This window comes from Melospiza melodia, chromosome W (assembly GCF_035770615.1).
Source record: "Melospiza melodia melodia isolate bMelMel2 chromosome W, bMelMel2.pri, whole genome shotgun sequence".
In the NCBI taxonomy this organism is placed as follows: Eukaryota; Metazoa; Chordata; class Aves; order Passeriformes; family Passerellidae; genus Melospiza; species Melospiza melodia.
In genome coordinates this window covers 41,818,316-41,890,404 of record NC_086225.1, presented here as the reverse complement: position 1 = coordinate 41,890,404, position 72,089 = coordinate 41,818,316, and positions in this window count along the sequence as shown.

The window sequence follows — 72,089 nt, the reverse complement described above, 5'->3', positions numbered from 1 at the left end:
AAGAGAGTCACAGCATGTAAAGGTTCTTCACTTAATTTAGGTTTTTCTCTGAAACTCAATTTTGCTTGCAGTAGTTTGTGAGCTGGATAGTGTATGGAACAAACACCTGGAAAACCTAAGAATGCATATTGTAAATCATCAGAATTTTGCATTGCCCAATTGAAATAATCATTTTTCAATGGCAAATAGATAACTGAACATTCTTGACCTGCCAAAGTTAACAATCTGGTTCTAGCCTTAATTATAATGTATGCAATCATTTCTAAAACTGAGCAAATGGTCTTTGAAAACCTGTAGGGAGGAAAAACCCATTCCATTATTAACAAAGGATCTTGTTCTGTGGCATCCCACTGGAAAATGAGACCACAAAGCTGCATCTTCTCTCCTAAGATTGCAAGAAAGAAAGGATTTTCAGGAACGCAGCGATGAGCTTGTCTTTTTTGAAGAGCTTCTGTGACTTTGTCGAGAGCAGCACGAGCTTCAGGGGTTAAAGTTCTTGGCGAAGTGATGTCGCAACTTCCTCTCAGCAAATGGAAGAGCGGACTCAGTTCATCATTGGTGATTCCCACCATCGGTCTGACCCAGTTGATTTCTCCTAGAAGTTGTTGTAACTCTTGTAGGTTGTTGACTCTGGTTCGGATCTGAATTTTCTGTGGTATTATTGTCGTCTTCCATCGTCTTCCATCATCTTCCATCCCAGGTACTTCTAAGGTGAAACTTGTTGAATTTTCGTTGCAGAGATTTCAAGTCCAGCTTTTTGAATTTCAGCAACAACACAGTCGCGAGTTTCTTCCATCTCTTCCTTTCAAAGGACTCCACCCTTAAAGCCAATTTTTCTTTCTCTGTATCTATAGATTGACAAACACCAGAACAACCATGTTTTTGCTTAACTGAAAAAGAGTTCCCCGGAACCACAATTTCCCGAGTGGAAGAAGCCACCTCAGCCTCCACCCCAGGCCCAACAGAATCCAATTCAGGTTTCAGTGTCCCTGCACAAACAACTTTTTCATTTCCATCTTTTACACACTTTGTTCCATCCCCCTTACAAGAGTCACATATTTTTACATTAACAGAACAACGCGAAGAAAAGTCCAAAAGAGTCTCATTTTTTCCCAGAGAGAGAGAAGAAAGATTTTGTTCAACAGAGTTCAAAGCAATACTTTCAGCATTTGCAACAACACTTGTAACATTCTCCGATACTCACACAGTCTCCGGTTTACTGGAATTTAATGAGAAAGAACCAGAAGCTTTGTTTTCTGAGTCCAAGTTGATCTTATTATTATCAGTTTGTTTAAAACAGTGCTCCAACAGCGCTCTACAAACCGGCATAAGTTCTCTTAAGCTTTCATCTTTTTTGAGAGAGACTAGTTTATAGATTCTCCAGTTTATCTGATCCCAAAAATGAAAAGTAAAAGCAGACTGCAGATTTAAATCTTGCGTATTCGCTTTAACCCAGATAAGTAAGTTTTTAAGCTCAGTTTTTGAAATTTCAGAGTGACCTTTTTCTTGTAACATTGTCTCTAATTGATGAAAAACATCCCATTCAACTTTTGATAAATTCGTTCCCATTTTTGTGTTCGTTTAATAATTTTCTTTTTCGCTATTTTGCCTCCCAACGTCACCCAAGCGCTCTCCCGAGATAAGTTACTTACAATTTTCTTGGCTTCGGCGGGAGAGATGATACAGTGTCCTCCTTGTTAACACTTGGGTCTCCGCAGCTGGTACTTCCACGATTTTTCTTTGTTTTTCTTCTATTCTACGTCCTCACACGAGGCACCAATATGCGGGGGACAGGACAGGTATAAGTCCAATAGTGTCAGGAACCCACGCCTTAAAAAAGGAACCCACTAGGCCGCGGCAAAATATCCAAATATGGATAACATGGTAACCAGACCAGTGAAGAGATTTTTGCTTTTATTTCCAGCACATCAGTCTCAAAATACAAAATGGAGACATGACAGCTCACTGATCCACACCAAAAAATGTCTCCTTCAACAGGGCTCATACAGCAATACATAAAATCATCTCAGACTAGAATTCAGCCAATCAGACACAGAAAACACATCTTGACAAGCATTCTATCCAATCTTATAAAACATAGGTAATCGTAGCTAAAACAAAGACTAGTTGATAAGAGACAAAGAACAGAGTTCTATTCATGCTAACCTTCTAAAGATATACATTAAATAACCTTGTTGCCATCCTAAAGCCAATTCTACAGAAGCCTATTGTTATTTGTCACGTCTACTGCTTGGGAAACTTTTCTGCTTGCATGGAAAACTTTTTCTGCTTGCATGGGAAACTTTTCTGCAATGCTAACAAAACTCCAGTCTAAGGCTTACATACTTCTTTGTAACCATTTCTTAAAAATCCTCTAACCTTATGGATTCCAACATTTCCCCCTCTCTGTTTGACCCAGAAGCTTTCATTTTCTTGTCGCTTGCTATTTGCGTTTCATAGCTCTATTGCAAAATTTCTGCTTATTATCTGCTGAAGACCTATTTTCACTAAACTGAAGCATTGCTATATTACGGCACAGCAACTTAATGCTGTGAAGACCCAATCCCTGAAAGAGAGATATGAATCACGTTTGGCAACAGTCACAAGGCATCGTTCAAAAAACTCTGGTCGATTCCAAGGCCTTAATTCAAAACCTTCGTTCATGTCAATACCCTCATCTACTGCTTTCGTGAGATTTCATACACTCTCTGTGCTTCTACTTCCTAGTTCTCCTGCTTGAATGACAAAAACTTCTCGGACTGTTTTGTTCATCATTCGCCGAACACAACAGAGTATACAAGGTGCCACTATCAATATCAGTATTAGAACACCTAATATGTAAAGACCTATCTTGCAAAGTTGCCTTAGCCAAGGTGCAAAACTCCAATTTTGAAACAAATCATCCAACCAGGAACCTCCATCTTCTTTAATTTGGGCTGTCAGATCCTTTAATTTTTGAATGCTTTTGTGAATGGATTCAGAACGATCAGACAAATTCATACAACACAATCCTTCAAATTCCTCACAACCATGTCCTTGTGCCAGTAAGAGAAAATCAATGGCTGCTCTGTTTTGAAGAGTAGCATGTCTAATACTATCAACATCGGTCAACATATCACTGATTGCGGAGGATGTGGCATTAGCTTGTTTGCTCAGCCAACATCCAACTCGATCTAATTGTCTCAATGCCACAGCTGAAGCCAATTGGGGTAGAAATATACCTGCTGAAAGCCTTCTGGCGGCATTCCAAGGCATAAAATCACTCTGACAGTTCTCATCATAATGAGGAACAGCTCTTGTTTTCCTTTGTTTCTTTTTCATCACTGCTTTGGCAGTGGGGGCAATTATGGTAAGCATACCAATGCTACAAGGGCCACCTTCAAGGTGGGCTGGAATGCCTTGCCAACCTCTGTCTCCGCAAATGATCCAATACCCTTCTGGCAATTGCCGTGGATATTGGTCCGTCTCCAGAAACACATCCCAACTGTTTGAAACATTTGCTGCCCTGAGAAGTTTTTTCGAACAAATGTTCCAATTGAAGGAAGGACTGTTTCCATTGTCAATTCCACCTGGTTTACCATTGGATTCTTTTCTGACCAAAGGAAACTCTTTCACTGGCACACCAACCAAACAGGTTGAGAAAGGCTTTTCTGGTTCCGAATTAGACAGGCATATAGTATCCGATCCGGCAGTCTTGGCTAAGGTCACCCAAACATGGTTTTCGGTTGATCCACAGGCAAATCTGCACGACAAAAAACAATTAAAATCAAGCAAAACAAGTATACCATTTGATTCTTCCCCATCTCTTTCAAGAACTAAGTTTTGGCAGAATTCTTTCTAAACAAAAACAATAACCTAAATTTTCAGCCAAAAATTAGCTTTGTTAAACAAACATTCAGCATTCAATTCGTATACTCATAAATTACATTGGCACAAAATCAGAGTTCATGGGTTCCACCGATGCACAAAGAACGTCAGGCACAAGAGGCGTCAGGCGAGACCCGGGATCCTTCCATTCGGTCCACGTCTGCGTACTCGCTTCCTCAGTTCTAGGCTCGACAACAGGTTCTGAAGTGCGATACGGTTTGACGTTTTTGGCAGGAACCCACTTAATTCTTCCAGCACCTGTGGAAATAGAAGCATACCCTTTGCCCCACGTTATTAATTGAAACGGGCCTTCCATCTGTCCAGAGTCAGGGTTTCTAATTAGAAGAGGAGGATATTCTTTCAGTTTTGCCTGTGTGCTATTTGAAAAGTGTCTAAAGATTGGTGGATCTGGTTCTGTACTTGAACTATTTAGAAAATTAAAACCATACAAAGCCTTACTCAGTCTCATCTGTGGGGTGATTTCCGTTCCCCCTCTCTGTTGATCTAATATGCGTTTTAAGGTTTGATGTGTTCTTTCAATGATTGCTTGGCTTGTGGGAGAGTGGGGAATACCAAAAATGTGTCGAACACCCCATTCATTTAAAAATGTGGCCAATTTTTGAGATATGTATGCGGGACCATTGTCAGTTTTTACTTCTTGGGGTATACCCAATGAAGCAAAAGCTTGCAGGAAATGATGACAGGCATGGCTGCCAGTTTCACCTGTGTGAAGGGAAGCAAAAACTGCACCAGAGAACGTGTCTATGGAAACATGAATATTTTTAAATTTACCAAAAGAAGGCTATTTAGTAACACCTGTTTGCCACAACTGTAGGCTTTGTAAGCCTCGGGGGTTGATTGCTCCTGTAGAAACAGGAGGTTGTACCAATTGACAGTCAGGGCAAGTATGAATGATAGCTTTAGCTTGACTTTTAGTGATTTGGAACATTCGCATGAGTGCTTGTGCATTTTGGTGGAAAAAGGCATGACTCAATTTTGCTTGTTCAAAAATATTTGGCAATGTGTTAGAAATGACCATTGTCAGCTTGTCCGCTCTTGCATTTCCTTCCACTAAAAATCCAGGAAGTGAAGAATGCGCCCTAATGTGAGAAACAAAATATGGATTAGTTCTATATTGCAAAGTTATAAAAAGACATGAAAGCCAACGATGTAAGTTTCATTACTAACATCCTTTAAAATGGAACCTTCTATTCTCCTGACTACATTAGCAACATAAGCAGAATCTGTGACCAAATTGAAAGGCTGAGGAAACAGCTGAAAAGCTCAAACTACTGCAGCAAGCTCAACAATTTGAGGGGATCCCTCTACTGTTTGAATATCAGATTCCCAAACATCAGTCTTTTGATTAAACCAAGTCACAACGGACTTGTGGCTTTTACCAGAGCCATCAGTGAAGAGAGTCACAGCATGTAAAGGTTCTTCACTTAATTTAGGTTTTTCTCTGAAACTCAATTTTGCTTGCAGTAGTTTGTGAGCTGGATAGTGTATGGAACAAACACCTTGAAAACCTAAGAATGCATATTGTAAATCATCAGAATTTTGCATTGCCCAATTGAAATAATCATTTTTCAATGGCAAATAGATAACTGAACATTCTTGACCTGCCAAAGTTAACAATCTGGTTCTAGCCTTAATTATAATGTATGCAATCATTTCTAAAACTGAGCAAATGGTCTTTGAAAACCTGTAGGGAGGAAAAACCCATTCCATTATTAACAAAGGATCTTGTTCTGTGGCATCCCACTGGAAAATGAGACCACAAAGCTGCATCTTCTCTCCTAAGATTGCAAGAAAGAAAGGATTTTCAGGAACGCAGCGATGAGCTTGACTTTTTTGAAGAGCTTCTGTGACTTTGTCGAGAGCAGCACGAGCTTCAGGGGTTAAAGTTCTTGGCGAAGTGATGTCGCAACTTCCTCTCAGCAAATGGAAGAGCGGACTCAGTTCATCATTGGTGATTCCCACCATCGGTCTGACCCAGTTGATTTCTCCTAGAAGTTGTTGTAACTCTTGTAGGTTGTTGACTCTGGTTCGGATCTGAATTTTCTGTGGTATTATTGTCGTCTTCCATCGTCTTCCATCATCTTCCATCCCAGGTACTTCTAAGGTGAAACTTGTTGAATTTTCGTTGCAGAGATTTCAAGTCCAGCTTTTTGAATTTCAGCAACAACACAGTCGCGAGTTTCTTCCATCTCTTCCTTTCAAAGGACTCCACCCTTAAAGCCAATTTTTCTTTCTCTGTATCTATAGATTGACAAACACCAGAACAACCATGTTTTTGCTTAACTGAAAAAGAGTTCCCCGGAACCACAATTTCCCGAGTGGAAGAAGCCACCTCAGCCTCCACCCCAGGCCCAACAGAATCCAATTCAGGTTTCAGTGTCCCTGCACAAACAACTTTTTCATTTCCATCTTTTACACACTTTGTTCCATCCCCCTTACAAGAGTCACATATTTTTACATTAACAGAACAACGCGAAGAAAAGTCCAAAAGAGTCTCATTTTTTCCCAGAGAGAGAGAAGAAAGATTTTGTTCAACAGAGTTCAAAGCAATACTTTCAGCATTTGCAACAACACTTGTAACATTCTCCGATACTCACACAGTCTCCGGTTTACTGGAATTTAATGAGACAGAACCAGAAGCTTTGTTTTCTGAGTCCAAGTTGATCTTATTATTATCAGTTTGTTTAAAACAGTGCTCCAACAGCGCTCTACAAACCGGCATAAGTTCTCTTAAGCTTTCATCTTTTTTGAGAGAGACTAGTTTATAGATTCTCCAGTTTATCTGATCCCAAAAATGAAAAGTAAAAGCAGACTGCAGATTTAAATCTTGCGTATTCGCTTTAACCCAGATAAGTAAGTTTTTAAGCTCAGTTTTTGAAATTTCAGAGTGACCTTTTTCTTGTAACATTGTCTCTAATTGATGAAAAACATCCCATTCAACTTTTGATAAATTCGTTCCCATTTTTGTGTTCTTTTAATAATTGTCTTTTTCGCTATTTTGCCTCCCAACGTCACCCAAGCGCTCTCCCGAGATAAGTTACTTACAATTTTCTTGGCTTCGGCGGGAGAGATGATACAGTGTGCTCCTTGTTAACACTTGGGTCTCCGCAGCTGGTACTTCCACGATTTTTCTTTGTTTTTCTTCTATTCTACGTCCTCACACGAGGCACCAATATGCGGGGGACGGGACAGGTATAAGTCCAATAGTGTCAGGAACCCACGCCTTAAAAAAGGAACCCACTAGGCCGCGGCAAAATATCCAAATATGGATAACATGGTAACCAGACCAGTGAAGAGATTTTTGCTTTTATTTCCAGCACATCAGTCTCAAAATACAAAATGGAGACATGACAGCTCACTGATCCACACCAAAAAATGTCTCCTTCAACAGGGCTCATACAGCAATACATAAAATCATCTCAGACTAGAATTCAGCCAATCAGACACAGAAAACACATCTTGACAAGCATTCTATCCAATCTTATAAAACATAGGTAATCGTAGCTAAAACAAAGACTAGTTGATAAGAGACAAAGAACAGAGTTCTATTCATGCTAACCTTCTAAAGATATACATTAAATAACCTTGTTGCCATCCTAAAGCCAATTCTACAGAAGCCTATTGTTATTTGTCACGTCTACTGCTTGGGAAACTTTTCTGCTTGCATGGAAAACTTTTTCTGCTTGCATGGGAAACTTTTCTGCAATGCTAACAAAACTCCTGTCTAAGGCCTACATAATTCTTTGTAACCATTTCTTAAAAATCCTCTCACCTTATGGATTCCAACATTTCCCCCTCTCTGTTTGACCCAGAAGCTTTCATTTTCTTGTCGCTTGCTATTTGCGTTTCATAGCTCTATTGCAAAATTTCTGCTTATTATCTGCTGAAGACCTATTTTCACTAAACTGAAGCATTGCTATATTACGGCACAACAACTTAATGCTGTGAAGACCCGATCCCTGAAAGAGAGATATGAATCACGTTTGGCAACAGTCACAAGGCATCGTTCAAAAAACTCTGGTCGATTCCAAGGCCTTAATTCAAAACCTTTGTTCATGTCATTACCCTCATCTACTGCTTTCGTGAGATTTCATACACTCTCTGTGCTTCTACTTCCTAGTTCTCCTGCTTGAATGACAAAAACTTCTCGGACTGTTTTGTTCATCATTCGCCGAACACAACAGAGTATACAAGGTGCCACTATCAATATCAGTATTAGAACACCTAATATGTAAAGACCTATCTTGCAAAGTTGCCTTAGCCAAGGTGCAAAACTCCAATTTTGAAACAAATCATCCAACCAGGAACCTCCATCTTCTTTAATTTGGGCTGTCAGATCCTTTAATTTTTGAATGCTTTTGTGAATGGATTCAGAACGATCAGACAAATTCATGCAACACAATCCTTCAAATTCCTCACAACCATGTCCTTGTGCCAGTAAGAGAAAATCAATGGCTGCTCTGTTTTGAAGAGTAGCATGTCTAATACTATCAACATCGGTCAACATATCACTGATTGCGGAGGATGTGGCATTAGCTTGTTTGCTCAGCCAACATCCAACTCGATCTAATTGTCTCAATGCCACAGCTGAAGCCAATTGGGGTAGAAATATACCTGCTGAAAGCCTTCTGGCGGCATTCCAAGGCATAAAATCACTCTGACAGTTCTCATCATAATGAGGAACAGCTCTTGTTTTCCTTTGTTTCTTTTTCATCACTGCTTTGGCAGTGGGGGCAATTATGGTAAGCATACCAATGCTACAAGGGCCACCTTCAAGGTGGGCTGGAATGCCTTGCCAACCTCTGTCTCCGCAAATGATCCAATACCCTTTTGGCAATTGCCGTGGATATTGGTCCGTCTCCAGAAACACATCCCAACTGTTTGAAACATTTGCTGCCCTGAGAAGTTTTTTCGAACAAATGTTCCAATTGAAGGAAGGACTGTTTCCATTGTCAATTCCACCTGGTTTACCATTGGATTCTTTTCTGACCAAAGGAAACTCTTTCACTGGCACACCAACCAAACAGGTTGAGAAAGGCTTTTCTGGTTCCGAATTAGACAGGCATATAGTATCCGATCCGGCAGCCTTGGCTAAGGTCACCCAAACACTCGTTTTCGGTTGATCCACAGGCAAATCTGCACGACAAAAAACAATTAAAATCAAGCAAAACAAGTATACCATTTGATTCTGCCCCATCTCTTTCAAGAACTAAGTTTTGGCAGAATTCTTTCTAAACAAAAACAATAACCTAAATTTTCAGCCAAAAATTTGCTTCGTTAGACAAACATTCAGCATTCAATTCGTATACTCATAAATAACATTGGCACAAAATCAGAGTTCATGGGTTCCACCGATGCACAAAGAACGTCAGGCACAAGAGGCGTCAGGCGAGACCCGGGATCCTTCCATTCGGTCCACGTCTGCGTACTCGCTTCCTCAGTTCTAGGCTCGACAACAGGTTCTGAAGTGCGATACGGTTTGACGTTTTTGGCAGGAACCCACTTAATTCTTCCAGCACCTGTGGAAATAGAAGCATACCCTTTGCCCCACGTTATTAATTGAAACGGGCCTTCCATCTGTCCAGAGTCAGGGCTTCTAATTAGAAGAGGAGGATGTTCTTTCAGTTTTGCCTGTGTGCTATTTGAAAAGTGTCTAAAGATTGGTGGATCTGGTTCTGTACTTGAACTATTTAGAAAATTAAAACCATACAAAGCCTTACTCAGTCTCATCTGTGGGGTGATTTCCGTTCCCCTTCTCTGTTGATCTAATATGCGTTTTAAGGTTTGATGTGTTCTTTCAATGATTGCTTGGCTTGTGGGAGAGTGGGGAATACCAAAAATGTGTCGAACACCCCATTCATTTAAAAATGTGGCCAATTTTTGAGATATGTATGCGGGACCATTGTCAGTTTTTACTTCTTGGGGTATACCCAATGAAGCAAAAGCTTGCAGGAAATGATGACAGGCATGGCTGCCAGTTTCACCTGTGTGAAGGGAAGCAAAAACTGCACCAGAGAACGTGTCTATGGAAACATGAATATTTTTAAATTTACCAAAAGAAGGCTATTTAGTAACACCTGTTTGCCACAACTGTAGGCTTTGTAAGCCTCGGGGGTTGATTGCTCCTGTAGAAACAGGAGGTTGTACCAATTGACAGTCAGGGCAAGTATGAATGATAGCTTTAGCTTGACTTTTAGTGATTTGGAACATTCGCATGAGTGCTTGTGCATTTTGGTGGAAAAAGGCATGACTCAATTTTGCTTGTTCAAAAATATTTGGCAATGTGTTAGAAATGACCATTGCCAGCTTGTCCGCTCTTGCATTTCCTTCCACTAAAAATCCAGGAAGTGAAGAATGCGCCCTAATGTGAGAAACAAAATATGGATTAGTTCTATATTGCAAAGTTATAAAAAGACATGAAAGCCAACGATGTAAAGTTTCATTACTAACATCCTTTAAAATGGAACCTTCTATTCTCCTGACTACATTAGCAACATAAGCAGAATCTGTGACCAAATTAAAAGGCTGAGGAAACAGCTGAAAAGCTCAAACTACTGCAGCAAGCTCAACAATTTGAGGGGATCCCTCTACTGTTTGAATATCAGATTCCCAAACATCAGTCTTTTGATTAAACCAAGTCACAACGGACTTGTGGCTTTTACCAGAGCCATCAGTGAAGAGAGTCACAGCATGTAAAGGTTCTTCACTTAATTTAGGTTTTTCTCTGAAACTCAATTTTGCTTGCAGTAGTTTGTGAGCTGGATAGTGTATGGAACAAACACCTGGAAAACCTAAGAATGCATATTGTAAATCATCAGAATTTTGCATTGCCCAATTGAAATAATCATTTTTCAATGGCAAATAGATAACTGAACCTTCTTGACCTGCCAAAGTTAACAATCTGGTTCTAGCCTTAATTATAATGTATGCAATCATTTCTAAAACTGAGCAAATGGTCTTTGAAAACCTGTAGGGAGGAAAAACCCATTCCATTATTAACAAAGGATCTTGTTCTGTGGCATCCCACTGGAAAATGAGACCACAAAGCTGCATCTTCTCTCCTAAGATTGCAAGAAAGAAAGGATTTTCAGGAACGCAGCGATGAGCTTGTCTTTTTTTAAGAGCTTCTGTGACTTTGTCGAGAGCAGCACGAGCTTCAGGGGTTAAAGTTCTTGGCGAAGTGATGTCGCAACTTCCTCTCAGCAAATGGAAGAGCGGACTCAGTTCATCATTGGTGATTCCCAGCATCGGTCTGACCCAGTTGATTTCTCCTAGAAGTTGTTGTAACTCTTGTAGGTTGTTGACTCTGGTTCGGATCTGAATTTTCTGTGGTATTATTGTCGTCTTCCATCTTCTTCCATCATCTTCCATCCCAGGCACTTCTAAGGTGAAACTTGTTGAATTTTCGTTGCAGAGATTTCAAGTCCAGCTTTTTGAATTTCAGCAACAACACAGTCGCGAGTTTCTTCCATCTCTTCCTTTCAAAGGACTCCACCCTTAAAGCCAATTTTTCTTTCTCTGTATCTATAGATTGACAAACACCAGAACAACCATGTTTTTGCTTAACTGAAAAAGAGTTCCCCGGAACCACAATTTCCCGAGTGGAAGAAGCCACCTCAGCCTCCACCCCAGGCCCAACAGAATCCAATTCAGGTTTCAGTGTCCCTGCACAAACAATTTTAGGAAGTACAGTCACTTTTTCATTTCCATCTTTTACACACTTTGTTCCATCCCCCTTACAAGAGTCACATATTTTTACATTAACAGAACAACGCGAAGAAAAGTCCAAAGGAGTCTCATTTTTTCCCAGAGAGAGAGGAGAAAGATTTTGTTCAACAGAGTTCAAAGCAATACTTTCAGCATTTGCAACAACACTTGTAACATTCTCCGATACTCACACAGTCTCCGGTTTACTGGAATTTAATGAGACAGAACCAGAAGCTTTGTTTTCTGAGTCCAAGTTGATCTTATTATTATCAGTTTGTTTAAAACAGTGCTCCAACAGCGCTCTACAAACCAGCATAAGTTCTCTTAAGCTTTCATCTTTTTTGAGATAGACTAGTTTATAGATTCTCCAGTTTATCTGATCCCAAAAATGAAAAGTAAAAGCAGACTGCAGATTTAAATCTTGCGTATTCGCTTTAACCCAGATAAGTAAGTTTTTAAGCTCAGTTTTTGAAATTTCAGAGTGACCTTTTTCTTGTAACATTGTCTCTAATTGATGAAAAACATCCCATTCAACTTTTGATAAATTCGTTCCCATTTTTGTGTTCTTTTAATAATTGTCTTTTTCGCTATTTTGCCTCCCAACGTCACCCAAGCGCTCTCCCGAGATAAGTTACTTACAATTTTCTTGGCTTCGGCGGGAGAGATGATACAGTGTGCTCCTTGTTAACACTTGGGTCTCCGCAGCTGGTACTTCCACGATTTTTCTTTGTTTTTCTTCTATTCTACGTCCTCACACGAGGCACCAATATGCGGGGGACGGGACAGGTATAAGTCCAATAGTGTCAGGAACCCACGCCTTAAAAAAGGAACCCACTAGGCCGCGGCAAAATATCCAAATATGGATAACATGGTAACCAGACCAGTGAAGAGATTTTTGCTTTTATTTCCAGCACATCAGTCTCAAAATACAAAATGGAGACATGACAGCTCACTGATCCACACCAAAAAATGTCTCCTTCAACAGGGCTCATACAGCAATACATAAAATCATCTCAGACTAGAATTCAGCCAATCAGACACAGAAAACACATCTTGACAAGCATTCTATCCAATCTTATAAAACATAGGTAATCGTAGCTAAAACAAAGACTAGTTGATAAGAGACAAAGAACAGAGTTCTATTCATGCTAACCTTCTAAAGATATACATTAAATAACCTTGTTGCCGTCCTAAAGCCAATTCTACAGAAGCCTATTGTTATTTGTCACGTCTACTGCTTGGGAAACTTTTCTGCTTGCATGGAAAACTTTTTCTGCTTGCATGGGAAACTTTTCTGCAATGCTAACAAAACTCCAGTCTAAGGCCTACATACTTCTTTGTAACCATTTCTTAAAAATCCTCTAACCTTATGGATTCCAACATTTCCCCCTCTCTGTTTGACCCAGAAGCTTTCATTTTCTTGTCGCTTGCTATTTGCGTTTCATAGCTCTATTGCAAAATTTCTGCTTATTATCTGCTGAAGACCTATTTTCACTAAACTGAAGCATTGCTATATTACGGCACAGCAACTTAATGCTGTGAAGACCCAATCCCAGAAAGAGAGATATGAATCACGTTTGGCAACAGTCACAAGGCATCGTTCAAAAAACTCTGGTCGATTCCAAGGCCTTAATTCAAAACCTTCGTTCATGTCAATACCCTCATCTACTGCTTTCGTGAGATTTCGTACACTCTCTGTGCTTCTACTTCCTAGTTCTCCTGCTTGAATGACAAAAACTTCTCAGACTGTTTTGTTCATCATTCGCCGAAGACAACAGAGTATACAAGGTGCCACTATCAATATCAGTATTAGAACACCTAATATGTAAAGACCTATCTTGCAAAGTTGCCTTAGCCAAGGTGCAAAACTCCAATTTTGAAACAAATCATCCAACCAGGAACCTCCATCTTCTTTAATTTGGGCTGTCAGATCCTTTAATTTTTGAATGCTTTTGTGAATGGATTCAGAACAATCAGACAAATTCATACAACCCAATCCTTCAAATTCCTCACAACCATGTCCTTGTGCCAGTAAGAGAAAATCAATGGCTGCTCTGTTTTGAAGAGTCGCATGTCTAATACTATCAACATCGGTCAACATATCACTGATTGCGGAGGATGTGGCATTAGCTTGTTTGCTCAGCCAACATCCAACTCGATCTAATTGTCTCAATGCCACAGCTGAAGCCAATTGGGGTAGAAATATACCTGCTGAAAGCCTTCTGGCGGCATTCCAAGGCATAAAATCACTCTGACAGTTCTCATCATAATGAGGAACAGCTCTTGTTTTCCTTTGTTTCTTTTTCATCACTGCTTTGGCAGTGGGGGCAATTATGGTAAGCATACCAATGCTACAAGGGCCACCTTCAAGGTGGGCTGGAATGCCTTGCCAACCTCTGTCTCCGCAAATGATCCAATACCCTTTTGGCAATTGCCGTGGATATTGGTCCGTCTCCAGAAACACATCCCAACTGTTTGAAACATTTGCTGCCCTGAGAAGTTTGTTGGACCAAATGTTCCAATTGAAGGAAGGACTGTTTCCATTGTCAATTCCACCTGGTTTACCATTGGATTCTTTTCTGACCAAAGGAAACTCTTTCACTGGCACACCAACCAAACAGGTTGAGAAAGGCTTTTCTGGTTCCGAATTAGACAGACATATAGTATCCGATCCGGCAGCCTTGGCTAAGGTCACCCAAACACTCGTTTTCGGTTGATCCACAGGCAAATCTGCACGACAAAAAACAATTAAAATCAAGCAAAACAAGTATACCATTTGATTCTTCCCCATCTCTTTCAAGAACTAAGTTTTGGCAGAATTCTTTCTAAACAAAAACAATAACCTAAATTTTCAGCCAAAAATTTGCTTCGTTAGACAAACATTCAGCATTCAATTCGTATACTCATAAATAACATTGGCACAAAATCAGAGTTCATGGGTTCCACCGATGCACAAAGAACGTCAGGCACAAGAGGCGTCAGGCGAGACCCGGGATCCTTCCATTCGGTCCACGTCTGCGTACTCGCTTCCTCAGTTCTAGGCTCGACAACAGGTTCTGAAGTGCGATACGGTTTGACGTTTTTGGCAGGAACCCACTTAATTCTTCCAGCACCTGTGGAAATAGAAGCATACCCTTTGCCCCACGTTATTAATTGAAACGGGCCTTCCATCTGTCCAGAGTCAGGGTTTCTAATTAGAAGAGGAGGATGTTCTTTCAGTTTTGCCTGTGTGCTATTTGAAAAGTGTCTAAAGATTGGTGGATCTGGTTCTGTACTTGAACTATTTAGAAAATTAAAACCATACAAAGCCTTACTCAGTCTCATCTGTGGGGTGATTTCCGTTCCCCTTCTCTGTTGATCTAATATGCGTTTTAAGGTTTGATGTGTTCTTTCAATGATTGCTTGGCTTGTGGGAGAGTGGGGAATACCAAAAATGTGTCGAACACCCCATTCATTTAAAAATGTGGCCAATTTTTGAGATATGTATGCGGGACCATTGTCAGTTTTTACTTCTTGGGGTATACCCAATGAAGCAAAAGCTTGCAGGAAATGATGACAGGCATGGCTGCCAGTTTCACCTGTGTGAAGGGAAGCAAAAACTGCACCAGAGAACGTGTCTATGGAAACATGAATATTTTTAAATTTACCAAAAGAAGGCTATTTAGTAACACCTGTTTGCCACAACTGTAGGCTTTGTAAGCCTCGGGGGTTGATTGCTCCTGTAGAAACAGGAGGTTGTACCAATTGACAGTCAGGGCAAGTATGAATGATAGCTTTAGCTTGACTTTTAGTGATTTGGAACATTCGCATGAGTGCTTGTGCATTTTGGTGGAAAAAGGCATGACTCAATTTTGCTTGTTCAAAAATATTTGGCAATGTGTTAGAAATGACCATTGTCAGCTTGTCCGCTCTTGCATTTCCTTCCACTAAAAATCCAGGAAGTGAAGAATGCGCCCTAATGTGAGAAACAAAATATGGATTAGTTCTATATTGCAAAGTTATAAAAAGACATGAAAGCCAACGATGTACAGTTTCATTACTAACATCCTTTAAAATGGAACCTTCTATTCTCCTGACTACATTAGCAACATAAGCAGAATCTGTGACCAAATTAAAAGGCTGAGGAAACAGCTGAAAAGCTCAAACTACTGCAGCAAGCTCAACAATTTGAGGGGATCCCTCTACTGTTTGAATATCAGATTCCCAAACATCAGTCTTTTGATTAAACCAAGTCACAACGGACTTGTGGCTTTTACCAGAGCCATCAGTGAAGAGAGTCACAGCATGTAAAGGTTCTTCACTTAATTTAGGTTTTTCTCTGAAACTCAATTTTGCTTGCAGTAGTTTGTGAGCTGGATAGTGTATGGAACAAACACCTGGAAAACCTAAGAATGCATATTGTAAATCATCAGAATTTTGCATTGCCCAATTGAAATAATCATTTTTCAATGGCAAATAGATAACTGAACATTCTTGACCTGCCAAAGTTAACAATCTGGTTCTAGCCTTAATTATAATGTATGCAATCATTTCTAAAACTGAGCAAATGGTCTTTGAAAACCTGTAGGGAGGAAAAACCCATTCCATTATTAACAAAGGATCTTGTTCTGTGGCATCCCACTGGAAAATGAGACCACAAAGCTGCATCTTCTCTCCTAAGATTGCAAGAAAGAAAGGATTTTCAGGAACGCAGCGATGAGCTTGTCTTTTTTTAAGAGCTTCTGTGACTTTGTCGAGAGCAGCACGAGCTTCAGGGGTTAAAGTTCTTGGCGAAGTGATGTCGCAACTTCCTCTCAGCAAATGGAAGAGCGGACTCAGTTCATCATTGGTGATTCCCAGCATCGGTCTGACCCAGTTGATTTCTCCTAGAAGTTGTTGTAACTCTTGTAGGTTGTTGACTCTGGTTCGGATCTGAATTTTCTGTGGTATTATTGTCGTCTTCCATCTTCTTCCATCATCTTCCATCCCAGGCACTTCTAAGGTGAAACTTGTTGAATTTTCGTTGCAGAGATTTCAAGTCCAGCTTTTTGAATTTCAGCAACAACACAGTCGCGAGTTTCTTCCATCTCTTCCTTTCAAAGGACTCCACCCTTAAAGCCAATTTTTCTTTCTCTGTATCTATAGATTGACAAACACCAGAACAACCATGTTTTTGCTTAACTGAAAAAGAGTTCCCCGGAACCACAATTTCCCGAGTGGAAGAAGCCACCTCAGCCTCCACCCCAGGCCCAACAGAATCCAATTCAGGTTTCAGTGTCCCTGCACAAACAATTTTAGGAAGTACAGTCACTTTTTCATTTCCATCTTTTACACACTTTGTTCCATCCCCCTTACAAGAGTCACATATTTTTACATTAACAGAACAACGCGAAGAAAAGTCCAAAGGAGTCTCATTTTTTCCCAGAGAGAGAGGAGAAAGATTTTGTTCAACAGAGTTCAAAGCAATACTTTCAGCATTTGCAACAACACTTGTAACATTCTCCGATACTCACACAGTCTCCGGTTTACTGGAATTTAATGAGACAGAACCAGAAGCTTTGTTTTCTGAGTCCAAGTTGATCTTATTATTATCAGTTTGTTTAAAACAGTGCTCCAACAGCGCTCTACAAACCAGCATAAGTTCTCTTAAGCTTTCATCTTTTTTGAGATAGACTAGTTTATAGATTCTCCAGTTTATCTGATCCCAAAAATGAAAAGTAAAAGCAGACTGCAGATTTAAATCTTGCGTATTCGCTTTAACCCAGATAAGTAAGTTTTTAAGCTCAGTTTTTGAAATTTCAGAGTGACCTTTTTCTTGTAACATTGTCTCTAATTGATGAAAAACATCCCATTCAACTTTTGATAAATTCGTTCCCATTTTTGTGTTCTTTTAATAATTGTCTTTTTCGCTATTTTGCCTCCCAACGTCACCCAAGCGCTCTCCCGAGATAAGTTACTTACAATTTTCTTGGCTTCGGCGGGAGAGATGATACAGTGTGCTCCTTGTTAACACTTGGGTCTCCGCAGCTGGTACTTCCACGATTTTTCTTTGTTTTTCTTCTATTCTACGTCCTCACACGAGGCACCAATATGCGGGGGACGGGACAGGTATAAGTCCAATAGTGTCAGGAACCCACGCCTTAAAAAAGGAACCCACTAGGCCGCGGCAAAATATCCAAATATGGATAACATGGTAACCAGACCAGTGAAGAGATTTTTGCTTTTATTTCCAGCACATCAGTCTCAAAATACAAAATGGAGACATGACAGCTCACTGATCCACACCAAAAAATGTCTCCTTCAACAGGGCTCATACAGCAATACATAAAATCATCTCAGACTAGAATTCAGCCAATCAGACACAGAAAACACATCTTGACAAGCATTCTATCCAATCTTATAAAACATAGGTAATCGTAGCTAAAACAAAGACTAGTTGATAAGAGACAAAGAACAGAGTTCTATTCATGCTAACCTTCTAAAGATATACATTAAATAACCTTGTTGCCGTCCTAAAGCCAATTCTACAGAAGCCTATTGTTATTTGTCACGTCTACTGCTTGGGAAACTTTTCTGCTTGCATGGAAAACTTTTTCTGCTTGCATGGGAAACTTTTCTGCAATGCTAACAAAACTCCAGTCTAAGGCCTACATACTTCTTTGTAACCATTTCTTAAAAATCCTCTAACCTTATGGATTCCAACATTTCCCCCTCTCTGTTTGACCCAGAAGCTTTCATTTTCTTGTCGCTTGCTATTTGCGTTTCATAGCTCTATTGCAAAATTTCTGCTTATTATCTGCTGAAGACCTATTTTCACTAAACTGAAGCATTGCTATATTACGGCACAGCAACTTAATGCTGTGAAGACCCAATCCCAGAAAGAGAGATATGAATCACGTTTGGCAACAGTCACAAGGCATCGTTCAAAAAACTCTGGTCGATTCCAAGGCCTTAATTCAAAACCTTCGTTCATGTCAATACCCTCATCTACTGCTTTCGTGAGATTTCGTACACTCTCTGTGCTTCTACTTCCTAGTTCTCCTGCTTGAATGACAAAAACTTCTCAGACTGTTTTGTTCATCATTCGCCGAAGACAACAGAGTATACAAGGTGCCACTATCAATATCAGTATTAGAACACCTAATATGTAAAGACCTATCTTGCAAAGTTGCCTTAGCCAAGGTGCAAAACTCCAATTTTGAAACAAATCATCCAACCAGGAACCTCCATCTTCTTTAATTTGGGCTGTCAGATCCTTTAATTTTTGAATGCTTTTGTGAATGGATTCAGAACAATCAGACAAATTCATACAACCCAATCCTTCAAATTCCTCACAACCATGTCCTTGTGCCAGTAAGAGAAAATCAATGGCTGCTCTGTTTTGAAGAGTCGCATGTCTAATACTATCAACATCGGTCAACATATCACTGATTGCGGAGGATGTGGCATTAGCTTGTTTGCTCAGCCAACATCCAACTCGATCTAATTGTCTCAATGCCACAGCTGAAGCCAATTGGGGTAGAAATATACCTGCTGAAAGCCTTCTGGCGGCATTCCAAGGCATAAAATCACTCTGACAGTTCTCATCATAATGAGGAACAGCTCTTGTTTTCCTTTGTTTCTTTTTCATCACTGCTTTGGCAGTGGGGGCAATTATGGTAAGCATACCAATGCTACAAGGGCCACCTTCAAGGTGGGCTGGAATGCCTTGCCAACCTCTGTCTCCGCAAATGATCCAATACCCTTTTGGCAATTGCCGTGGATATTGGTCCGTCTCCAGAAACACATCCCAACTGTTTGAAACATTTGCTGCCCTGAGAAGTTTGTTGGACCAAATGTTCCAATTGAAGGAAGGACTGTTTCCATTGTCAATTCCACCTGGTTTACCATTGGATTCTTTTCTGACCAAAGGAAACTCTTTCACTGGCACACCAACCAAACAGGTTGAGAAAGGCTTTTCTGGTTCCGAATTAGACAGACATATAGTATCCGATCCGGCAGCCTTGGCTAAGGTCACCCAAACACTCGTTTTCGGTTGATCCACAGGCAAATCTGCACGACAAAAAACAATTAAAATCAAGCAAAACAAGTATACCATTTGATTCTTCCCCATCTCTTTCAAGAACTAAGTTTTGGCAGAATTCTTTCTAAACAAAAACAATAACCTAAATTTTCAGCCAAAAATTTGCTTCGTTAGACAAACATTCAGCATTCAATTCGTATACTCATAAATAACATTGGCACAAAATCAGAGTTCATGGGTTCCACCGATGCACAAAGAACGTCAGGCACAAGAGGCGTCAGGCGAGACCCGGGATCCTTCCATTCGGTCCACGTCTGCGTACTCGCTTCCTCAGTTCTAGGCTCGACAACAGGTTCTGAAGTGCGATACGGTTTGACGTTTTTGGCAGGAACCCACTTAATTCTTCCAGCACCTGTGGAAATAGAAGCATACCCTTTGCCCCACGTTATTAATTGAAACGGGCCTTCCATCTGTCCAGAGTCAGGGTTTCTAATTAGAAGAGGAGGATGTTCTTTCAGTTTTGCCTGTGTGCTATTTGAAAAGTGTCTAAAGATTGGTGGATCTGGTTCTGTACTTGAACTATTTAGAAAATTAAAACCATACAAAGCCTTACTCAGTCTCATCTGTGGGGTGATTTCCGTTCCCCTTCTCTGTTGATCTAATATGCGTTTTAAGGTTTGATGTGTTCTTTCAATGATTGCTTGGCTTGTGGGAGAGTGGGGAATACCAAAAATGTGTCGAACACCCCATTCATTTAAAAATGTGGCCAATTTTTGAGATATGTATGCGGGACCATTGTCAGTTTTTACTTCTTGGGGTATACCCAATGAAGCAAAAGCTTGCAGGAAATGATGACAGGCATGGCTGCCAGTTTCACCTGTGTGAAGGGAAGCAAAAACTGCACCAGAGAACGTGTCTATGGAAACATGAATATTTTTAAATTTACCAAAAGAAGGCTATTTAGTAACACCTGTTTGCCACAACTGTAGGCTTTGTAAGCCTCGGGGGTTGATTGCTCCTGTAGAAACAGGAGGTTGTACCAATTGACAGTCAGGGCAAGTATGAATGATAGCTTTAGCTTGACTTTTAGTGATTTGGAACATTCGCATGAGTGCTTGTGCATTTTGGTGGAAAAAGGCATGACTCAATTTTGCTTGTTCAAAAATATTTGGCAATGTGTTAGAAATGACCATTGTCAGCTTGTCCGCTCTTGCATTTCCTTCCACTAAAAATCCAGGAAGTGAAGAATGCGCCCTAATGTGAGAAACAAAATATGGATTAGTTCTATATTGCAAAGTTATAAAAAGACATGAAAGCCAACGATGTACAGTTTCATTACTAACATCCTTTAAAATGGAACCTTCTATTCTCCTGACTACATTAGCAACATAAGCAGAATCTGTGACCAAATTAAAAGGCTGAGGAAACAGCTGAAAAGCTCAAACTACTGCAGCAAGCTCAACAATTTGAGGGGATCCCTCTACTGTTTGAATATCAGATTCCCAAACATCAGTCTTTTGATTAAACCAAGTCACAACGGACTTGTGGCTTTTACCAGAGCCATCAGTGAAGAGAGTCACAGCATGTAAAGGTTCTTCACTTAATTTAGGTTTTTCTCTGAAACTCAATTTTGCTTGCAGTAGTTTGTGAGCTGGATAGTGTATGGAACAAACACCTGGAAAACCTAAGAATGCATATTGTAAATCATCAGAATTTTGCATTGCCCAATTGAAATAATCATTTTTCAATGGCAAATAGATAACTGAACATTCTTGACCTGCCAAAGTTAACAATCTGGTTCTAGCCTTAATTATAATGTATGCAATCATTTCTAAAACTGAGCAAATGGTCTTTGAAAACCTGTAGGGAGGAAAAACCCATTCCATTATTAACAAAGGATCTTGTTCTGTGGCATCCCACTGGAAAATGAGACCACAAAGCTGCATCTTCTCTCCTAAGATTGCAAGAAAGAAAGGATTTTCAGGAACGCAGCGATGAGCTTGTCTTTTTTGAAGAGCTTCTGTGACTTTGTCGAGAGCAGCACGAGCTTCAGGGGTTAAAGTTCTTGGCGAAGTGATGTCGCAACTTCCTCTCAGCAAATGGAAGAGCAGACTCAGTTCATCATTGGTGATTCCCACCATCGGTCTGACCCAGTTGATTTCTCCTAGAAGTTGTTGTAACTCTTGTAGGTTGTTGACTCTGGTTCGGATCTGAATTTTCTGTGGTATTATTGTCGTCTTCCATCGTCTTCCATCATCTTCCATCCCAGGTACTTCTAAGGTGAAACTTGTTGAATTTTCGTTGCAGAGATTTCAAGTCCAGCTTTTTGAATTTCAGCAACAACACAGTCGCGAGTTTCTTCCATCTCTTCCTTTCAAAGGACTCCACCCTTAAAGCCAATTTTTCTTTCTCTGTATCTATAGATTGACAAACACCAGAACAACCCTGTTTTTGCTTAACTGAAAAAGAGTTCCCCGGAACCACAATTTCCCGAGTGGAAGCAGCCACCTCAGCCTCCACCCCAGGCCCAACAGAATCCAATTCAGGTTTCAGTGTCCCTGCACAAACAATTTTAGGAAGTACAGTCACTTTTTCATTTCCTTCTTTTACACACTTTGTTCCATCCCCCTTACAAGAGTCACATATTTTTACATTAACAGAACAACGCGAAGAAAAGTCCAAAGGAGTCTCATTTTTTCCCAGAGAGAGAGGAGAAAGATTTTGTTCAACAGAGTTCAAAGCAATACTTTCAGCATTTGCAACAACACTTGTAACATTCTCCGATACTCGCACAGTCTCCGGTTTACTGGAATTTAATGAGACAGAACCAGAAGCTTTGTTTTCTGAGTCCAAGTTGATCTTATTATTATCAGTTTGTTTAAAACAGTGCTCCAACAGCGCTCTACAAACCGGCATAAGTTCTCTTAAGCTTTCATCTTTTTTGAGAGAGACTAGATTATAGATTCTCCAGTTTATCTGATCCCAAAAATGAAAAGTAAAAGCAGACTGCAGATTTAAATCTTGCGTATTCACTTTAACCCAGATAAGTAAGTTTTTAAGCTCAGTTTTTGAAATTTCAGAGTGACCTTTTTCTTGTAACATTGTCTCTAATTGATGAAAAACATCCCATTCAACTTTTGATAAATTCGTTCCCATTTTTGTGTTCTTTTAATAATTGTCTTTTTCGCTATTTTGCCTCCCAACGTCACCCAAGCGCTCTCCCGAGATAAGTTACTTACAATTTTCTTGGCTTCGGCGGGAGAGATGATACAGTGTGCTCCTTGTTAACACTTGGGTCTCCGCAGCTGGTACTTCCACGATTTTTCTTTCTTTTTCTTCTATTCTACGTCCTCACACGAGGCACCAATATGCGGGGGACGGGACAGGTATAAGTCCAATAGTGTCAGGAACCCACGCCTTAAAAAAGGAACCCACTAGGCCGCGGCAAAATATCCAAATATGGATAACATGGTAACCAGACCAGTGAAGAGATTTTTGCTTTTATTTCCAGCACATCAGTCTCAAAATACAAAATGGAGACATGACAGCTCACTGATCCACACCAAAAAATGTCTCCTTCAACAGGGCTCATACAGCAATACATAAAATCATCTCAGACTAGAATTCAGCCAATCAGACACAGAAAACACATCTTGACAAGCATTCTATCCAATCTTATAAAACATAGGTAATCGTAGCTAAAACAAAGACTAGTTGATAAGAGACAAAGAACAGAGTTCTATTCATGCTAACCTTCTAAAGATATACATTAAATAACCTTGTTGCCGTCCTAAAGCCAATTCTACAGAAGCCTATTGTTATTTGTCACGTCTACTGCTTGGGAAACTTTTCTGCTTGCATGGAAAACTTTTTCTGCTTGCATGGGAAACTTTTCTGCAATGCTAACAAAACTCCAGTCTAAGGCCTACATACTTCTTTGTAACCATTTCTTAAAAATCCTCTAACCTTATGGATTCCAACATTTCCCCCTCTCTGTTTGACCCAGAAGCTTTCATTTTCTTGTCGCTTGCTATTTGCGTTTCATAGCTCTATTGCAAAATTTCTGCTTATTATCTGCTGAAGACCTATTTTCACTTAACTGAAGCATTGCTATATTATGGCACAGCAACTTAATGCTGTGAAGACCCAATCCCTGAAAGAGAGATATGAATCACGTTTGGCAACAGTCACAAGGCATCGTTCAAAAAACTCTGGTCGATTCCAAGGCCTTAATTCAAAACCTTCGTTCATGTCAATACCCTCATCTACTGCTTTCGTGAGATTTCGTACACTCTCTGTGCTTCTACTTCCTAATTCTCCTGCTTGAATGACAAAAACTTCTCGGGCTGTTTTGTTCATCATTCGCCGAAGACAACAGAGTATACAAGGTGCCACTATCAATATCAGTATTAGAACACCTAATATGTAAAGACCTATCTTGCAAAGTTGCCTTAGCCAAGGTGCAAAACTCCAATTTTGAAACAAATCATCCAACCAGGAACCTCCATCTTCTTTAATTTGGGCTGTCAGATCCTTTAATTTTTGAATGCTTTTGTGAATGGATTCAGAACGATCAGACAAATTCATACAACACAATCCTTCAAATTCCTCACAACCATGTCCTTGTGCCAGTAAAAGAAAATCAATGGCTGCTCTGTTTTGAAGAGTAGCATGTCTAATACTATCAACATCGGTCAACATATCACTGATTGCGGAGGATGTGGCATTAGCTTGTTTGCTCAGCCAACATCCAACTCGATCTAATTGTCTCAATGCCACAGCTGAAGCCAATTGGGGTAGAAATATACCTGCTGAAAGCCTTCTGGCGGCATTCCAAGGCATAAAATCACTCTGACAGTTCTCATCATAATGAGGAACAGCTCTTGTTTTCCTTTGTTTCTTTTTCATCACTGCTTTGGCAGTGGGGGCAATTATGGTAAGCATACCAATGCTACAAGGGCCACCTTCAAGGTGGGCTGGAATGCCTTGCCAACCTCTGTCTCCGCAAATGATCCAATACCCTTTTGGCAATTGCCGTGGATATTGGTCCGTCTCCAGAAACACATCCCAACTGTTTGAAACATTTGCTGCCCTGAGAAGTTTGTTGGACCAAATGTTCCAATTGAAGGAAGGACTGTTTCCATTGTCAATTCCACCTGGTTTACCATTGGATTCTTTTCTGACCAAAGGAAACTCTTTCACTGGCACACCAACCAAACAGGTTGAGAAAGGCTTTTCTGGTTCCGAATTAGACAGGCATATAGTATCCGATCCGGCAGCCTTGGCTAAGGTCACCCAAACATGGTTTTCGGTTGATCCACAGGCAAATCTGCACGACAAAAAACAATTAAAATCAAGCAAAACAAGTATACCATTTGATTCTTCCCCATCTCTTTCAAGAACTAAGTTTTGGCAGAATTCTTTCTAAACAAAAACAATAACCTAAATTTTCAGCCAAAAATTAGCTTCGTTAAACAAACATTCAGCATTCAATTCGTATACTCATAAATTACATTGGCACAAAATCAGAGTTCATGGGTTCCACCGATGCACAAAGAACGTCAGGCACAAGAGGCGTCAGGCGAGACCCGGGATCCTTCCATTCGGTCCACGTCTGCGTACTCGCTTCCTCAGTTCTAGGCTCGACAACAGGTTCTGAAGTGCGATACGGTTTGACGTTTTTGGCAGGAACCCACTTAATTCTTCCAGCACCTGTGGAAATAGAAGCATACCCTTTGCCCCACGTTATTAATTGAAACGGGCCTTCCATCTGTCCAGAGTCAGGGTTTCTAATTAGAAGAGGAGGATGTTCTTTCAGTTTTGCCTGTGTGCTATTTGAAAAGTGTCTAAAGATTGGTGGATCTGGTTCTGTACTTGAACTATTTAGAAAATTAAAACCATACAAAGCCTTACTCAGTCTCATCTGTGGGGTGATTTCCGTTCCCCCTCTCTGTTGATCTAATATGCGTTTTAAGGTTTGATGTGTTCTTTCAATGATTGCTTGGCTTGTGGGAGAGTGGGGAATACCAAAAATGTGTCGAACACCCCATTCATTTAAAAATGTGGCCAATTTTTTAGATATGTATGCAGGACCATTGTCAGTTTTTACTTCTTGGGGTATACCCAATGAAGCAAAAGCTTGCAGGAAATGATGACAGGCATGGCTGCCAGTTTCACCTGTGTGAAGGGAAGCAAAAACTGCACCAGAGAACGTGTCTATGGAAACATGAATATTTTTAAATTTACCAAAAGAAGGCTATTTAGTAACACCTGTTTGCCACAACTGTAGGCTTTGTAAGCCTCGGGGGTTGATTGCTCCTGTAGAAACAGGAGGTTGTACCAATTGACAGTCAGGGCAAGTATGAATGATAGCTTTAGCTTGACTTTTAGTGATTTGGAACATTCGCATGAGTGCTTGTGCATTTTGGTGGAAAAAGGCATGACTCAATTTTGCTTGTTCAAAAATATTTGGCAATGTGTTAGAAATGACCATTGTCAGCTTGTCCGCTCTTGCATTTCCTTCCACTAAAAATCCAGGAAGTGAAGAATGCGCCCTAATGTGAGAAACAAAATATGGATTAGTTCTATATTGCAAAGTTATAAAAAGACATGAAAGCCAACGATGTACAGTTTCATTACTAACATCCTTTAAAATGGAACCTTCTATTCTCCTGACTACATTAGCAACATAAGCAGAATCTGTGACCAAATTAAAAGGCTGAGGAAACAGCTGAAAAGCTCAAACTACTGCAGCAAGCTCAACAATTTGAGGGGATCCCTCTACTGTTTGAATATCAGATTCCCAAACATCAGTCTTTTGATTAAACCAAGTCACAACGGACTTGTGGCTTTTACCAGAGCCATCAGTGAAGAGAGTCACAGCATGTAAAGGTTCTTCACTTAATTTAGGTTTTTCTCTGAAACTCAATTTTGCTTGCAGTAGTTTGTGAGCTGGATAGTGTATGGAACAAACACCTGGAAAACCTAAGAATGCATATTGTAAATCATCAGAATTTTGCATTGCCCAATTGAAATAATCATTTTTCAATGGCAAATAGATAACTGAACATTCTTGACCTGCCAAAGTTAACAATCTGGTTCTAGCCTTAATTATAATGTATGCAATCATTTCTAAAACTGAGCAAATGGTCTTTGAAAACCTGTAGGGAGGAAAAACCCATTCCATTATTAACAAAGGATCTTGTTCTGTGGCATCCCACTGGAAAATGAGACCACAAAGCTGCATCTTCTCTCCTAAGATTGCAAGAAAGAAAGGATTTTCAGGAACGCAGCGATGAGCTTGTCTTTTTTGAAGAGCTTCTGTGACTTTGTCGAGAGCAGCACGAGCTTCAGGGGTTAAAGTTCTTGGCGAAGTGATGTCGCAACTTCCTCTCAGCAAATGGAAGAGCGGACTCAGTTCATCATTGGTGATTCCCACCATCGGTCTGACCCAGTTGATTTCTCCTAGAAGTTGTTGTAACTCTTGTAGGTTGTTGACTCTGGTTCGGATCTGAATTTTCTGTGGTATTATTGTCGTCTTCCATCGTCTTCCATCATCTTCCATCCCAGGTACTTCTAAGGTGAAACTTGTTGAATTTTCGTTGCAGAGATTTCAAGTCCAGCTTTTTGAATTTCAGCAACAACACAGTCGCGAGTTTCTTCCATCTCTTCCTTTCAAAGGACTCCACCCTTAAAGCCAATTTTTCTTTCTCTGTATCTATAGATTGACAAACACCAGAACAACCATGTTTTTGCTTAACTGAAAAAGAGTTCCCCGGAACCACAATTTCCCGAGTGGAAGCAGCCACCTCAGCCTCCACCCCAGGCCCAACAGAATCCAATTCAGGTTTCAGTGTCCCTGCACAAACAATTTTAGGAAGTACAGTCACTTTTTCATTTCCATCTTTTACACACTTTGTTCCATCCCCCTTACAAGAGTCACATATTTTTACATTAACAGAACAACGCGAAGAAAAGTCCAAAAGAGTCTCATTTTTTCCCAGAGAGAGAGAAGAAAGATTTTGTTCAACAGAGTTCAAAGCAATACTTTCAGCATCTGCAACAACACTTGTAACATTCTCCGATACTCACACAGTCTCCAGTTTACTGGAATTTAATGAGACAGAACCAGAAGCTTTGTTTTCTGAGTCCAAGTTGATCTTATTATTATCAGTTTGTTTAAAACAGTGCTCCAACAGCGCTCTACAAACCGGCATAAGTTCTCTTAAGCTTTCATCTTTTTTGAGAGAGACTAGTTTATAGATTCTCCAGTTTATCTGATCCCAAAAATGAAAAGTAAAAGCAGACTGCAGATTTAAATCTTGCGTATTCGCTTTAACCCAGATAAGTAAGTTTTTAAGCTCAGTTTTTGAAATTTCAGAGTGACCTTTTTCTTGTAACATTGTCTCTAATTGATGAAAAACATCCCATTCAACTTTTGATAAATTCGTTCCCATTTTTGTGTTCTTTTAATAATTTTCTTTTTCGCTATTTTGCCTCCCAACGTCACCCAAGCGCTCTCCCGAGATAAGTTACTTACAATTTTCTTGGCTTCGGCGGGAGAGATGATACAGTGTGCTCCTTGTTAACACTTGGGTCTCCGCAGCTGGTACTTCCACGATTTTTCTTTGTTTTTCTTCTATTCTACGTCCTCACACGAGGCACCAATATGCGGGGGACGGGACAGGTATAAGTCCAATAGTGTCAGGAACCCACGCCTTAAAAAAGGAACCCACTCGGCCGCGGCAAAATATCCAAATATGGATAACATGGTAACCAGACCAGTGAAGAGATTTTTGCTTTTATTTCCAGCACATCAGTCTCAAAATACAAAATGGAGACATGACAGCTCACTGATCCACACCAAAAAATGTCTCCTTCAACAGGGCTCATACAGCAATACATAAAATCATCTCAGACTAGAATTCAGCCAATCAGACACAGAAAACACATCTTGACAAGCATTCTATCCAATCTTATAAAACATAGGTAATCGTAGCTAAAACAAAGACTAGTTGATAAGAGACAAAGAACAGAGTTCTATTCATGCTAACCTTCTAAAGATATACATTAAATAACCTTGTTGCCGTCCTAAAGCCAATTCTACAGAAGCCTATTGTTATTTGTCACGTCTACTGCTTGGGAAACTTTTCTGCTTGCATGGAAAACTTTTTCTGCTTGCATGGGAAACTTTTCTGCAATGCTAACAAAACTCCAGTCTAAGGCCTACATACTTCTTTGTAACCATTTCTTAAAAATCCTCTAACCTTATGGATTCCAACATTTCCCCCTCTCTGTTTGACCCAGAAGCTTTCATTTTCTTGTCGCTTGCTATTTGCGTTTCATAGCTCTATTGCAAAATTTCTGCTTATTATCTGCTGAAGACCTATTTTCACTTAACTGAAGCATTGCTATATTATGGCACAGCAACTTAATGCTGTGAAGACCCAATCCCTGAAAGAGAGATATGAATCACGTTTGGCAACAGTCACAAGGCATCGTTCAAAAAACTCTGGTCGATTCCAAGGCCTTAATTCAAAACCTTCGTTCATGTCAATACCCTCATCTACTGCTTTCGTGAGATTTCGTACACTCTCTGTGCTTCTACTTCCTAGTTCTCCTGCTTGAATGACAAAAACTTCTCGGGCTGTTTTGTTCATCATTCGCCGAAGACAACAGAGTATACAAGGTGCCACTATCAATATCAGTATTAGAACACCTAATATGTAAAGACCTATCTTGCAAAGTTGCCTTAGCCAAGGTGCAAAACTCCAATTTTGAAACAAATCATCCAACCAGGAACCTCCATCTTCTTTAATTTGGGCTGTCAGATCCTTTAATTTTTGAATGCTTTTGTGAATGGATTCAGAACGATCAGACAAATTCATACAACCCAATCCTTCAAATTCCTCACAACCATGTCCTTCTGCCAGTAAGAGAAAATCAATGGCTGCTCTGTTTTGAAGAGTAGCATGTCTAATACTATCAACATCGGTCAACATATCACTGATTGCGGAGGATGTGGCATTAGCTTGTTTGCTCAGCCAACATCCAACTCGATCTAATTGTCTCAATGCCACAGCTGAAGCCAATTGGGGTAGAAATATACCTGCTGAAAGCCTTCTGGCGGCATTCCAAGGCATAAAATCACTCTGACAGTTCTCATCATAATGAGGAACAGCTCTTGTTTTCCTTTGTTTCTTTTTCATCACTGCTTTGGCAGTGGGGGCAATTATGGTAAGCATACCAATGCTACAAGGGCCACCTTCAAGGTGGGCTGGAATGCCTTGCCAACCTCTGTCTCCGCAAATGATCCAATACCCTTTTGGCAATTGCCGTGGATATTGGTCCGTCTCCAGAAACACATCCCAACTGTTTGAAACATTTGCTGCCCTGAGAAGTTTTTTCGAACAAATGTTCCAATTGAAGGAAGGACTGTTTCCATTGTCAATTCCACCTGGTTTACCATTGGATTCTTTTCTGACCAAAGGAAACTCTTTCACTGGCACACCAACCAAACAGGTTGAGAAAGGCTTTTCTGGTTCCGAATTCGACAGGCATATAGTATCCGATCCGGCAGCCTTGGCTAAGGTCACCCAAACACTCGTTTTCGGTTGATCCACAGGCAAATCTGCACGACAAAAAACAATTAAAATCAAGCAAAACAAGTATACCATTTGATTCTGCCCCATCTCTTTCAAGAACTAAGTTTTGGCAGAATTCTTTCTAAACAAAAACAATAACCTAAATTTTCAGCCAAAAATTAGCTTTGTTAAACAAACATTCAGCATTCAATTCGTATACTCATAAATAACATTGGCACAAAATCAGAGTTCATGGGTTCCACCGATGCACAAAGAACGTCAGGCACAAGAGGCGTCAGGCGAGACCCGGGATCCTTCCATTCGGTCCACGTCTGCGTACTCGCTTCCTCAGTTCTAGGCTCGACAACAGGTTCTGAAGTGCGATACGGTTTGACGTTTTTGGCAGGAACCCACTTAATTCTTCCAGCACCTGTGGAAATAGAAGCATACCCTTTGCCCCACGTTATTAATTGAAACGGGCCTTCCATCTGTCCAGAGTCAGGGTTTCTAATTAGAAGAGGAGGATGTTCTTTCAGTTTTGCCTGTGTGCTATTTGAAAAGTGTCTAAAGATTGGTGGATCTGGTTCTGTACTTGAACTATTTAGAAAATTAAAACCATACAAAGCCTTACTCAGTCTCATCTGTGGGGTGATTTCCGTTCCCCCTCTCTGTTGATCTAATATGCGTTTTAAGGTTTGATGTGTTCTTTCAATGATTGCTTGGCTTGTGGGAGAGTGGGGAATACCAAAAATGTGTCGAACACCCCATTCATTTAAAAATGTGGCCAATTTTTGAGATATGTATGCGGGACCATTGTCAGTTTTTACTTCTTGGGGTATACCCAATGAAGCAAAAGCTTGCAGGAAATGATGACAGGCATGGCTGCCAGTTTCACCTGTGTGAAGGGAAGCAAAAACTGCACCAGAGAACGTGTCTATGGAAACATGAATATTTTTAAATTTACCAAAAGAAGGCTATTTAGTAACACCTGTTTGCCACAACTGTAGGCTTTGTAAGCCTCGGGTGTTGATTGCTCCTGTAGAAACAGGAGGTTGTACCAATTGACAGTCAGGGCAAGTATGAATGATAGCTTTAGCTTGACTTTTAGTGATTTGGAACATTCGCATGAGTGCTTGTGCATTTTGGTGGAAAAAGGCATGACTCAATTTTGCTTGTTCAAAAATATTTGGCAATGTGTTAGAAATGACCATTGTCAGCTTGTCCGCTCTTGCATTTCCTTCCACTAAAAATCCAGGAAGTGAAGAATGCGCCCTAATGTGAGAAACAAAATATGGATTAGTTCTATATTGCAAAGTTATAAAAAGACATGAAAGCCAACGATGTACAGTTTCATTACTAACATCCTTTAAAATGGAACCTTCTATTCTCCTGACTACATTAGCAACATAAGCAGAATCTGTGACCAAATTAAAAGGCTGAGGAAACAGCTGAAAAGCTCAAACTACTGCAGCAAGCTCAACAATTTGAGGGGATCCCTCTACTGTTTGAATATCAGATTCCCAAACATCAGTCTTTTGATTAAACCAAGTCACAACGGACTTGTGGCTTTTACCAGAGCCATCAGTGAAGAGAGTCACAGCATGTAAAGGTTCTTCACTTAATTTAGGTTTTTCTCTGAAACTCAATTTTGCTTGCAGTAGTTTGTGAGCTGGATAGTGTATGGAACAAACACCTGGAAAACCTAAGAATGCATATTGTAAATCATCAGAATTTTGCATTGCCCAATTGAAATAATCATTTTTCAATGGCAAATAGATAACTGAACATTCTTGACCTGCCAAAGTTAACAATCTGGTTCTAGCCTTAATTATAATGTATGCAATCATTTCTAAAACTGAGCAAATGGTCTTTGAAAACCTGTAGGGAGGAAAAACCCATTCCATTATTAACAAAGGATCTTGTTCTGTGGCATCCCACTGGAAAATGAGACCACAAAGCTGCATCTTCTCTCCTAAGATTGCAAGAAAGAAAGGATTTTCAGGAACGCAGCGATGAGCTTGTCTTTTTTGAAGAGCTTCTGTGACTTTGTCGAGAGCAGCACGAGCTTCAGGGGTTAAAGTTCTTGGCGAAGTGATGTCGCAACTTCCTCTCAGCAAATGGAAGAGCGGACTCAGTTCATCATTGGTGATTCCCACCATCGGTCTGACCCAGTTGATTTCTCCTAGAAGTTGTTGTAACTCTTGTAGGTTGTTGACTCTGGTTCGGATCTGAATTTTCTGTGGTATTATTGTCGTCTTCCATCGTCTTCCATCATCTTCCATCCCAGGTACTTCTAAGGTGAAACTTGTTGAATTTTCGTTGCAGAGATTTCAAGTCCAGCTTTTTGAATTTCAGCAACAACACAGTCGCGAGTTTCTTCCATCTCTTCCTTTCAAAGGACTCCACCCTTAAAGCCAATTTTTCTTTCTCTGTATCTATAGATTGACAAACACCAGAACAACCATGTTTTTGCTTAACTGAAAAAGAGTTCCCCGGAACCACAATTTCCCGAGTGGAAGCAGCCACCTCAGCCTCCACCCCAGGCCCAACAGAATCCAATTCAGGTTTCAGTGTCCCTGCACAAACAATTTTAGGAAGTACAGTCACTTTTTCATTTCCATCTTTTACACACTTTGTTCCATCCCCCTTACAAGAGTCACATATTTTTACATTAACAGAACAACGCGAAGAAAAGTCCAAAAGAGTCTCATTTTTTCCCAGAGAGAGAGAAGAAAGATTTTGTTCAACAGAGTTCAAAGCAATACTTTCAGCATTTGCAACAACACTTGTAACATTCTCCGATAGACACACAGTCTCCGGTTTACTGGAATTTAATGAGACAGAACCAGAAGCTTTGTTTTCTGAGTCCAAGTTGATCTTATTATTATCAGTTTGTTTAAAACAGTGCTCCAACAGCGCTCTACAAACCGGCATAAGTTCTCTTAAGCTTTCATCTTTTTTGAGAGAGACTAGATTATAGATTCTCCAGTTTATCTGATCCCAAAAATGAAAAGTAAAAGCAGACTGCAGATTTAAATCTTGCATATTCGCTTTAACCCAGATAAGTAAGTTTTTAAGCTCAGTTTTTGAAATTTCAGAGTGACCTTTTTCTTGTAACATTGTCTCTAATTGATGAAAAACATCCCATTCAACTTTTGATAAATTCGTTCCCATTTTTGTGTTCTTTTAATAATTTTCTTTTTCGCTATTTTGCCTCCCCACGTCACCCAAGCGCTCTCCCGAGATAAGTTACTTACAATTTTCTTGGCTTCGGCGGGAGAGATGATACAGTGTGCTCCTTGTTAACACTTGGGTCTCCGCAGCTGGTACTTCCACGATTTTTCTTTGTTTTTCTTCTATTCTACGTCCTCACACGAGGCACCAATATGCGGGGGACGGGACAGGTATAAGTCCAATAGTGTCAGGAACCCACGCCGTAAAAAAGGAACCCACTAGGCCGCGGCAAAATATCCAAATATGGATAACATGGTAACCAGACCAGTGAAGAGATTTTTGCTTTTATTTCCAGCACATCAGTCTCAAAATACAAAATGGAGACATGACAGCTCACTGATCCACACCAAAAAATGTCTCCTTCAACAGGGCTCATACAGCAATACATAAAATCATCTCAGACTAGAATTCAGCCAATCAGACACAGAAAACACATCTTGACAAGCATTCTATCCAATCTTATAAAACATAGGTAATGGTAGCTAAAACAAAGACTAGTTGATAAGAGACAAAGAACAGAGTTCTATTCATGCTAACCTTCTAAAGATATACATTAAATAACCTTGTTGCCATCCTAAAGCCAATTCTACAGAAGCCTATTGTTATTTGTCACGTCTACTGCTTGGGAAACTTTTCTGCTTGCATGGAAAACTTTTTCTGCTTGCATGGGAAACTTTTCTGCAATGCTAACAAAACTCCAGTCTAAGGCCTACATACTTCTTTGTAACCATTTCTTAAAAATCCTCTAACCTTATGGATTCCAACATTTCCCCCTCTCTGTTTGACCCAGAAGCTTTCATTTTCTTGTCGCTTGCTATTTGCGTTTCATAGCTCTATTGCAAAATTTCTGCTTATTATCTGCTGAAGACCTATTTTCACTAAACTGAAGCATTGCTATATTACGGCACAGCAACTTAATGCTGTGAAGACCCAATCCCTGAAAGAGAGATATGAATCACGTTTGGCAACAGTCACAAGGCATCGTTCAAAAAACTCTGGTCGATTCCAAGGCCTTAATTCAAAACCTTCGTTCATGTCAATACCCTCATCTACTGCTTTCATGAGATTTCATACACTCTCTGTGCTTCTACTTCCTAGTTCTCCTGCTTGAATGACAAAAACTTCTCGGGCTGTTTTGTTCATCATTTGCCGAACACAACAGAGTATACAAGGTGCCACTATCAATATCAGTATTAGAACACCTAATATGTAAAGACCTATCTTGCAAAGTTGCCTTGGCCAAGGTGCAAAACTCCAATTTTGAAACAAATCATCCAACCAGGAACCTCCATCTTCTTTAATTTGGGCTGTCAGATCCTTTAATTTTTGAATGCTTTTGTGAATGGATTCAGAACGATCAGACAAATTCATACAACACAATCCTTCAAATTCCTCACAACCATGTCCTTGTGCCAGAAAAAGAAAATCAATGGCTGCTCTGTTTTGAAGAGTAGCATGTCTAATACTATCAACATCGGTCAACATATCACTGATTGCGGAGGATGTGGCATTAGCTTGTTTGCTCAGCCAACATCCAACTCGATCTAATTGTCTCAATGCCACAGCTGAAGCCAATTGGGGTAGAAATATACCTGCTGAAAGCCTTCTGGCGGCATTCCAAGGCATAAAATCACTCTGACAGTTCTCATCATAATGAGGAACAGCTCTTGTTTTCCTTTGTTTCTTTTTCATCACTGCTTTGGCAGTGGGGGCAATTATGGTAAGCATACCAATGCTACAAGGGCCACCTTCAAGGTGGGCTGGAATGCCTTGCCAACCTCTGTCTCCGCAAATGATCCAATACCCTTTTGGCAATTGCCGTGGATATTGGTCCGTCTCCAGAAACACATCCCAACTGTTTGAAACATTTGCTGCCCTGAGAAGTTTTTTCGAACAAATGTTCCAATTGAAGGAAGGACTGTTTCCATTGTCAATTCCACCTGGTTTACCATTGGATTCTTTTCTGACCAAAGGAAACTCTTTCACTGGCACACCAACCAAACAGGTTGAGAAAGGCTTTTCTGGTTCCGAATTAGACAGGCATATAGTATCCGATCCGGCAGCCTTGGCTAAGGTCACCCAAACACTCGTTTTCGGTTGATCCACAGGCAAATCTGCACGACAAAAAACAATTAAAATCAAGCAAAACAAGTATACCATTTGATTCTGCCCCATCTCTTTCAAGAACTAAGTTTTGGCAGAATTCTTTCTAAACAAAAACAATAACCTAAATTTTCAGCCAAAAATTAGCTTTGTTAAACAAACATTCAGCATTCAATTCGTATACTCATAAATAACATTGGCACAAAATCAGAGTTCATGGGTTCCACCGATGCACAAAGAACGTCAGGCACAAGAGGCGTCAGGCGAGACCCGGGATCCTTCCATTCGGTCCACGTCTGCGTACTCGCTTCCTCAGTTCTAGGCTCGACAACAGGTTCTGAAGTGCGATACGGTTTGACGTTTTTGGCAGGAACCCACTTAATTCTTCCAGCACCTGTGGAAATAGAAGCATACCCTTTGCCCCACATTATTAATTGAAACGGGCCTTCCATCTGTCCAGAGTCAGGGTTTCTAATTAGAAGAGGAGGATGTTCTTTCAGTTTTGCCTGTGTGCTATTTGAAAAGTGTCTAAAGATTGGTGGATCTGGTTCTGTACTTGAACTATTTAGAAAATTAAAACCATACAAAGCCTTACTCAGTCTCATCTGTGGGGTGATTTCCGTTCCCCCTCTCTGTTGATCTAATATGCGTTTTAAGGTTTGATGTGTTCTTTCAATGATTGCTTGGCTTGTGGGAGAGTGGGGAATACCAAAAATGTGTCGAACACCCCATTCATTTAAAAATGTGGCCAATTTTTGAGATATGTATGCGGGACCATTGTCAGTTTTTACTTCTTGGGGTATACCCAATGAAGCAAAAGCTTGCAGGAAATGATGACAGGCATGGCTGCCAGTTTCACCTGTGTGAAGGGAAGCAAAAACTGCACCAGAGAACGTGTCTATGGAAACATGAATATTTTTAAATTTACCAAAAGAAGGCTATTTAGTAACACCTGTTTGCCACAACTGTAGGCTTTGTAAGCCTCGGGGGTTGATTGCTCCTGTAGAAACAGGAGGTTGTACCAATTGACAGTCAGGGCAAGTATGAATGATAGCTTTAGCTTGACTTTTAGTGATTTGGAACATTCGCATGAGTGCTTGTGCATTTTGGTGGAAAAAGGCATGACTCAATTTTGCTTGTTCAAAACTATTTGGCAATGTGTTAGAAATGACCATTGCCAGCTTGTCCGCTCTTGCATTTCCTTCCACTAAAAATCCAGGAAGTGAAGAATGCGCCCTAATGTGAGAAACAAAATATGGATTAGTTCTATATTGCAAAGTTATAAAAAGACATGAAAGCCAACGATGTAAGTTTCATTACTAACATCCTTTAAAATGGAACCTTCTATTCTCCTGACTACATTAGCAACATAAGCAGAATCTGTGACCAAATTAAAAGGCTGAGGAAACAGCTGAAAAGCTCAAACTACTGCAGCAAGCTCAACAATTTGAGGGGATCCCTCTACTGTTTGAATATCAGATTCCCAAACATCAGTCTTTTGATTAAACCAAGTCACAACGGACTTGTGGCTTTTACCAGAGCCATCAGTGAAGAGAGTCACAGCATGTAAAGGTTCTTCACTTAATTTAGGTTTTTCTCTGAAACTCAATTTTGCTTGCAGTAGTTTGTGAGCCGGATAGTGTATGGAACAAACATCTGGAAAACCTAAGAATGCATATTGTAAATCATCAGAATTTTGCATTGCCCAATTGAAATAATCATTTTTCAATGGCAAATAGATAACTGAACATTCTTGACCTGCCAAAGTTAACAATCTGGTTCTAGCCTTAATTATAATGTATGCAATCATTTCTAAAACTGAGCAAATGGTCTTTGAAAACCTGTAGGGAGGAAAAACCCATTCCATTATTAACAAAGGATCTTGTTCTGTGGCATCCCACTGGAAAATGAGACCACAAAGCTGCATCTTCTCTCCTAAGATTGCAAGAAAGAAAGGATTTTCAGGAACGCAGCGATGAGCTTGTCTTTTTTGAAGAGCTTCTGTGACTTTGTCGAGAGCAGCACGAGCTTCAGGGGTTAAAGTTCTTGGCGAAGTGATGTCGCAACTTCCTCTCAGCAAATGGAAGAGCGGACTCAGTTCATCATTGGTGATTCCCAGCATCGGTCTGACCCAGTTGATTTCTCCTAGAAGTTGTTGTAACTCTTGTAGGTTGTTGACTCTGGTTCGGATCTGAATTTTCTGTGCTATTGTTGTCGTCTTCCATCGTCTTCCATCATCTTCCATCCCAGGTACTTCTAAGGTGAAACTTGTTGAATTTTCGTTGCAGAGATTTCAAGTCCAGCTTTTTGAATTTCAGCAACAACACAGTCGCGAGTTTCTTCCATCTCTTCCTTTCAAAGGACTCCACCCTTAAAGCCAGTTTTTCTTTCTCTGTATCTATAGATTGACAAACACCAGAACAACCATGTTTTTGCTTAAGTGAAAAAGAGTTCCCCGGAACCACAATTTCCCGAGTGGAAGAAGCCACCTCAGCCACCACCCCAGGCCCAACAGAATCCAATTCAGGTTTCAGTGTCCCTGCACAAACAATTTTAGGAAGTACAGTCACTTTTTCATTTCCATCTTTTACACACTTTGTTCCATCCCCCTTACAAGAGTCACATATTTTTACATTAACAGAACAACGCGAAGAAAAGTCCAAAAGAGTCTCATTTTTTCCCAGAGAGAGAGAAGAAAGATTTTGTTCAACAGAGTTCAAAGCAATACTTTCAGCATCTGCAACAACACTTGTAACATTCTCCGATACTCACACAGTCTCCAGTTTACTGGAATTTAATGAGACAAAACCAGAAGCTTTGTTTTCTGAGTCCAAGTTGATCTTATTATTATCAGTTTGTTTAAAACAGTGCTCCAACAGCGCTCTACAAACCGGCATAAGTTCTCTTAAGCTTTCATCTTTTTTGAGAGAGACTAGTTTATAGATTCTCCAGTTTATCTGATCCCAAAAATGAAAAGTAAAAGCAGACTGCAGATTTAAATCTTGCGTATTCGCTTTAACCCAGATAAGTAAGTTTTTAAGCTCAGTTTTTGAAATTTCAGAGTGACCTTTTTCTTGTAACATTGCCTCTAATTGATGAAAAACATCCCATTCAACTTTTGATAAATTCGTTCCCATTTCTGTGTTCTTTTAATAATTTTCTTTTTCGCTATTTTGCCTCCCAACGTCACCCAAGCGCTCTCCCGAGATAAGTTACTTACAATTTTCTTGGCTTCGGCGGGAGAGATGATACAGTGTGCTCCTTGTTAACACTTGGGTCTCCGCAGCTGGTACTTCCACGATTTTTCTTTCTTTTTCTTCTATTCTACGTCCTCACACGAGGCACCAATATGCGGGGGACGGGACAGGTATAAGTCCAATAGTGTCAGGAACCCACGCCTTAAAAAAGGAACCCACTAGGCCGCGGCAAAATATCCAAATATGGATAACATGGTAACCAGACCAGTGAAGAGATTTTTGCTTTTATTTCTAGCACATCAGTCTCAAAATACAAAATGGAGACATGACAGCTCACTGATCCACACCAAAAAATGTCTCCTTCAACAGGGCTCATACAGCAATACATAAAATCATCTCAGACTAGAATTCAGCCAATCAGACACAGAAAACACATCTTGACAAGCATTCTATCCAATCTTATAAAACATAGGTAATCGTAGCTAAAACAAAGACTAGTTGATAAGAGACAAAGAACAGAGTTCTATTCATGCTAACCTTCTAAAGATATACATTAAATAACCTTGTTGCCGTCCTAAAGCCAATTCTACAGAAGCCTATTGTTATTTGTCACGTCTACTGCTTGGGAAACTTTTCTGCTTGCATGGAAAACTTTTTCTGCTTGCATGGGAAACTTTTCTGCAATGCTAACAAAACTCCAGTCTAAGGCCTACATACTTCTTTGTAACCATTTCTTAAAAATCCTCTAACCTTATGGATTCCAACATTTCCCCCTCTCTGTTTGACCCAGAAGCTTTCATTTTCTTGTCGCTTGCTATTTGCGTTTCATAGCTCTATTGCAAAATTTCTGCTTATTATCTGCTGAAGACCTATTTTCACTTAACTGAAGCATTGCTATATTACGGCACAGCAACTTAATGCTGTGAAGACCCAATCCCTGAAAGAGAGATATGAATCACGTTTGGCAACAGTCACAAGGCATCGTTCAAAAAACTCTGGTCGATTCCAAGGCCTTAATTCAAAACCTTCGTTCATGTCAATACCCTCATCTACTGCTTTCGTGTGATTTCGTACACTCTCTGTGCTTCTACTTCCTAGTTCTCCTGCTTGAATGACAAAAACTTCTCGGGCTGTTTTGTTCATCATTCGCCGAACACAACAGAGTATACAAGGTGCCACTATCAATATCAGTATTAGAACACCTAATATGTAAAGACCTATCTTGCAAAGTTGCCTTAGCCAAGGTGCAAAACTCCAATTTTGAAACAAATCATCCAACCAGGAACCTCCATCTTCTTTAATTTGGGCTGTCAGATCCTTTAATTTTTGAATGCTTTTGTGAATGGATTCAGAACGATCAGACAAATTCATACAACACAATTCTTCAAATTCCTCACAACCATGTCCTTGTGCCAGTAAGAGAAAATCAATGGCTGCTCTGTTTTGAAGAGTAGCATGTCTAATACTATCAACATCGGTCAACATATCACTGATTGCGGAGGATGTGGCATTAGCTTGTTTGCTCAGCCAACATCCAACTCGATCTAATTGTCTCAATGCCACAGCTGAAGCCAATTGGGGTAGAAATATACCTGCTGAAAGCCTTCTGGCGGCATTCCAAGGCATAAAATCACTCTGACAGTTCTCATCATAATGAGGAACAGCTCTTGTTTTCCTTTGTTTCTTTTTCATCACTGCTTTGGCAGTGGGGGCAATTATGGTAAGCATACCAATGCTACAAAGGCCACCTTCAAGGTGGGCTGGAATGCCTTGCCAACCTCTGTCTCCGCAAATGATCCAATACCCTTTTGGCAATTGCCGTGGATATTGGTCCGTCTCCAGAAACACATCCCAACTGTTTGAAACATTTGCTGCCCTGAGAAGTTTTTTCGAACAAATGTTCCAATTGAAGGAAGGACTGTTTCCATTGTCAATTCCACCTGGTTTACCATTGGATTCTTTTCTGACCAAAGGAAACTCTTTCACTGGCACACCAACCAAACAGGTTGAGAAAGGCTTTTCTGGTTCCGAATTAGACAGGCATATAGTATCCGATCCGGCAGCCTTGGCTAAGGTCACCCAAACACTCGTTTGCGGTTGATCCACAGGCAAATCTGCACGACAAAAAACAATTAAAATCAAGCAAAACAAGTATACCATTTGATTCTGCCCCATCTCTTTCAAGAACTAAGTTTTGGCAGAATTCTTTCTAAACAAAAACAATAACCTAAATTTTCAGCCAAAAATTTGCTTCGTTAGACAAACATTCAGCATTCAATTCGTATACTCATAAATAACATTGGCACAAAATCAGAGTTCATGGGTTCCACCGATGCACAAAGAACGTCAGGCCCAAGAGGCGTCAGGCGAGACCCGGGATCCTTCCATTCGGTCCACGTCTGCGTACTCGCTTCCTCAGTTCTAGGCTCGACAACAGGTTCTGAAGTGCGATACGGTTTGACGTTTTTGGCAGGAACCCACTTAATTCTTCCAGCACCTGTGGAAATAGAAGCATACCCTTTGCCCCACGTTATTAATTGAAACGGGCCTTCCATCTGTCCAGAGTCAGGGTTTCTAATTAGAAGAGGAGGATGTTCTTTCAGTTTTGCCTGTGTGCTATTTGAAAAGTGTCTAAAGATTGGTGGATCTGGTTCTGTACTTGAACTATTTAGAAAATTAAAACCATACAAAGCCTTACTCAGTCTCATCTGTGGGGTGATTTCCGTTCCCCCTCTCTGTTGATCTAATATGCGTTTTAAGGTTTGATGTGTTCTTTCAATGATTGCTTGGCTTGTGGGAGAGTGGGGAATACCAAAAATGTGTCGAACACCCCATTCATTTAAAAATGTGGCCAATTTTTGAGATATGTATGCGGGACCATTGTCAGTTTTTACTTCTTGGGGTATACCCAATGAAGCAAAAGCTTGCAGGAAATGATGACAGGCATGGCTGCCAGTTTCACCTGTGTGAAGGGAAGCAAAAACTGCACCAGAGAACGTGTCTATGGAAACATGAATATTTTTAAATTTACCAAAAGAAGGCTATTTAGTAACACCTGTTTGCCACAACTGTAGGCTTTGTAAGCCTCGGGGGTTGATTGCTCCTGTAGAAACAGGAGGTTGTACCAATTGACAGTCAGGGCAAGTATGAATGATAGCTTTAGCTTGACTTTTAGTGATTTGGAACATTCGCATGAGTGCTTGTGCATTTTGGTGGAAAAAGGCATGACTCAATTTTGCTTGTTCAAAAATATTTGGCAATGTGTTAGAAATGACCATTGTCAGCTTGTCCGCTCTTGCATTTCCTTCCACTAAAAATCCAGGAAGTGAAGAATGCGCCCTAATGTGAGAAACAAAATATGGATTAGTTCTATATTGCAAAGTTATAAAAAGACATGAAAGCCAACGATGTAAGTTTCATTACTAACATCCTTTAAAATGGAACCTTCTATTCTCCTGACTACATTAGCAACATAAGCAGAATCTGTGACCAAATTAAAAGGCTGAGGAAACAGCTGAAAAGCTCAAACTACTGCAGCAAGCTCAACAATTTGAGGGGATCCCTCTACTGTTTGAATATCAGATTCCCAAACATCAGTCTTTTGATTAAACCAAGTCACAACGGACTTGTGGCTTTTACCAGAGCCATCAGTGAAGAGAGTCACAGCATGTAAAGGTTCTTCACTTAATTTAGGTTTTTCTCTGAAACTCAATTTTGCTTGCAGTAGTTTGTGAGCTGGATAGTGTATGGAACAAACACCTGGAAAACCTAAGAATGCATATTGTAAATCATCAGAATTTTGCATTGCCCAATTGAAATAATCATTTTTCAATGGCAAATAGATAACTGAACATTCTTGACCTGCCAAAGTTAACAATCTGGTTCTAGCCTTAATTATAATGTATGCAATCATTTCTAAAACTGAGCAAATGGTCTTTGAAAACCTGTAGGGAGGAAAAACCCATTCCATTATTAACAAAGGATCTTGTTCTGTGGCATCCCACTGGAAAATGAGACCACAAAGCTGCATCTTCTCTCCTAAGATTGCAAGAAAGAAAGGATTTTCAGGAACGCAGCGATGAGCTTGTCTTTTTTGAAGAGCTTCTGTGACTTTGTCGAGAGCAGCACGAGCTTCAGGGGTTAAAGTTCTTGGCGAAGTGATGTCGCAACTTCCTCTCAGCAAATGGAAGAGCGGACTCAGTTCATCATTGGTGATTCCCAGCATCGGTCTGACCCAGTTGATTTCTCCTAGAAGTTGTTGTAACTCTTGTAGGTTGTTGACTCTGGTTCGGATCTGAATTTTCTGTGGTATTATTGTCGTCTTCCATCGTCTTCCATCATCTTCCATCCCAGGTACTTCTAAGGTGAAACTTGTTGAATTTTCGTTGCAGAGATTTCAAGTCCAGCTTTTTGAATTTCAGCAACAACACAGTCGCGAGTTTCTTCCATCTCTTCCTTTCAAAGGACTCCACCCTTAAAGCCAATTTTTCTTTCTCTGTATCTATAGATTGACAAACACCAGAACAACCATGTTTTTGCTTAAGTGAAAAAGAGTTCCCCGGAACCACAATTTCCCGAGTGGAAGCAGCCACCTCAGCCTCCACCCCAGGCCCAACAGAATCCAATTCAGGTTTCAGTGTCCCTGCACAAACAATTTTAGGAAGTACAGTCACTTTTTCATTTCCATCTTTTACACACTTTGTTCCATCCCCCTTACAAGAGCCACATATTTTTACATTAACAGAACAACGCGAAGAAAAGTCCAAAAGAGTCTCATTTTTTCCCAGAGAGAGAGAAGAAAGATTTTGTTCAACAGAGTTCAAAGCAATACTTTCAGCATTTGCAACAACACTTGTAACATTCTCCGATACTCACACAGTCTCCGGTTTACTGGAATTTAATGAGACAGAACCAGAAGCTTTGTTTTCTGAGTCCAAGTTGATCTTATTATTATCAGTTTGTTTAAAACAGTGCTCCAACAGCGCTCTACAAACCGGCATAAGTTCTCTTAAGCTTTCATCTTTTTTGAGAGAGACTAGTTTATAGATTCTCCAGTTTATCTGATCCCAAAAATGAAAAGTAAAAGCAGACTGCAGATTTAAATCTTGCGTATTCGCTTTAACCCAGATAAGTAAGTTTTTAAGCTCAGTTTTTGAAATTTCAGAGTGACCTTTTTCTTGTAACATTGTCTCTAATTGATGAAAAACATCCCATTCAACTTTTGATAAATTCGTTCCCATTTTTGTGTTCTTTTAATAATTTTCTTTTTCGCTATTTTGCCTCCCAACGTCACCCAAGCGCTCTCCCGAGATAAGTTACTTACAATTTTCTTGGCTTCGGCGGGAGAGATGATACAGTGTGCTCCTTGTTAACACTTGGGTCTCCGCAGCTGGTACTTCCACGATTTTTCTTTGTTTTTCTTCTATTCTACGTCCTCACACGAGGCACCAATATGCGGGGGACGGGACAGGTATAAGTCCAATAGTGTCAGGAACCCACGCCTTAAAAAAGGAACCCACTCGGCCGCGGCAAAATATCCAAATATGGATAACATGGTAACCAGACCAGTGAAGAGATTTTTGCTTTTATTTCCAGCACATCAGTCTCAAAATACAAAATGGAGACATGACAGCTCACTGATCCACACCAAAAAATGTCTCCTTCAACAGGGCTCATACAGCAATACATAAAATCATCTCAGACTAGAATTCAGCCAATCAGACACAGAAAACACATCTTGACAAGCATTCTATCCAATCTTATAAAACATAGGTAATGGTAGCTAAAACAAAGACTAGTTGATAAGAGACAAAGAACAGAGTTCTATTCATGCTAACCTTCTAAAGATATACATTAAATAACCTTGTTGCCATCCTAAAGCCAATTCTACAGAAGCCTATTGTTATTTGTCACGTCTACTGCTTGGGAAACTTTTCTGCTTGCATGGAAAACTTTTTCTGCTTGCATGGGAAACTTTTCTGCAATGCTAACAAAACTCCAGTCTAAGGCCTACATACTTCTTTGTAACCATTTCTTAAAAATCCTCTAACCTTATGGATTCCAACATTTCCCCCTCTCTGTTTGACCCAGAAGCTTTCATTTTCTTGTCGCTTGCTATTTGCGTTTCATAGCTCTATTGCAAAATTTCTGCTTATTATCTGCTGAAGACCTATTTTCACTAAACTGAAGCATTGCTATATTACGGCACAGCAACTTAATGCTGTGAAGACCCAATCCCAGAAAGAGAGATATGAATCACGTTTGGCAACAGTCACAAGGCATCGTTCAAAAAACTCTGGTCGATTCCAAGGCCTTAATTCAAAACCTTCGTTCATGTCAATACCCTCATTTACTGCTTTCGTGAGATTTCGTACACTCTCTGTGCTTCTACTTCCTAGTTCTCCTGCTTGAATGACAAAAACTTCTCGGACTGTTTTGTTCATCATTCGCCGAAGACAACAGAGTATACAAGGTGCCACTATCAATATCAGTATTAGAACACCTAATATGTAAAGACCTATCTTGCAAAGTTGCCTTAGCCAAGGTGCAAAACTCCAATTTTGAAACAAATCATCCAACCAGGAACCTCCATCTTCTTTAATTTGGTCTGTCAGATCCTTTAATTTTTGAATGCTTTTGTGAATGGATTCAGAACGATCAGACAAATTCATACAACACAATCCTTCAAATTCCTCACAACCATGTCCTTGTGCCAGTAAAAGAAAATCAATGGCTGCTCTGTTTTGAAGAGTAGCATGTCTAATACTATCAACATCGGTCAACATATCACTGATTGCGGAGGATGTGGCATTAGCTTGTTTGCTCAGCCAACATCCAACTCGATCTAATTGTCTCAATGCCACAGCTGAAGCCAATTGGGGTAGAAATATACCTGCTGAAAGCCTTCTGGCGGCATTCCAAGGCATAAAATCACTCTGACAGTTCTCATCATAATGAGGAACAGCTCTTGTTTTCCTTTGTTTCTTTTTCATCACTGCTTTGGCAGTGGGGGCAATTATGGTAAGCATACCAATGCTACAAGGGCCACCTTCAAGGTGGGCTGGAATGCCTTGCCAACCTCTGTCTCCGCAAATGATCCAATACCCTTTTGGCAATTGCCGTGGATATTGGTCCGTCTCCAGAAACACATCCCAACTGTTTGAAACATTTGCTGCCCTGAGAAGTTTTTTCGAACAAATGTTCCAATTGAAGGAAGGACTGTTTCCATTGTCAATTCCACCTGGTTTACCATTGGATTCTTTTCTGACCAAAGGAAACTCTTTCACTGGCACACCAACCAAACAGGTTGAGAAAGGCTTTTCTGGTTCCGAATTAGACAGGCATATAGTATCCGATCCGGCAGCCTTGGCTAAGGTCACCCAAACACTCGTTTTCGGTTGATCCACAGGCAAATCTGCACGACAAAAAACAAATAAAATCAAGCAAAACAAGTATACCATTTGATTCTGCCCCATCTCTTTCAAGATCTAAGTTTTGGCAGAATTCTTTCTAAACAAAAACAATAACCTAAATTTTCAGCCAAAAATTTGCTTCGTTAGACAAACATTCAGCATTCAATTCGTATACTCATAAATAACATTGGCACAAAATCAGAGTTCATGGGTTCCACCGATGCACAAAGAACGTCAGGCACAAGAGGCGTCAGGCGAGACCCGGGATCCTTCCATTCGGTCCACGTCTGCGTACTCGCTTCCTCAGTTCTAGGCTCGACAACAGGTTCTGAAGTGCGATACGGTTTGACGTTTTTGGCAGGAACCCACTTAATTCTTCCAGCACCTGTGGAAATAGAAGCATACCCTTTGCCCCACGTTATTAATTGAAACGGGCCTTCCATCTGTCCAGAGTCAGGGTTTCTAATTAGAAGAGGAGGATGTTCTTTCAGTTTTGCCTGTGTGCTATTTGAAAAGTGTCTAAAGATTGGTGGATCTGGTTCTGTACTTGAACTATTTAGAAAATTAAAACCATACAAAGCCTTACTCAGTCTCATCTGTGGGGTGATTTCCGTTCCCCCTCTCTGTTGATCTAATATGCGTTTTAAGGTTTGATGTGTTCTTTCAATGATTGCTTGGCTTGTGGGAGAGTGGGGAATACCAAAAATGTGTCGAACACCCCATTCATTTAAAAATGTGGCCAATTTTTGAGATATGTATGCGGGACCATTGTCAGTTTTTACTTCTTGGGGTATACCCAATGAAGCAAAAGCTTGCAGGAAATGATGACAGGCATGGCTGCCAGTTTCACCTGTGTGAAGGGAAGCAAAAACTGCACCAGAGAACGTGTCTATGGAAACATGAATATTTTTAAATTTACCAAAAGAAGGCTATTTAGTAACACCTGTTTGCCACAACTGTAGGCTTTGTAAGCCTCGGGGGTTGATTGCTCCTGTAGAAACAGGAGGTTGTACCAATTGACAGTCAGGGCAAGTATGAATGATAGCTTTAGCTTGACTTTTAGTGATTTGGAACATTCGCATGAGTGCTTGTGCATTTTGGTGGAAAAAGGCATGACTCAATTTTGCTTGTTCAAAAATATTTGGCAATGTGTTAGAAACGACCATTGCCAGCTTGTCCGCTCTTGCATTTCCTTCCACTAAAAATCCAGGAAGTGAAGAATGCGCCCTAATGTGAGAAACAAAATATGGATTAGTTCTATATTGCAAAGTTATAAAAAGACATGAAAGCCAACGATGTACAGTTTCATTACTAACATCCTTTAAAATGGAACCTTCTATTCTCCTGACTACATTAGCAACATAAGCAGAATCTGTGACCAAATTAAAAGGCTGAGGAAACAGCTGAAAAGCTCAAACTACTGCAGCAAGCTCAACAATTTGAGGGGATCCCTCTACTGTTTGAATATCAGATTCCCAAACATCAGTCTTTTGATTAAACCAAGTCACAACGGACTTGTGGCTTTTACCAGAGCCATCAGTGAAGAGAGTCACAGCATGTAAAGGTTCTTCACTTAATTTAGGTTTTTCTCTGAAACTCAATTTTGCTTGCAGTAGTTTGTGAGCTGGATAGTGTATGGAACAAACACCTGGAAAACCTAAGAATGCATATTGTAAATCATCAGAATTTTGCATTGCCCAATTGAAATAATCATTTTTCAATGGCAAATAGATAACTGAACATTCTTGACCTGCCAAAGTTAACAATCTGGTTCTAGCCTTAATTATAATGTATGCAATCATTTCTAAAACTGAGCAAATGGTCTTTGAAAACCTGTAGGGAGGAAAAACCCATTCCATTATTAACAAAGGATCTTGTTCTGTGGCATCCCACTGGAAAATGAGACCACAAAGCTGCATCTTCTCTCCTAAGATTGCAAGAAAGAAAGGATTTTCAGGAACGCAGCGATGAGCTTGTCTTTTTTGAAGAGCTTCTGTGACTTTGTCGAGAGCAGCACGAGCTTCAGGGGTTAAAGTTCTTGGCGAAGTGATGTCGCAACTTCCTCTCAGCAAATGGAAGAGCGGACTCAGTTCATCATTGGTGATTCCCAGCATCGGTCTGACCCAGTTGATTTCTCCTAGAAGTTGTTGTAACTCTTGTAGGTTGTTGACTCTGGTTCGGATCTGAATTTTCTGTGGTATTATTGTCGTCTTCCATCGTCTTCCATCATCTTCCATCCCAGGTACTTCTAAGGTGAAACTTGTTGAATTTTCGTTGCAGAGATTTCAAGTCCAGCTTTTTGAATTTCAGCAACAACACAGTCGCGAGTTTCTTCCATCTCTTCCTTTCAAAGGACTCCACCCTTAAAGCCAATTTTTCTTTCTCTGTATCTATAGATTGACAAACACCAGAACAACCATGTTTTTGCTTAACTGAAAAAGAGTTCCCCGGAACCACAATTTCCCGAGTGGAAGCAGCCACCTCAGCCTCCACCCCAGGCCCAACAGAATCCAATTCAGGTTTCAGTGTCCCTGCACAAACAATTTTAGGAAGTACAGTCACTTTTTCATTTCCATCTTTTACACACTTTGTTCCATCCCCCTTACAAGAGTCACATATTTTTACATTAACAGAACAACGCGAAGAAAAGTCCAAAAGAGTCTCATTTTTTCCCAGAGAGAGAGAAGAAAGATTTTGTTCAACAGAGTTCAAAGCAATACTTTCAGCATTTGCAACAACACTTGTAACATTCTCCGATACTCACACAGTCTCCGGTTTACTGGAATTTAATGAGACAGAACCAGAAGCTTTGTTTTCTGAGTCCAAGTTGATCTTATTATTATCAGTTTGTTTAAAACAGTGCTCCAACAGCGCTCTACAAACCGGCATAAGTTCTCTTAAGCTTTCATCTTTTTTGAGAGAGACTAGATTATAGATTCTCCAGTTTATCTGATCCCAAAAATGAAAAGTAAAAGCAGACTGCAGATTTAAATCTTGCGTATTCGCTTTAACCCAGATAAGTAAGTTTTTAAGCTCAGTTTTTGAAATTTCAGAGTGACCTTTTTCTTGTAACATTGTCTCTAATTGATGAAAAACATCCCATTCAACTTTTGATAAATTCGTTCCCATTTTTGTGTTCTTTTAATAATTTTCTTTTTCGCTATTTTGCCTCCCAACGTCACCCAAGCGCTCTCCCGAGATAAGTTACTTACAATTTTCTTGGCTTCGGCGGGAGAGATGATACAGTGTGCTCCTTGTTAACACTTGGGTCTCCGCAGCTGGTACTTCCACGATTTTTCTTTGTTTTTCTTCTATTCTACGTCCTCACACGAGGCACCAATATGCGGGGGACGGGACAGGTATAAGTCCAATAGTGTCAGGAACCCACGCCTTAAAAAAGGAACCCACTCGGCCGCGGCAAAATATCCAAATATGGATAACATGGTAACCAGACCAGTGAAGAGATTTTTGCTTTTATTTCCAGCACATCAGTCTCAAAATACAAAATGGAGACATGACAGCTCACTGATCCACACCAAAAAATGTCTCCTTCAACAGGGCTCATACAGCAATACATAAAATCATCTCAGACTAGAATTCAGCCAATCAGACACAGAAAACACATCTTGACAAGCATTCTATCCAATCTTATAAAACATAGGTAATCGTAGCTAAAACAAAGACTAGTTGGTAAGAGACAAAGAACAGAGTTCTATTCATGCTAACCTTCTAAAGATATACATTAAATAACCTTGTTGCCATCCTAAAGCCAATTCTACAGAAGCCTATTGTTATTTGTCACGTCTACTGCTTGGGAAACTTTTCTGCTTGCATGGAAAACTTTTTCTGCTTGCATGGGAAACTTTTCTGCAATGCTAACAAAACTCCAGTCTAAGGCCTACATACTTCTTTGTAACCATTTCTTAAAAATCCTCTAACCTTATGGATTCCAACATTTCCCCCTCTCTGTTTGACCCAGAAGCTTTCATTTTCTTGTCGCTTGCTATTTGCGTTTCATAGCTCTATTGCAAAATTTCTGCTTATTATCTGCTGAAGACCTATTTTCACTAAACTGAAGCATTGCTATATTACGGCACAGCAACTTAATGCTGTGAAGACCCAATCCCTGAAAGAGAGATATGAATCACGTTTGGCAACAGTCACAAGGCATCGTTCAAAAAACTCTGGTCGATTCCAAGGCCTTAATTCAAAACCTTCGTTCATGTCAATACCCTCATCTACTGCTTTCGTGAGATTTCGTACACTCTCTGTGCTTCTACTTCCTAGTTCTCCTGCTTGAATGACAAAAACTTCTCGGACTGTTTTGTTCATCATTCACCGAAGACAACAGAGTATACAAGGTGCCACTATCAATATCAGTATTAGAACACCTAATATGTAAAGACCTATCATGCAAAGTTGCCTTAGCCAAGGTGCAAAACTCCAATTTTGAAACAAATCATCCAACCAGGAACCTCCATCTTCTTTAATTTGGTCTGTCAGATCCTTTAATTTTTGAATGCTTTTGTGAATGGATTCAGAACGATCAGACAAATTCATACAACACAATCCTTCAAATTCCTCACAACCATGTCCTTGTGCCAGTAAAAGAAAATCAATGGCTGCTCTGTTTTGAAGAGTAGCATGTCTAATACTATCAACATCGGTCAACATATCACTGATTGCGGAGGATGTGGCATTAGCTTGTTTGCTCAGCCAACATCCAACTCGATCTAATTGTCTCAATGCCACAGCTGAAGCCAATTGGGGTAGAAATATACCTGCTGAAAGCCTTCTGGCGGCATTCCAAGGCATAAAATCACTCTGACAGTTCTCATCATAATGAGGAACAGCTCTTGTTTTCCTTTGTTTCTTTTTCATCACTGCTTTGGCAGTGGGGGCAATTATGGTAAGCATACCAATGCTACAAGGGCCACCTTCAAGGTGGGCTGGAATGCCTTGCCAACCTCTGTCTCCGCAAATGATCCAATACCCTTTTGGCAATTGCCGTGGATATTGGTCCGTCTCCAGAAACACATCCCAACTGTTTGAAACATTTGCTGCCCTGAGAAGTTTTTTCGAACAAATGTTCCAATTGAAGGAAGGACTGTTTCCATTGTCAATTCCACCTGGTTTACCATTGGATTCTTTTCTGACCAAAGGAAACTCTTTCACTGGCACACCAACCAAACAGGTTGAGAAAGGCTTTTCTGGTTCCGAATTAGACAGGCATATAGTATCCGATCCGGCAGCCTTGGCTAAGGTCACCCAAACACTCGTTTTCGGTTGATCCACAGGCAAATCTGCACGACAAAAAACAATTAAAATCAAGCAAAACAAGTATACCATTTGATTCTGCCCCATCTCTTTCAAGAACTAAGTTTTGGCAGAATTCTTTCTAAACAAAAACAATAACCTAAATTTTCAGCCAAAAATTTGCTTCGTTAGACAAACATTCAGCATTCAATTCGTATACTCATAAATAACATTGGCACAAAATCAGAGTTCATGGGTTCCACCGATGCACAAAGAACGTCAGGCACAAGAGGCGTCAGGCGAGACCCGGGATCCTTCCATTCGGTCCACGTCTGCGTACTCGCTTCCTCAGTTCTAGGCTCGACAACAGGTTCTGAAGTGCGATACGGTTTGACGTTTTTGGCAGGAACCCACTTAATTCTTCCAGCACCTGTGGAAATAGAAGCATACCCTTTGCCCCACGTTATTAATTGAAACGGGCCTTCCATCTGTCCAGAGTCAGGGTTTCTAATTAGAAGAGGAGGATGTTCTTTCAGTTTTGCCTGTGTGCTATTTGAAAAGTGTCTAAAGATTGGTGGATCTGGTTCTGTACTTGAACTATTTAGAAAATTAAAACCATACAAAGCCTTACTCAGTCTCATCTGTGGGGTGATTTCCGTTCCCCCTCTCTGTTGATCTAATATGCGTTTTAAGGTTTGATGTGTTCTTTCAATGATTGCTTGGCTTGTGGGAGAGTGGGGAATACCAAAAATGTGTCGAACACCCCATTCATTTAAAAATGTGGCCAATTTTTTAGATATGTATGCAGGACCATTGTCAGTTTTTACTTCTTGGGGTATACCCAATGAAGCAAAAGCTTGCAGGAAATGATGACAGGCATGGCTGCCAGTTTCACCTGTGTGAAGGGAAGCAAAAACTGCACCAGAGAACGTGTCTATGGAAACATGAATATTTTTAAATTTACCAAAAGAAGGCTATTTAGTAACACCTGTTTGCCACAACTGTAGGCTTTGTAAGCCTCGGGGGTTGATTGCTCCTGTAGAAACAGGAGGTTGTACCAATTGACAGTCAGGGCAAGTATGAATGATAGCTTTAGCTTGACTTTTAGTGATTTGGAACATTCGCATGAGTGCTTGTGCATTTTGGTGGAAAAAGGCATGACTCAATTTTGCTTGTTCAAAAATATTTGGCAATGTGTTAGAAATGACCATTGTCAGCTTGTCCGCTCTTGCATTTCCTTCCACTAAAAATCCAGGAAGTGAAGAATGCGCCCTAATGTGAGAAACAAAATATGGATTAGTTCTATATTGCAAAGTTATAAAAAGACATGAAAGCCAACGATGTACAGTTTCATTACTAACATCCTTTAAAATGGAACCTTCTATTCTCCTGACTACATTAGCAACATAAGCAGAATCTGTGACCAAATTAAAAGGCTGAGGAAACAGCTGAAAAGCTCAAACTACTGCAGCAAGCTCAACAATTTGAGGGGATCCCTCTACTGTTTGAATATCAGATTCCCAAACATCAGTCTTTTGATTAAACCAAGTCACAACGGACTTGTGGCTTTTACCAGAGCCATCAGTGAAGAGAGTCACAGCATGTAAAGGTTCTTCACTTAATTTAGGTTTTTCTCTGAAACTCAATTTTGCTTGCAGTAGTTTGTGAGCTGGATAGTGTATGGAACAAACACCTGGAAAACCTAAGAATGCATATTGTAAATCATCAGAATTTTGCATTGCCCAATTGAAATAATCATTTTTCAATGGCAAATAGATAACTGAACATTCTTGACCTGCCAAAGTTAACAATCTGGTTCTAGCCTTAATTATAATGTATGCAATCATTTCTAAAACTGAGCAAATGGTCTTTGAAAACCTGTAGGGAGGAAAAACCCATTCCATTATTAACAAAGGATCTTGTTCTGTGGCATCCCACTGGAAAATGAGACCACAAAGCTGCATCTTCTCTCCTAAGATTGCAAGAAAGAAAGGATTTTCAGGAACGCAGCGATGAGCTTGTCTTTTTTGAAGAGCTTCTGTGACTTTGTCGAGAGCAGCACGAGCTTCAGGGGTTAAAGTTCTTGGCGAAGTGATGTCGCAACTTCCTCTCAGCAAATGGAAGAGCGGACTCAGTTCATCATTGGTGATTCCCAGCATCGGTCTGACCCAGTTGATTTCTCCTAGAAGTTGTTGTAACTCTTGTAGGTTGTTGACTCTGGTTCGGATCTGAATTTTCTGTGGTATTATTGTCGTCTTCCATCGTCTTCCATCATCTTCCATCCCAGGTACTTCTAAGGTGAAACTTGTTGAATTTTCGTTGCAGAGATTTCAAGTCCAGCTTTTTGAATTTCAGCAACAACACAGTCGCGAGTTTCTTCCATCTCTTCCTTTCAAAGGACTCCACCCTTAAAGCCAATTTTTCTTTCTCTGTATCTATAGATTGACAAACACCAGAACAACCATGTTTTTGCTTAACTGAAAAAGAGTTCCCCGGAACCACAATTTCCCGAGTGGAAGCAGCCACCTCAGCCTCCACCCCAGGCCCAACAGAATCCAATTCAGGTTTCAGTGTCCCTGCACAAACAATTTTAGGAAGTACAGTCACTTTTTCATTTCCATCTTTTACACACTTTGTTCCATCCCCCTTACAAGAGTCCCATATTTTTACATTAACAGAACAACGCGAAGAAAAGTCCAAAAGAGTCTCATTTTTTCCCAGAGAGAGAGAAGAAAGATTTTGTTCAACAGAGTTCAAAGCAATACTTTCAGCATTTGCAACAACACTTGTAACATTCTCCGATACTCACACAGTCTCCGGTTTACTGGAATTTAATGAGACAGAACCAGAAGCTTTGTTTTCTGAGTCCAAGTTGATCTTATTATTATCAGTTTGTTTAAAACAGTGCTCCAACAGCGCTCTACAAACCGGCATAAGTTCTCTTAAGCTTTCATCTTTTTTGAGAGAGACTAGATTATAGATTCTCCAGTTTATCTGATCCCAAAAATGAAAAGTAAAAGCAGACTGCAGATTTAAATCTTGCGTATTCGCTTTAACCCAGATAAGTAAGTTTTTAAGCTCAGTTTTTGAAATTTCAGAGTGACCTTTTTCTTGTAACATTGTCTCTAATTGATGAAAAACATCCCATTCAACTTTTGATAAATTCGTTCCCATTTTTGTGTTCTTTTAATAATTTTCTTTTTCGCTATTTTGCCTCCCAACGTCACCCAAGCGCTCTCCCGAGATAAGTTACTTACAATTTTCTTGGCTTCGGCGGGAGAGATGATACAGTGTGCTCCTTGTTAACACTTGGGTCTCCGCAGCTGGTACTTCCACGATTTTTCTTTGTTTTTCTTCTATTCTACGTCCTCACACGAGGCACCAATATGCGGGGGACGGGACAGGTATAAGTCCAATAGTGTCAGGAACCCACGCCTTAAAAAAGGAACCCACTCGGCCGCGGCAAAATATCCAAATATGGATAACATGGTAACCAGACCAGTGAAGAGATTTTTGCTTTTATTTCCAGCACATCAGTCTCAAAATACAAAATGGAGACATGACAGCTCACTGATCCACACCAAAAAATGTCTCCTTCAACAGGGCTCATACAGCAATACATAAAATCATCTCAGACTAGAATTCAGCCAATCAGACACAGAAAACACATCTTGACAAGCATTCTATCCAATCTTATAAAACATAGGTAATCGTAGCTAAAACAAAGACTAGTTGGTAAGAGACAAAGAACAGAGTTCTATTCATGCTAACCTTCTAAAGATATACATTAAATAACCTTGTTGCCATCCTAAAGCCAATTCTACAGAAGCCTATTGTTATTTGTCACGTCTACTGCTTGGGAAACTTTTCTGCTTGCATGGAAAACTTTTTCTGCTTGCATGGGAAACTTTTCTGCAATGCTAACAAAACTCCAGTCTAAGGCCTACATACTTCTTTGTAACCATTTCTTAAAAATCCTCTAACCTTATGGATTCCAACATTTCCCCCTCTCTGTTTGACCCAGAAGCTTTCATTTTCTTGTCGCTTGCTATTTGCGTTTCATAGCTCTATTGCAAAATTTCTGCTTATTATCTGCTGAAGACCTATTTTCACTAAACTGAAGCATTGCTATATTACGGCACAGCAACTTAATGCTGTGAAGACCCAATCCCTGAAAGAGAGATATGAATCACGTTTGGCAACAGTCACAAGGCATCGTTCAAAAAACTCTGGTCGATTCCAAGGCCTTAATTCAAAACCTTCGTTCATGTCAATACCCTCATCTACTGCTTTCGTGAGATTTCGTACACTCTCTGTGCTTCTACTTCCTAGTTCTCCTGCTTGAATGACAAAAACTTCTCGGACTGTTTTGTTCATCATTCGCCGAAGACAACAGAGTATACAAGGTGCCACTATCAATATCAGTATTAGAACACCTAATATGTAAAGACCTATCTTGCAAAGTTGCCTTAGCCAAGGTGCAAAACTCCAATTTTGAAACAAATCATCCAACCAGGAACCTCCATCTTCTTTAATTTGGTCTGTCAGATCCTTTAATTTTTGAATGCTTTTGTGAATGGATTCAGAACGATCAGACAAATTCATACAACACAATCCTTCAAATTCCTCACAACCATGTCCTTGTGCCAGTAAAAGAAAATCAATGGCTGCTCTGTTTTGAAGAGTAGCATGTCTAATACTATCAACATCGGTCAACATATCACTGATTGCGGAGGATGTGGCATTAGCTTGTTTGCTCAGCCAACATCCAACTCGATCTAATTGTCTCAATGCCACAGCTGAAGCCAATTGGGGTAGAAATATACCTGCTGAAAGCCTTCTGGCGGCATTCCAAGGCATAAAATCACTCTGACAGTTCTCATCATAATGAGGAACAGCTCTTGTTTTCCTTTGTTTCTTTTTCATCACTGCTTTGGCAGTGGGGGCAATTATGGTAAGCATACCAATGCTACAAAGGCCACCTTCAAGGTGGGCTGGAATGCCTTGCCAACCTCTGTCTCCGCAAATGATCCAATACCCTTTTGGCAATTGCCGTGGATATTGGTCCGTCTCCAGAAACACATCCCAACTGTTTGAAACATTTGCTGCCCTGAGAAGTTTTTTCGAACAAATGTTCCAATTGAAGGAAGGACTGTTTCCATTGTCAATTCCACCTGGTTTACCATTGGATTCTTTTCTGACCAAAGGAAACTCTTTCACTGGCACACCAACCAAACAGGTTGAGAAAGGCTTTTCTGGTTCCGAATTAGACAGGCATATAGTATCCGATCCGGCAGCCTTGGCTAAGGTCACCCAAACACTCGTTTGCGGTTGATCCACAGGCAAATCTGCACGACAAAAAACAATTAAAATCAAGCAAAACAAGTATACCATTTGATTCTGCCCCATCTCTTTCAAGAACTAAGTTTTGGCAGAATTCTTTCTAAACAAAAACAATAACCTAAATTTTCAGCCAAAAATTTGCTTCGTTAGACAAACATTCAGCATTCAATTCGTATACTCATAAATAACATTGGCACAAAATCAGAGTTCATGGGTTCCACCGATGCACAAAGAACGTCAGGCACAAGAGGCGTCAGGCGAGACCCGGGATCCTTCCATTCGGTCCACGTCTGCGTACTCGCTTCCTCAGTTCTAGGCTCGACAACAGGTTCTGAAGTGCGATACGGTTTGACGTTTTTGGCAGGAACCCACTTAATTCTTCCAGCACCTGTGGAAATAGAAGCATACCCTTTGCCCCACGTTATTAATTGAAACGGGCCTTCCATCTGTCCAGAGTCAGGGTTTCTAATTAGAAGAGGAGGATGTTCTTTCAGTTTTGCCTGTGTGCTATTTGAAAAGTGTCTAAAGATTGGTGGATCTGGTTCTGTACTTGAACTATTTAGAAAATTAAAACCATACAAAGCCTTACTCAGTCTCATCTGTGGGGTGATTTCCGTTCCCCCTCTCTGTTGATCTAATATGCGTTTTAAGGTTTGATGTGTTCTTTCAATGATTGCTTGGCTTGTGGGAGAGTGGGGAATACCAAAAATGTGTCGAACACCCCATTCATTTAAAAATGTGGCCAATTTTTTAGATATGTATGCAGGACCATTGTCAGTTTTTACTTCTTGGGGTATACCCAATGAAGCAAAAGCTTGCAGGAAATGATGACAGGCATGGCTGCCAGTTTCACCTGTGTGAAGGGAAGCAAAAACTGCACCAGAGAACGTGTCTATGGAAACATGAATATTTTTAAATTTACCAAAAGAAGGCTATTTAGTAACACCTGTTTGCCACAACTGTAGGCTTTGTAAGCCTCGGGGGTTGATTGCTCCTGTAGAAACAGGAGGTTGTACCAATTGACAGTCAGGGCAAGTATGAATGATAGCTTTAGCTTGACTTTTAGTGATTTGGAACATTCGCATGAGTGCTTGTGCATTTTGGTGGAAAAAGGCATGACTCAATTTTGCTTGTTCAAAAATATTTGGCAATGTGTTAGAAATGACCATTGTCAGCTTGTCCGCTCTTGCATTTCCTTCCACTAAAAATCCAGGAAGTGAAGAATGCGCCCTAATGTGAGAAACAAAATATGGATTAGTTCTATATTGCAAAGTTATAAAAAGACATGAAAGCCAACGATGTACAGTTTCATTACTAACATCCTTTAAAATGGAACCTTCTATTCTCCTGACTACATTAGCAACATAAGCAGAATCTGTGACCAAATTAAAAGGCTGAGGAAACAGCTGAAAAGCTCAAACTACTGCAGCAAGCTCAACAATTTGAGGGGATCCCTCTACTGTTTGAATATCAGATTCCCAAACATCAGTCTTTTGATTAAACCAAGTCACAACGGACTTGTGGCTTTTACCAGAGCCATCAGTGAAGAGAGTCACAGCATGTAAAGGTTCTTCACTTAATTTAGGTTTTTCTCTGAAACTCAATTTTGCTTGCAGTAGTTTGTGAGCTGGATAGTGTATGGAACAAACACCTGGAAAACCTAAGAATGCATATTGTAAATCATCAGAATTTTGCATTGCCCAATTGAAATAATCATTTTTCAATGGCAAATAGATAACTGAACATTCTTGACCTGCCAAAGTTAACAATCTGGTTCTAGCCTTAATTATAATGTATGCAATCATTTCTAAAACTGAGCAAATGGTCTTTGAAAACCTGTAGGGAGGAAAAACCCATTCCATTATTAACAAAGGATCTTGTTCTGTGGCATCCCACTGGAAAATGAGACCACAAAGCTGCATCTTCTCTCCTAAGATTGCAAGAAAGAAAGGATTTTCAGGAACGCAGCGATGAGCTTGTCTTTTTTGAAGAGCTTCTGTGACTTTGTCGAGAGCAGCACGAGCTTCAGGGGTTAAAGTTCTTGGCGAAGTGATGTCGCAACTTCCTCTCAGCAAATGGAAGAGCGGACTCAGTTCATCATTGGTGATTCCCACCATCGGTCTGACCCAGTTGATTTCTCCTAGAAGTTGTTGTAACTCTTGTAGGTTGTTGACTCTGGTTCGGATCTGAATTTTCTGTGGTATTATTGTCGTCTTCCATCGTCTTCCATCATCTTCCATCCCAGGTACTTCTAAGGTGAAACTTGTTGAATTTTCGTTGCAGAGATTTCAAGTCCAGCTTTTTGAATTTCAGCAACAACACAGTCGCGAGTTTCTTCCATCTCTTCCTTTCAAAGGACTCCACCCTTAAAGCCAATTTTTCTTTCTCTGTATCTATAGATTGACAAACACCAGAACAACCATGTTTTTGCTTAAGTGAAAAAGAGTTCCCCGGAACCACAATTTCCCGAGTGGAAGCAGCCACCTCAGCCTCCACCCCAGGCCCAACAGAATCCAATTCAGGTTTCAGTGTCCCTGCACAAACAATTTTAGGAAGTACAGTCACTTTTTCATTTCCATCTTTTACACACTTTGTTCCATCCCCCTTACAAGAGTCACATATTTTTACATTAACAGAACAACGCGAAGAAAAGTCCAAAAGAGTCTCATTTTTTCCCAGAGAGAGAGAAGAAAGATTTTGTTCAACAGAGTTCAAAGCAATACTTTCAGCATTTGCAACAACACTTGTAACATTCTCCGATACTCACACAGTCTCCGGTTTACTGGAATTTAATGAGACAGAACCAGAAGCTTTGTTTTCTGAGTCCAAGTTGATCTTATTATTATCAGTTTGTTTAAAACAGTGCTCCAACAGCGCTCTACAAACCGGCATAAGTTCTCTTAAGCTTTCATCTTTTTTGAGAGAGACTAGTTTATAGATTCTCCAGTTTATCTGATCCCAAAAATGAAAAGTAAAAGCAGACTGCAGATTTAAATCTTGCGTATTCGCTTTAACCCAGATAAGTAAGTTTTTAAGCTCAGTTTTTGAAATTTCAGAGTGACCTTTTTCTTGTAACATTGTCTCTAATTGATGAAAAACATCCCATTCAACTTTTGATAAATTCGTTCCCATTTTTGTGTTCTTTTAATAATTTTCTTTTTCGCTATTTTGCCTCCCAACGTCACCCAAGCGCTCTCCCGAGATAAGTTACTTACAATTTTCTTGGCTTCGGCGGGAGAGATGATACAGTGTGCTCCTTGTTAACACTTGGGTCTCCGCAGCTGGTACTTCCACGATTTTTCTTTGTTTTTCTTCTATTCTACGTCCTCACACGAGGCACCAATATGCGGGGGACGGGACAGGTATAAGTCCAATAGTGTCAGGAACCCACGCCTTAAAAAAGGAACCCACTCGGCCGCGGCAAAATATCCAAATATGGATAACATGGTAACCAGACCAGTGAAGAGATTTTTGCTTTTATTTCCAGCACATCAGTCTCAAAATACAAAATGGAGACATGACAGCTCACTGATCCACACCAAAAAATGTCTCCTTCAACAGGGCTCATACAGCAATACATAAAATCATCTCAGACTAGAATTCAGCCAATCAGACACAGAAAACACATCTTGACAAGCATTCTATCCAATCTTATAAAACATAGGTAATCGTAGCTAAAACAAAGACTAGTTGATAAGAGACAAAGAACAGAGTTCTATTCATGCTAACCTTCTAAAGATATACATTAAATAACCTTGTTGCCATCCTAAAGCCAATTCTACAGAAGCCTATTGTTATTTGTCACGTCTACTGCTTGGGAAACTTTTCTGCTTGCATGGAAAACTTTTTCTGCTTGCATGGGAAACTTTTCTGCAATGCTAACAAAACTCCTGTCTAAGGCCTACATACTTCTTTGTAACCATTTCTTAAAAATCCTCTAACCTTATGGATTCCAACATTTCCCCCTCTCTGTTTGACCCAGAAGCTTTCATTTTCTTGTCGCTTGCTATTTGCGTTTCATAGCTCTATTGCAAAATTTCTGCTTATTATCTGCTGAAGACCTATTTTCACTAAACTGAAGCATTGCTATATTATGGCACAGCAACTTAATGCTGTGAAGACCCAATCCCTGAAAGAGAGATATGAATCACGTTTGGCAACAGTCACAAGGCATCGTTCAAAAAACTCTGGTCGATTCCAAGGCCTTAATTCAAAACCTTCGTTCATGTCAATACCCTCATTTACTGCTTTCGTGAGATTTCGTACACTCTCTGTGCTTCTACTTCCTAGTTCTCCTGCTTGAATGACAAAAACTTCTCGGACTGTTTTGTTCATCATTCGCCGAAGACAACAGAGTATACAAGGTGCCACTATCAATATCAGTATTAGAACACCTAATATGTAAAGACCTATCTTGCAAAGTTGCCTTAGCCAAGGTGCAAAACTCCAATTTTGAAACAAATCATCCAACCAGGAACCTCCATCTTCTTTAATTTGGTCTGTCAGATCCTTTAATTTTTGAATGCTTTTGTGAATGGATTCAGAACGATCAGACAAATTCATACAACACAATCCTTCAAATTCCTCACAACCATGTCCTTGTGCCAGTAAAAGAAAATCAATGGCTGCTCTGTTTTGAAGAGTAGCATGTCTAATACTATCAACATCGGTCAACATATCACTGATTGCGGAGGATGTGGCATTAGCTTGTTTGCTCAGCCAACATCCAACTCGATCTAATTGTCTCAATGCCACAGCTGAAGCCAATTGGGGTAGAAATATACCTGCTGAAAGCCTTCTGGCGGCATTCCAAGGCATAAAATCACTCTGACAGTTCTCATCATAATGAGGAACAGCTCTTGTTTTCCTTTGTTTCTTTTTCATCACTGCTTTGGCAGTGGGGGCAATTATGGTAAGCATACCAATGCTACAAGGGCCACCTTCAAGGTGGGCTGGAATGCCTTGCCAACCTCTGTCTCCGCAAATGATCCAATACCCTTTTGGCAATTGCCGTGGATATTGGTCCGTCTCCAGAAACACATCCCAACTGTTTGAAACATTTGCTGCCCTGAGAAGTTTTTTCGAACAAATGTTCCAATTGAAGGAAGGACTGTTTCCATTGTCAATTCCACCTGGTTTACCATTGGATTCTTTTCTGACCAAAGGAAACTCTTTCACTGGCACACCAACCAAACAGGTTGAGAAAGGCTTTTCTGGTTCCGAATTAGACAGGCATATAGTATCCGATCCGGCAGCCTTGGCTAAGGTCACCCAAACACTCGTTTTCGGTTGATCCACAGGCAAATCTGCACGACAAAAAACAATTAAAATCAAGCAAAACAAGTATACCATTTGATTCTGCCCCATCTCTTTCAAGAACTAAGTTTTGGCAGAATTCTTTCTAAACAAAAACAATAACCTAAATTTTCAGCCAAAAATTTGCTTCGTTAGACAAACATTCAGCATTCAATTCGTATACTCATAAATAACATTGGCACAAAATCAGAGTTCATGGGTTCCACCGATGCACAAAGAACGTCAGGCACAAGAGGCGTCAGGCGAGACCCGGGATCCTTCCATTCGGTCCACGTCTGCGTACTCGCTTCCTCAGTTCTAGGCTCGACAACAGGTTCTGAAGTGCGATACGGTTTGACGTTTTTGGCAGGAACCCACTTAATTCTTCCAGCACCTGTGGAAATAGAAGCATACCCTTTGCCCCACGTTATTAATTGAAACGGGCCTTCCATCTGTCCAGAGTCAGGGTTTCTAATTAGAAGAGGAGGATGTTCTTTCAGTTTTGCCTGTGTGCTATTTGAAAAGTGTCTAAAGATTGGTGGATCTGGTTCTGTACTTGAACTATTTAGAAAATTAAAACCATACAAAGCCTTACTCAGTCTCATCTGTGGGGTGATTTCCGTTCCCCCTCTCTGTTGATCTAATATGCGTTTTAAGGTTTGATGTGTTCTTTCAATGATTGCTTGGCTTGTGGGAGAGTGGGGAATACCAAAAATGTGTCGAACACCCCATTCATTTAAAAATGTGGCCAATTTTTTAGATATGTATGCAGGACCATTGTCAGTTTTTACTTCTTGGGGTATACCCAATGAAGCAAAAGCTTGCAGGAAATGATGACAGGCATGGCTGCCAGTTTCACCTGTGTGAAGGGAAGCAAAAACTGCACCAGAGAACGTGTCTATGGAAACATGAATATTTTTAAATTTACCAAAAGAAGGCTATTTAGTAACACCTGTTTGCCACAACTGTAGGCTTTGTAAGCCTCGGGGGTTGATTGCTCCTGTAGAAACAGGAGGTTGTACCAATTGACAGTCAGGGCAAGTATGAATGATAGCTTTAGCTTGACTTTTAGTGATTTGGAACATTCGCATGAGTGCTTGTGCATTTTGGTGGAAAAAGGCATGACTCAATTTTGCTTGTTCAAAAATATTTGGCAATGTGTTAGAAATGACCATTGTCAGCTTGTCCGCTCTTGCATTTCCTTCCACTAAAAATCCAGGAAGTGAAGAATGCGCCCTAATGTGAGAAACAAAATATGGATTAGTTCTATATTGCAAAGTTATAAAAAGACATGAAAGCCAACGATGTACAGTTTCATTACTAACATCCTTTAAAATGGAACCTTCTATTCTCCTGACTACATTAGCAACATAAGCAGAATCTGTGACCAAATTAAAAGGCTGAGGAAACAGCTGAAAAGCTCAAACTACTGCAGCAAGCTCAACAATTTGAGGGGATCCCTCTACTGTTTGAATATCAGATTCCCAAACATCAGTCTTTTGATTAAACCAAGTCACAACGGACTTGTGGCTTTTACCAGAGCCATCAGTGAAGAGAGTCACAGCATGTAAAGGTTCTTCACTTAATTTAGGTTTTTCTCTGAAACTCAATTTTGCTTGCAGTAGTTTGTGAGCTGGATAGTGTATGGAACAAACACCTGGAAAACCTAAGAATGCATATTGTAAATCATCAGAATTTTGCATTGCCCAATTGAAATAATCATTTTTCAATGGCAAATAGATAACTGAACATTCTTGACCTGCCAAAGTTAACAATCTGGTTCTAGCCTTAATTATAATGTATGCAATCATTTCTAAAACTGAGCAAATGGTCTTTGAAAACCTGTAGGGAGGAAAAACCCATTCCATTATTAACAAAGGATCTTGTTCTGTGGCATCCCACTGGAAAATGAGACCACAAAGCTGCATCTTCTCTCCTAAGATTGCAAGAAAGAAAGGATTTTCAGGAACGCAGCGATGAGCTTGTCTTTTTTGAAGAGCTTCTGTGACTTTGTCGAGAGCAGCACGAGCTTCAGGGGTTAAAGTTCTTGGCGAAGTGATGTCGCAACTTCCTCTCAGCAAATGGAAGAGCGGACTCAGTTCATCATTGGTGATTCCCACCATCGGTCTGACCCAGTTGATTTCTCCTAGAAGTTGTTGTAACTCTTGTAGGTTGTTGACTCTGGTTCGGATCTGAATTTTCTGTGGTATTATTGTCGTCTTCCATCGTCTTCCATCATCTTCCATCCCAGGTACTTCTAAGGTGAAACTTGTTGAATTTTCGTTGCAGAGATTTCAAGTCCAGCTTTTTGAATTTCAGCAACAACACAGTCGCGAGTTTCTTCCATCTCTTCCTTTCAAAGGACTCCACCCTTAAAGCCAATTTTTCTTTCTCTGTATCTATAGATTGACAAACACCAGAACAACCATGTTTTTGCTTAAGTGAAAAAGAGTTCCCCGGAACCACAATTTCCCGAGTGGAAGCAGCCACCTCAGCCTCCACCCCAGGCCCAACAGAATCCAATTCAGGTTTCAGTGTCCCTGCACAAACAATTTTAGGAAGTACAGTCACTTTTTCATTTCCATCTTTTACACACTTTGTTCCATCCCCCTTACAAGAGTCACATATTTTTACATTAACAGAACAACGCGAAGAAAAGTCCAAAAGAGTCTCATTTTTTCCCAGAGAGAGAGAAGAAAGATTTTGTTCAACAGAGTTCAAAGCAATACTTTCAGCATTTGCAACAACACTTGTAACATTCTCCGATACTCACACAGTCTCCGGTTTACTGGAATTTAATGAGACAGAACCAGAAGCTTTGTTTTCTGAGTCCAAGTTGATCTTATTATTATCAGTTTGTTTAAAACAGTGCTCCAACAGCGCTCTACAAACCGGCATAAGTTCTCTTAAGCTTTCATCTTTTTTGAGAGAGACTAGATTATAGATTCTCCAGTTTATCTGATCCCAAAAATGAAAAGTAAAAGCAGACTGCAGATTTAAATCTTGCGTATTCGCTTTAACCCAGATAAGTAAGTTTTTAAGCTCAGTTTTTGAAATTTCAGAGTGACCTTTTTCTTGTAACATTGTCTCTAATTGATGAAAAACATCCCATTCAACTTTTGATAAATTCGTTCCCATTTTTGTGTTCTTTTAATAATTTTCTTTTTTGCTATTTTGCCTCCCAACGTCACCCAAGCGCTCTCCCGAGATAAGTTACTTACAATTTTCTTGGCTTCGGCGGGAGAGATGATACAGTGTGCTCCTTGTTAACACTTGGGTCTCCGCAGCTGGTACTTCCACGATTTTTCTTTGTTTTTCTTCTATTCTACGTCCTCACACGAGGCACCAATATGCGGGGGACGGGACAGGTATAAGTCCAATAGTGTCAGGAACCCACGCCTTAAAAAAGGAACCCACTCGGCCGCGGCAAAATATCCAAATATGGATAACATGGTAACCAGACCAGTGAAGAGATTTTTGCTTTTATTTCCAGCACATCAGTCTCAAAATACAAAATGGAGACATGACAGCTCACTGATCCACACCAAAAAATGTCTCCTTCAACAGGGCTCATACAGCAATACATAAAATCATCTCAGACTAGAATTCAGCCAATCAGACACAGAAAACACATCTTGACAAGCATTCTATCCAATCTTATAAAACATAGGTAATCGTAGCTAAAACAAAGACTAGTTGATAAGAGACAAAGAACAGAGTTCTATTCATGCTAACCTTCTAAAGATATACATTAAATAACCTTGTTGCCATCCTAAAGCCAATTCTACAGAAGCCTATTGTTATTTGTCACGTCTACTGCTTGGGAAACTTTTCTGCTTGCATGGAAAACTTTTTCTGCTTGCATGGGAAACTTTTCTGCAATGCTAACAAAACTCCAGTCTAAGGCCTACATACTTCTTTGTAACCATTTCTTAAAAATCCTCTAACCTTATGGATTCCAACATTTCCCCCTCTCTGTTTGACCCAGAAGCTTTCATTTTCTTGTCGCTTGCTATTTGCGTTTCATAGCTCGATTGCAAAATTTCTGCTTATTATCTGCTGAAGACCTATTTTCACTAAACTGAAGCATTGCTATATTACGGCACAGCAACTTAATGCTGTGAAGACCCAATCCCTGAAAGAGAGATATGAATCACGTTTGGCAACAGTCACAAGGCATCGTTCAAAAAACTCTGGTCGATTCCAAGGCCTTAATTCAAAACCTTCGTTCATGTCAATACCCTCATCTACTGCTTTCGTGAGATTTCGTACACTCTCTGTGCTTCTACTTCCTAGTTCTCCTGCTTGAATGACAAAAACTTCTCGGACTGTTTTGTTCATCATTCGCCGAAGACAACAGAGTATACAAGGTGCCACTATCAATATCAGTATTAGAACACCTAATATGTAAAGACCTATCTTGCAAAGTTGCCTTAGCCAAGGTGCAAAACTCCAATTTTGAAACAAATCATCCAACCAGGAACCTCCATCTTCTTTAATTTGGTCTGTCAGATCCTTTAATTTTTGAATGCTTTTGTGAATGGATTCAGAACGATCAGACAAATTCATACAACACAATCCTTCAAATTCCTCACAACCATGTCCTTGTGCCAGTAAAAGAAAATCAATGGCTGCTCTGTTTTGAAGAGTAGCATGTCTAATACTATCAACATCGGTCAACATATCACTGATTGCGGAGGATGTGGCATTAGCTTGTTTGCTCAGCCAACATCCAACTCGATCTAATTGTCTCAATGCCACAGCTGAAGCCAATTGGGGTAGAAATATACCTGCTGAAAGCCTTCTGGCGGCATTCCAAGGCATAAAATCACTCTGACAGTTCTCATCATAATGAGGAACAGCTCTTGTTTTCCTTTGTTTCTTTTTCATCACTGCTTTGGCAGTGGGGGCAATTATGGTAAGCATACCAATGCTACAAGGGCCACCTTCAAGGTGGGCTGGAATGCCTTGCCAACCTCTGTCTCCGCAAATGATCCAATACCCTTTTGGCAATTGCCGTGGATATTGGTCCGTCTCCAGAAACACATCCCAACTGTTTGAAACATTTGCTGCCCTGAGAAGTTTTTTCGAACAAATGTTCCAATTGAAGGAAGGACTGTTTCCATTGTCAATTCCACCTGGTTTACCATTGGATTCTTTTCTGACCAAAGGAAACTCTTTCACTGGCACACCAACCAAACAGGTTGAGAAAGGCTTTTCTGGTTCCGAATTAGACAGGCATATAGTATCCGATCCGGCAGCCTTGGCTAAGGTCACCCAAACACTCGTTTTCGGTTGATCCACAGGCAAATCTGCACGACAAAAAACAATTAAAATCAAGCAAAACAAGTATACCATTTGATTCTGCCCCATCTCTTTCAAGAACTAAGTTTTGGCAGAATTCTTTCTAAACAAAAACAATAACCTAAATTTTCAGCCAAAAATTTGCTTCGTTAGACAAACATTCAGCATTCAATTCGTATACTCATAAATAACATTGGCACAAAATCAGAGTTCATGGGTTCCACCGATGCACAAAGAACGTCAGGCACAAGAGGCGTCAGGCGAGACCCGGGATCCTTCCATTCGGTCCACGTCTGCGTACTCGCTTCCTCAGTTCTAGGCTCGACAACAGGTTCTGAAGTGCGATACGGTTTGACGTTTTTGGCAGGAACCCACTTAATTCTTCCAGCACCTGTGGAAATAGAAGCATACCCTTTGCCCCACGTTATTAATTGAAACGGGCCTTCCATCTGTCCAGAGTCAGGGTTTCTAATTAGAAGAGGAGGATGTTCTTTCAGTTTTGCCTGTGTGCTATTTGAAAAGTGTCTAAAGATTGGTGGATCTGGTTCTGTACTTGAACTATTTAGAAAATTAAAACCATACAAAGCCTTACTCAGTCTCATCTGTGGGGTGATTTCCATTCCCCCTCTCTGTTGATCTAATATGCGTTTTAAGGTTTGATGTGTTCTTTCAATGATTGCTTGGCTTGTGGGAGAGTGGGGAATACCAAAAATGTGTCGAACACCCCATTCATTTAAAAATGTGGCCAATTTTTGAGATATGTATGCGGGACCATTGTCAGTTTTTACTTCTTGGGGTATACCCAATGAAGCAAAAGCTTGCAGGAAATGATGACAGGCATGGCTGCCAGTTTCACCTGTGTGAAGGGAAGCAAAAACTGCACCAGAGAACGTGTCTATGGAAACATGAATATTTTTAAATTTACCAAAAGAAGGCTATTTAGTAACACCTGTTTGCCACAACTGTAGGCTTTGTAAGCCTCGGGGGTTGATTGCTCCTGTAGAAACAGGAGGTTGTACCAATTGACAGTCAGGGCAAGTATGAATGATAGCTTTAGCTTGACTTTTAGTGATTTGGAACATTCGCATGAGTGCTTGTGCATTTTGGTGGAAAAAGGCATGACTCAATTTTGCTTGTTCAAAAATATTTGGCAATGTGTTAGAAATGACCATTGTCAGCTTGTCCGCTCTTGCATTTCCTTCCACTAAAAATCCAGGAAGTGAAGAATGCGCCCTAATGTGAGAAACAAAATATGGATTAGTTCTATATTGCAAAGTTATAAAAAGACATGAAAGCCAACGATGTAAGTTTCATTACTAACATCCTTTAAAATGGAACCTTCTATTCTCCTGACTACATTAGCAACATAAGCAGAATCTGTGACCAAATTAAAAGGCTGAGGAAACAGCTGAAAAGCTCAAACGACTGCAGCAAGCTCAACAATTTGAGGGGATCCCTCTACTGTTTGAATATCAGATTCCCAAACATCAGTCTTTTGATTAAACCAAGTCACAACGGACTTGTGGCTTTTACCAGAGCCATCAGTCAAGAGAGTCACAGCATGTAAAGGTTCTTCACTTAATTTAGGTTTTTCTCTGAAACTCAATTTTGCTTGCAGTAGTTTGTGAGCTGGATAGTGTATGGAACAAACACCTGGAAAACCTAAGAATGCATATTGTAAATCATCAGAATTTTGCATTGCCCAATTGAAATAATCATTTTTCAATGGCAAATAGATAACTGAACATTCTTGACCTGCCAAAGTTAACAATCTGGTTCTAGCCTTAATTATAATGTATGCAATCATTTCTAAAACTGAGCAAATGGTCTTTGAAAACCTGTAGGGAGGAAAAACCCATTCCATTATTAACAAAGGATCTTGTTCTGTGGCATCCCACTGGAAAATGAGACCACAAAGCTGCATCTTCTCTCCTAAGATTGCAAGAAAGAAAGGATTTTCAGGAACGCAGCGATGAGCTTGTCTTTTTTGAAGAGCTTCTGTGACTTTGTCGAGAGCAGCACGAGCTTCAGGGGTTAAAGTTCTTGGCGAAGTGATGTCGCAACTTCCTCTCAGCAAATGGAAGAGCGGACTCAGTTCATCATTGGTGATTCCCAGCATCGGTCTGACCCAGTTGATTTCTCCTAGAAGTTGTTGTAACTCTTGTAGGTTGTTGACTCTGGTTCGGATCTGAATTTTCTGTGGTATTATTGTCGTCTTCCATCGTCTTCCATCATCTTCCATCCCAGGTACTTCTAAGGTGAAACTTGTTGAATTTTCGTTGCAGAGATTTCAAGTCCAGCTTTTTGAATTTCAGCAACAACACAGTCGCGAGTTTCTTCCATCTCTTCCTTTCAAAGGACTCCACCCTTAAAGCCAATTTTTCTTTCTCTGTATCTATAGATTGACAAACACCAGAACAACCATGTTTTTGCTTAAGTGAAAAAGAGTTCCCCGGAACCACAATTTCCCGAGTGGAAGCAGCCACCTCAGCCTCCACCCCAGGCCCAACAGAATCCAATTCAGGTTTCAGTGTCCCTGCACAAACAATTTTAGGAAGTACAGTCACTTTTTCATTTCCATCTTTTACACACTTTGTTCCATCCCCCTTACAAGAGTCACATATTTTTACATTAACAGAACAACGCGAAGAAAAGTCCAAAAGAGTCTCATTTTTTCCCAGAGAGAGAGAAGAAAGATTTTGTTCAACAGAGTTCAAAGCAATACTTTCAGCATTTGCAACAACACTTGTAACATTCTCCGATACTCACACAGTCTCCGGTTTACTGGAATTTAATGAGACAGAACCAGAAGCTTTGTTTTCTGAGTCCAAGTTGATCTTATTATTATCAGTTTGTTTAAAACAGTGCTCCAACAGCGCTCTACAAACCGGCATAAGTTCTCTTAAGCTTTCATCTTTTTTGAGAGAGACTAGATTATAGATTCTCCAGTTTATCTGATCCCAAAAATGAAAAGTAAAAGCAGACTGCAGATTTAAATCTTGCGTATTCGCTTTAACCCAGATAAGTAAGGTTTTAAGCTCAGTTTTTGAAATTTCAGAGTGACCTTTTTCTTGTAACATTGTCTCTAATTGATGAAAAACATCCCATTCAACTTTTGATAAATTCGTTCCCATTTTTGTGTTCTTTTAATAATTTTCTTTTTCGCTATTTTGCCTCCCAACGTCACCCAAGCGCTCTCCCGAGATAAGTAACTTACAATTTTCTTGGCTTCGGCGGGAGAGATGATACAGTGTGCTCCTTGTTAACACTTGGGTCTCCGCAGCTGGTACTTCCACGATTTTTCTTTGTTTTTCTTCTATTCTACGTCCTCACACGAGGCACCAATATGCGGGGGACGGGACAGGTATAAGTCCAATAGTGTCAGGAACCCACGCCTTAAAAAAGGAACCCACTAGGCCGCGGCAAAATATCCAAATATGGATAACATGGTAACCAGACCAGTGAAGAGATTTTTGCTTTTATTTCCAGCACATCAGTCTCAAAATACAAAATGGAGACATGACAGCTCACTGATCCACACCAAAAAATGTCTCCTTCAACAGGGCTCATACAGCAATACATAAAATCATCTCAGACTAGAATTCAGCCAATCAGACACAGAAAACACATCTTGACAAGCATTCTATCCAATCTTATAAAACATAGGTAATCGTAGCTAAAACAAAGACTAGTTGATAAGAGACAAAGAACAGAGTTCTATTCATGCTAACCTTCTAAAGATATACATTAAATAACCTTGTTGCCATCCTAAAGCCAATTCTACAGAAGCCTATTGTTATTTGTCACGTCTACTGCTTGGGAAACTTTTCTGCTTGCATGGAAAACTTTTTCTGCTTGCATGGGAAACTTTTCTGCAATGCTAACAAAACTCCAGTCTAAGGCCTACATACTTCTTTGTAACCATTTCTTAAAAATCCTCTAACCTTATGGATTCCAACATTTCCCCCTCTCTGTTTGACCCAGAAGCTTTCATTTTCTTGTCGCTTGCTATTTGCGTTTCATAGCTCTATTGCAAAATTTCTGCTTATTATCTGCTGAAGACCTATTTTCACTAAACTGAAGCATTGCTATATTACGGCACAGCAACTTAATGCTGTGAAGACCCAATCCCTGAAAGAGAGATATGAATCACGTTTGGCAACAGTCACAAGGCATCGTTCAAAAAACTCTGGTCGATTCCAAGGCCTTAATTCAAAACCTTCGTTCATGTCAATACCCTCATCTACTGCTTTCGTGAGATTTCGTACACTCTCTGTGCTTCTACTTCCTAGTTCTCCTGCTTGAATGACAAAAACTTCTCGGGCTGTTTTGTTCATCATTCGCCGAACACAACAGAGTATACAAGGTGCCACTATCAATATCAGTATTAGAACACCTAATATGTAAAGACCTATCTTGCAAAGTTGCCTTAGCCAAGGTGCAAAACTCCAATTTTGAAACAAATCATCCAACCAGGAACCTCCATCTTCTTTAATTTGGGCTGTCAGATCCTTTAATTTTTGAATGCTTTTGTGAATGGATTCAGAACGATCAGACAAATTCATACAACACAATCCTTCAAATTCCTCACAACCATGTCCTTCTGCCAGTAAGAGAAAATCAATGGCTGCTCTGTTTTGAAGAGTAGCATGTCTAATACTATCAACATCGGTCAACATATCACTGATTGCGGAGGATGTGGCATTAGCTTGTTTGCTCAGCCAACATCCAACTCGATCTAATTGTCTCAATGCCACAGCTGAAG